Source organism: Oryx dammah, unplaced genomic scaffold (assembly GCF_014754425.2).
Source record: "Oryx dammah isolate SB20612 unplaced genomic scaffold, SCBI_Odam_1.1 HiC_scaffold_2, whole genome shotgun sequence".
NCBI lineage: Eukaryota > Metazoa > Chordata > Mammalia > Artiodactyla > Bovidae > Oryx > Oryx dammah.
Window position 1 is genome coordinate 9,023,366 of NW_024070186.1, and position 71,140 is coordinate 9,094,505.

At 46.3% G+C, this 71,140-nt stretch overlaps 2 protein-coding genes across 4 annotated transcripts in view; one reads left to right on the top strand and one right to left on the bottom strand.

The window, feature by feature from the left end:
• LOC120880865 (carbonyl reductase [NADPH] 1) overlaps positions 1-2,068 on the bottom strand; it is a 9,692-nt gene extending 7,624 nt beyond the window's left edge. Inside the window, exon 1 of the mRNA XM_040264270.1 lies at positions 1-2,068. This exon is cut by the window's left edge and continues 1,562 nt beyond it. The gene's annotated coding sequence lies outside the window, so the exon portion shown is untranslated.
• A 14,807-nt stretch (positions 2,069-16,875) lies between these two features.
• Positions 16,876-39,274, top strand: SETD4 (SET domain containing 4). Of its 3 annotated transcripts, none has more exons than XM_040264288.1 (11): positions 16,876-16,977; positions 19,904-20,073; positions 22,335-22,430; positions 26,969-27,006; positions 29,364-29,452; positions 30,993-31,422; positions 32,222-32,396; positions 34,084-34,165; positions 35,053-35,133; positions 38,029-38,152; positions 39,002-39,274. In XM_040264288.1, exons 2-11 carry the CDS (start codon positions 20,001-20,003, stop codon positions 39,134-39,136), a joined length of 1,323 nt encoding a protein of 440 aa, XP_040120222.1. In that variant the 5' UTR covers positions 16,876-16,977; positions 19,904-20,000; the 3' UTR covers positions 39,137-39,274. The 3 variants fall into 3 exon arrangements, with proteins under 3 accessions (XP_040120222.1, XP_040120231.1, XP_040120239.1); XM_040264297.1 differs by lacking the exon at positions 16,876-16,977 and adding an exon at positions 17,356-17,626; XM_040264305.1 differs by lacking the exon at positions 16,876-16,977 and adding an exon at positions 17,666-17,922.
• Positions 39,275-71,140: the final 31,866 nt, after the last annotated feature.

Here is a 71,140-nt window from a genome sequence, read left to right on the forward strand (position 1 = left end):
GCATAATGTTTTCATTGTGCCCAGGTTTAATATGTCAAATATTGTTATATTGGGCTTGCCTGGTGGCTCAGATGGGAAAGAATCCACCTGCAATGTGGAAGACCTGGGTTCCATCCCTGGGTTGGGAAGATCCCCTGGCGGAGGGCATGACAACCCACTCCAGTATTCTTTCCTGGAGAATCCTATGGACAGAGGAGCCTGGCAGGCTATGGGGTCACAAAGATTTGGGCACGACTAAGTGACTAAGCACGAAAGTTGAGAATTACATTTTATTTGGCGAGCTTACATGGATGTGAGAGTTGGACTATAAAGAAAGCTGAGTGCCAAAGAATTGATGCTTTTGAACTGTGGTGTTGGAGAAGACTCTTGAGAGTCCCTTGGACTGCAAGGAGATCCAACCAGTCCATCCTAAGGGAGATAAGTCCTGGGTGTTCATTGGTAGGACTGATTTTGAAGCTGAAATTCCAATACTTTGGCCACCTGATTCGAAGAGCTGACTCATTTGAAAAGACCCTGATGCTGGGAAAGATTGAGGGCAGGAGGAGGAGGGGAAGACAGAGGATGAGATGGTTGAATGGTATCACTGACTCAGTGGACATGGGTTTGGGTGGACTCCGGGAGTTGGTGATGGACAGGGAGGCCTGGTGTGCTGTGGTTTATGGGGTCGCAAAGAATTGGACAGGACTGAGCGACTGAACTGAACCGAGGGTTTAAGCCTGGGTTATAGCCTCTTCTTGGAGAAGGAAATGGCAAACCCACTCCAGTGTTCTTGCCTGGAGAATCTCAGGGACGGTGGAGCCTGGTGGGCTGTCATCTATGGGGTCACACAGAGTTGGACACGACTGAAGTGACTTAGCAGCAGCAGCAGCAGCAGCAGCAGCAGCAGCAGCAGCATAGCCTCTTCAGATACCTCTGAAGGATTGTTCTGGAGAGGTAAGGGAGGAGCCAGGATATGCAGGAGTTTTTGCAAAAATAACCCAAAAAACCCAGGTCCTGGAACATCAATTACTGCTAATTAAAGAAAACAAAACATCTCAAATTAATGAATTTAGCAGTTTTCAGTGTATGATGTGTTTGGGCTTACTGAAATTATTCCTTTGATGTGCACTTGAACTCTATCTAGGGCCAGTATCCTGTTTTTTTGTCTGCTATGAATTCCTTTCTGGGTGCACCGTTGGGGTGGGCTGTTTACTGAAATGGTAGGTAATGTTCTTTGTCCACAGTCTTACGGCTACTTAAATGTAATTTTAACCAAAATAATACAATTAAAATTCAGTCTGTTAGTTCCACTAACCACATTTCAAGGGCTGGGGAGTCACATGTGTTAGTGATGGCTGTACCAGACAGTGCAGGTATCGCTTTCCATCACAGCAGAAACTTCCTTTGAACAGCTATGCTTTAGATAGTTTCTAATTATATTACAATTTCAAGGAATTTTTCTAATCAGTTGCAAAAAACGAAACTAATAATCAGGGAAAGACCTCTGCTTTTTGACAAAACTTTACTGAGATGATTGTAGATTCATGAACAGTAGTAAGAAATAATACAGAAATTCCTTGTACTTCACCCAGTTTCCTCAATGGTAATATTTTTACAAAGCTATAGTACAATGTCACAAACACAACATAAAGGGGTCTTTAAACTTTAATGACCATAGCTTGGTGTTAACCACATAAGTCCATCCCATGACTGAGGAAGGTTATGATTTTTGAGTGAGATTCAGTTGGTTGTTCTGATTGAGCTTGCATTACTCTAAAAAAAAAAAGGCCAGGGTCAGAGCAGGTATTATTAACGGACCAGGTGATGGAGTCCACTCTAGCAATATCAGCTGTGGCCCAAAGAGAACTCTAACCTCTTTCAATTTCCTAAGGGCCTTCCAATTAGAGCCTTGGAGTGAAGAAATCCACCAAGGTAACCCAGAAGTACTGGATATAGGTCATTGACCATAAACCTGATAGTTAAATTAACTTTAACTCTGCATAAATTTGTGAAATATGGTACTTTCCCGATGTTTTCCATAGTGGCTGCACCAACTTGAATTCCCTAAAGTGGTACGAACAGATTTTAATCAGTGTTGTATTATTGCATGCATGCATGCTAAGTTGCTTCAGTTGAGTCCGACTCTTTGCGACCCTATGGACTTGAACTGAACTCAACTTGGATTTGTACAAAGGTGACTGGATGTTTTAAAGAGAAGTTGAGGGAGTAGGCAGGGGCAATGGAAGGCCCTGTGTAGAGTTAGGGGAAAATTACAAAGGGCTGCTAAGTGTAAATGCCCATCAGGGCTACAAAGAGACTGGGAGACAGAGGTCCTATCCTTTCTGCTGATTACATTTCAAAGGAATGGTTTTAAGGTCCTTGAGAAAGACTCATATATCTCAAATGGACAGAGAAAGAATTCACAAATTTTAAGTCCTCTTTTAGTAAATGCTGTAAGAAAGGGTAGTAAGGGACCTATTTGTCAGGCGTTGGCTAGAACAAATAGTAAATCCTTTTAGCAGCCTGGAGCTCACTAAGGGGAGTGAGGCACTAAGGTCATCCTAGGCATGCAGCCTTGAGCTATTAGAAACTATGTTAAAGTCTTTTTCATGCAGGGAGAGAGGAGTGGATGAAATCATTAGTGCCGAGACAGTAAATTTTAGAGGCCCAGGCTGAGGCATAACTGAGAAGAGGGCTGAGTGTAGTCGGCCTAGAGTTTGGTCAAGAAGAGAATTTACCAATTCCCATCTAGAAGATGGGAGTATACATTATTTTTCTCCCTCATAAAAGGAAAACACCTGTTTCATCTGCCCTTTTTCTTCTGTCTTGAATGCATTTATGTGAGAGAATGTGATCCCTGGAGCTTCAGCACCTATCTTGAGATCATGAGGAAACAAACTAAGAGGTTAATAGCCAATTCCCTTAGGATGGTACTGTGGAAAATTAGGAAGAGCTTAGTGACTGAAGAACAACAACAAGAAGTAACACTGGAACAGCAGTATTCACTAAGTTCTGTGATTTTGTGGATTTCACTAGTTTTTCCCCTCTGATATCCCCTTTCTAGTCCAAGATTCTCTTCAGAATGCCACAGTACCTTTAACTGTCATGTCTCCTTAGCTTCCTCTGGTTTGTGACTGATTCTTACAGAGCTTACTTGTTTTCCATGACCTTTTTCAGCTTTTAGGACTACAGTCACCCCTTGGTATCCAAGACACCGCTTTGGAGGCCAACATCCTAGGATGTTCAAGTCTTCATATAAAATGGTCTAGTATTTGCCTAGGCACATTCTCCCATATACTTTATATTATCTCTAGGTTACTTAGAATATTTAATACAATGTAAATGCCATGTAAGTGTTATAAGTGTATAACAAGTTCAAGTTTTGCTTTTTGAAATTTTCTGCCTTTTTTCTCTAATATTTGGATCCACAGTTGGTTGAATCCACAGATATGGAACCCATGGATATGGAGCACTGGCTGTATTGGCCAGACAGTTTTTTTTTTTTTTTTTGTGGGGGGGGGGGCTGTTTCTGATATTATCAAGGAAGAACTGAGTCCAAGTTCATATTGCTGGGGACACTACAAATAAATTGAGAAATGAGGTTTTGGGGCAATGAATAGTGACTATTTGGAAAGTCAGCAGGCAGAGAAGATAGAGGCCTACTGTCCTAGGGAGCCATCTTACCTGAGTTAGAATTCAGGCTTCTTTTATACTAAAAGGGGAGGGGATGTATCTGGTTGTTGCAGATCTCTTGGTACTTGCCAGACTTAGCTACTGCTGCTGCTAAGTCGCTTCAGTCTTGTCCGACTCTGTGCGACCTCATAGATGGCAGCCCACCAGGCTCCCCTATCCCTGGGATTCTCCAGGCAAGAACACTGGAGTGGGTTGCCATTTCCTTCTCCAGTGCATGCAAGTGAAAAGTGAAAGTGAAGTTGTTCAGCTGGACTTGGAGGGGGGAGATAATCCTTTGCTTTTGCAGTTGTGCATAACCTTTAACAAATTCTGCAATTTTATCTCTACATAAAGGAAAAGTGTTATGCCTTTAAAATTCAAGCCTGGGAGACAGGGCCTTGGGAAAGGGCTATTATATATATTTCAAGCTATGGACAAAGTTCTTTCTCTGTTCAACAACACAAAAGTGCAGAGCCAGCATGACTAAGCACAGGCAACAATACAAACAGCCTTAAAGGAACACACCCAACATAGAACCAGGCTGTTCTGTTAATGAACTAAGGTTACAGGTTTTGCAGGGTAATATCACAGAGGTCAGGTACCTTTCCTATATATGGGAAACCTGCAATCAACATGACTTATCACTGCTATCATTCCTTATTACTCAGCCAATGAAGCGTTGGCCAACTTTCTCCACTACAAATTTAATACTACCTTCCCCTCTTTTCCATATTGGGCTCTTTTGGAGGCTAGCTGATAAAAAGGGTGGGGTGGGTGGGGCTCAGATCATGAACTCATTGCAAAATTCAGACTTAAACTGAAGAAAGTAGGGAAAACCACTAGACCATTCAGGTATGACCTAAATCAAATCCCTTATGATTATACAGTGGAAGTGACAAATAGATTCAAAGGATTAGATCTGATAGAGTGCCTGAGGAACTATGGACAGAAGTTCATGACATTGTACAGGAGGCAGTGATCAAAACCATCCCCAAGAAAAAGAAATGCAAAAAGGCAAAATGGTTGTCTGAGGAGGCCTTATAAATAGCTGAGAAAAGAGGAGAAGCTGAAGGCAAAGGAGAAAAGGAAAGATATACACATTGAATGCAGAGTTCCAAAGAATAACAAAGAGAGATAAGAAAGAAAGACTTTCTCAGTGATCAATGCAAAGAAATAGAGGAAAACAACAGATGGGGAAAGACTAGCGATGTCTTGAAGAAAATTAGAGATAGCAAGGACACATTTCATGCAAAGATGGGCACAATACAGGATAGAAATGGTATGGACCTAACAGAAGCAGAAGATATTAAGAGGTGACAAGAATACACAGAACTATACAAAAAAGATCTTCATGACCCAGATAACCATGACAGTGTGATCACTCACCTAAAGCCAGACATCCTGGAATGTGAAGTCAAGTGACCCTTAGGAGGCATCACTATGAACAAAGTTAGTGAGGTAATGGAATTCCTGTTGAGCTATTTCAAATTCTAAAGATGATGTTATTTAAGTGCTGCACTCAATATGCCAGCAAATTTGGAAAAGTCAGCAGTGGCCACAGGACTGGAAAAAGCCAGTTTTCATTTCAATCTCAAATAAGGGCAATACCTAAGAATGTTCAAACTACTGCACAACTGCACTCATCTCATATGCTAGCAGAGTAATGCTCAAAATTCTCCAAGCTAGGTTTCAACAGTACGTGACCCAAGAACTTCCAGATGTTCAAGGTGGATTTAGAAAAGGCAGAGGAACCAGAGATCAAATTGCCAACATTCTTGGATCATCAAAAAAGCAAGAGAATTCCAGAAAAACATCTGCTTCTGCTTTATTGACTATGTCAAAGCGTTTGACTGTGTGGATCACAGCAAACTGGAAAATTCTTCAGGAGATGGGAATACCACACCACCTTCCGTTCAGTTCAGTTCAGTCGCTCAGTTGTGTCCGACTCTTTGCGACCCCATGAATCGCAGCATGCCAGGCCTCCCTGTCCATCACCATCTCCCGGAGTTCACTCAGATTCACGTCCATCGAGTCAGTGATGCCATCCAGCCATCTCATCCTCTGTCGTCCCCTTCTCCTCCTGTCCCCAATCCCTCCCAGCATCAAAGTCTTTTCCAATGAGTCAACTCTTCTCATGAGGTGGCCAAAGTACTGGAGTTTCAGCTTTAGCATCATTCTTTCCAAAGAAATCCCAGGGTTGATCTCCTTCAGAATGGACTGGTTGGATCTCCTTGCAGTCCAAGGGACTCTCAAGAGTCTTCTCCAACACCACAGTCCAAAAGCATCAATTCTTCGGCACTCAGCCTTGTCTTCACAGTCCAACTCTCACATCCATACATGACCACAGGAAAAACCATAGCCTTGACTAGACAGACCTTAGTCGGCAAAGTAATGTCTCTGCTTTTGAATATGCTATTTCGGTTGGTCATAACTTTTCTTCCAAGGAGTAAGCGTCTTTTAATTTCATGGCTGCAGTCACCATCTGCAGTGATTTTGGAGTCCAAAAAAATAAAGTCTGACACTGTTTCCACTGTTTCCCCATCTATTTCCCATGAAGAGATGGGACTGGATGCCATGATCTTCGTTTTCTGAATGTTGAGCTTTAAGCCAACTTTTCACTCTCCTCTTTCACTTTCATCAAGAGGCTCTTTAGTTCCTCTTCATGTTCTGCCATAAGGGTGGTGTCATCTGCATATCTGAGGTTATTGATATTTCTTCCGGCAATCTTGATTCCAGCTCGTGTGTCTTCCAGTCCAGCATTTCTCATGATGTGCTCTGCATATAAGTTAAATAAGCAGGGTGACAATATACAGCCTTGATGTACTCCTTTTCCTATTTGGAACCAGTCTGTTGTTCCATCTCAAGAGGCAGGTCAGGTGGTCTGGTATTCCCATCACTCTCAGAATTTTCCACAGTTTATTGTGATCCACACAGTCAAAGGCTTTGGTATAGTCAATAAAGCAGAAATAGATGTTTTTCTGGAATTCTTTTGCTTTTTCCATAATCCAGCGGATGTTGGCAATTTGATCACTGGTTCCTCTGCCTTTTCTAAAACCAGCTTGAACATCAGGAAGTTCACGGTTCACGTATTGCTGAAGCCTGGCTTGGAGAATTTTGAGCATTACTTTACTAGCGTGGGAGATGAGTGCAATTGTGCAGTAGTTTGAGCATTCTTTTGGGGTTGGAATGAAAACTGCCCTTTTCCAGTCCTGTGGTGACTGCTGAGTTTTCCAAATTTGCTGGCATATTGAGTGCAGCACTTTCACAGCATCATCTTCCAGGATTTGAAATAGCTCCACTGGAATTCCATCACCTCTACTAGCTTTGTTTGTAGTGGTGCTTTCTAAGGCCCACTTGACTTCACATTCCAGGATGTCTGGCTCTAGATGAGTGATCACACCATCGTGATTATCTGGGTCGTGAAGATCTTTTTTGTACAGTCTTCTGTGTATTCTTGCCAGACCACCTTACCTGCCTCCTAAGAAATCTGTATGCATGTCAAGAAGGAACAGTTAGAACTGGACATGGAACAACAGACTGGTTCCAAATTGGGAAAGGAGTAGTCAAGGCTGTATAATTTCACCCTGAGTATTTAACTTATATGCAGAGCACGTCATGGAAATGCTGGGCTGGATGAAGCACAAGCTGGAATCAAGATTGCCAGGAGAAATATCAATAACCTCAGATATGCAGATGACACCACCCTTGTGGCAGAAAGCAAAGAAGAACTAAAGAGCCTCTTGATGAAAGTGAAAGAGGAGAGTGAAAAAGCTGGCTTAAAACTCAACATTCAAAAAACTCTGATCATGGTATCCAGCCCCATAACTTCATTGCAAATAGATGGGGAAACAATGGAAACAGTGACAGACTTTATTTTCTTGGGCTCCAAAATCACTGCAGATGGTGACTGCAGCCATGAAATTAAAAGACGCTTGCTTCTTGGAAGAAAAGCTATGACCAACCTAGACAGCAAAATAAAAAACAGAGACATTACTTTGTGGACAAAAGTCCCCATAGTCTGTATAAACCAATAGCTAAGGTTTTTCCAGTAGTCATGTATGGATGTGACAGACTACAAAAAAAGTTGAACACCAAAGAATTGATGTGCTTGATCTGTGGTGTTGGAAAAGGCTCTTGAGAGTCCCTTGGACAGCCAGGAGATCCAACCAGTCCATCCTAAAGGAAATCAGTCCTGAATATTCATTGGAAGTACTGATGCTGAACCTGAAACTCCAATACTTCAGCCACCTGATGCAAAGAACTGACTCATTTGAAAAGACCCTGATGCTGGGAAAGATTGAAGGCAGGAGGAGATGGGGCCGGCAGAGTATGAGATGTTTAGATGTCATCACGGACTCCATGGACATGAGTTTGAGCAAGTTCTGGGAGTTGGTGTTGGACAGGGAGGCCTGGCATGTGCAGTCCATGCAGTTGCAAAAAGTTGCACACTAATGAGTGACTGAACTGAATAGTGGGTAGGGCAGCAATTGAAGTCCGTCTTCTTGTTAGGTAGGTAGAATAGGGAGGTAAAGGTAAGTCGCTCAGTCGTGTCAAACTCTTTGCGACCCCATGGACTGTAGCCTACCAGGTTCCTCCATCCGTGGGATTTTCCAGGCAAGAATACTGGAGTGGGTTGCCATTTCCTTCTCCAGGAGATCTTCCCAACCCAGGGATCAAACCCAGGTCTCCCGCGTTGTAGGCAGACGCTTTACCATCTGAACCACCAGGGAATTCGTAGAATAGGGAAAAGGAATCCAAAATGGCAGTGGCTAAAAAAACAAGGAAGGTCCGAGGACCAGAGTGAAGACTTCAGGTAGAACAAACAGCACTCCTGGTTAAGCCCAATTTGCATAGGGCAGGCCCAGGTGGAGAAAAAAACATATAAAAGGAGGAGCCAAAGTGCTTTCTCTCTCTCTCCCCCTCCCCCAAGCGCTCCTCCACTCTCTTCCCTTCAAGTCTTTAGGTTGGCATACCCTCACACTTTGAGGATGGATTCTCCTGCTATCTTCTAAATAAAATAGAGCTGTAACACTGATTTGCCTAAGAGCTGTAACATGGTTTGTCCAAGACCTGAGAACTGTGACGCACCAAGGGCTTTAATGTCCATCGCTCCAAATCTTTGTTGTGACAAGACAAAGAACCGAGGAACATACACTCGTGTGACATCTATGGGGCCAGAAGAGGCCAAGCACAGCAGGAGCCCACCTCAGCGAAGCTCCCTCGCTAGAAGCGGAAGGCGAAGAAACCCAGCGCAGGGGAAGGCCCATTGTGCTGGAAACCGGGACAGTGAAAAACAAACTGAACAGAAAGGTCACGCGGCCCAGACTCAGATTCCAGAAGACCTCTGATTAAGGTAAGAGGTCCTCGCTCCTATGGCAGGAGGGACATGCCTAACGAAATCTTAATTCCTTTACAATCTCTTTTTTCTTGTTCCCTCCAACCTCCTGCGAATAGGCGGGCAGCAGGGGGCACACTTGAGGGACTCTGGAGAGGCTACCCCTCAGTATGTCCCAAAGGCGCTATCTGCTGAGCCCCAGTAGCTGTTACACAAGCCGGTGGGGGTTCTTCTGTCCTTTCTCTTCTCTGTGCCAAGGATCAGACCAATTAAATTGTAAGCACTGGTCAGATATTTAGCAAATTTTCCACAGGCTATGAAGGGGATTCCTTGGCATGTTTTTCCCACTGCTTTTTCCTCCTGTCCTTCAGCTCTCTCCCGGGACTCAAACTCGGCCAAAAGTAATGAAACTCAGGCCCTGATGTCTCATCAACCAGTCCATTCTGAAGGAGATCAACCCTGGGATTTCTTTGGAAGGAATGATGCTAAGGCTGAAGCTCCAGTACTTTGGTCACCTCATGTGAAGAGTTGACTCATTGGAAAAGACTGATGTTGGGAGGGATTGAGGGCAGGAGGAGAAGGGGACTACCCAGGATGAGATGGCTGGGTGGCATCATGGACTCGATGGATGTGAGTGAACTCCGGGGGTTGGTGATGGACAGGGAGGCCTGGCGTGCTGCGATTCATGGGGTTGCAAAGAGTCGGACACGATTGAGCGATTGGACTGAACTGAACTGAACTGAACTGAACTGAAGTCTCACTGCAAAAATTCATTGAGAGACAAAGAGATAAGAGGTGGATTTGTTAGGATCCAGAAAGAAACCACTCTTCAGGGTGTGAACCATTGCCAAGGGCAAGGGCTGGGTAGGTTTTGTGAGGGGGTGGAATTCGTATGAGTGAGAGGATCATCCCTACCATTGGGGAACCACCCACTCCTCCCTCTTTTGACCGTGCCTTGGAGCTGTCCTGCCACCTCTGGGTGTGTCTGTTGGCTTATAGATTGGGGATTAAGTACTTGAATTTGACTTGTCATCTTGGACCCAGTTGATTTTAATTGGTTTACATTATACCCTTGTGCTATGTCATTCTTTCAAAGGTTATGCTCTGCCCCCTTCCCTCCTGTTTCATGCTGTTTGCCTGAGCCCCATCCAGACCCACAAGCCTGCCTCTACGGTCTTCTGGAGAGACAACCAGAAAATAGCTGGCCTTGGGAAGGAAATACTCTATAATATCCAACCCCCTAATCCTACCCAGCACTGGTCATCCTGGAGACCTTGGGGATGCCCAAACTCCAGTCCGGGGGTCCCAGGAGGTCATCACGCCTTGACCTGCCTAGGGATCTGGTCCTCGAAAGGTTGTCACGCCTCAACCTGCTCGGGGATCCGCCAGTCCCAGGGGTCCCAGGAGGTCATCACGCCTCGCCCTGCCCAGGGATTTGATCACCCTGACCCAGGGACTCCTGGCTCTCAGGTTGCAACAGTTCTGGGTAGGATAAGCTTCAGAAAGACTCACCCCTAAGGAAGTCCACCCATGGAAACAGAAGGAAGCCTATTACTTGTGGGACTGTGCCCAGTCTCAGCAATAACTCAGGAGCCCAATGAGAACCCCATTGCCTTTCTGGAAAGTCTAAAAGAGGCACTCCAAAAGTTTACCAATCTGGACTTAGACTCTTATGAAGGATAGGTGATTTTAAAGGACAAATTTCTGTCCCAATGTGCATCAGATATCAGAATTAAGTTACAACAACTACAACAGCAGGACCCTGCTGCCTCTTTAAATGAAATGGTCCAGACAGCCACCAATACCTTTCATAACAGAGAACAGGAGGAGGCCAAGGCCCAGGATAAGGAGAGAAAGAAAAAGACAAGGCATGCCCAGATGCTGACCACCCTCCAGAGAAGCCCTATGGCAAACCCCGAGTCCTTGAAGGACAAGGCACAAGAGAAATGCCTGATCTGTAGACAGGCAGGGCATTGGGCCAAAGAGTGTCCAAACCGTGACCTAGAACGGCTTGCCACAAATGCCATCAACTGGGACATTGGGTGGTACTCTGCCCTCGGGACCCAAGAGCCTCAAGGTCAAGCACCAAGCCTACCCTCACGATGGTTCAAGAGGACTGAAGCAGCCCGCTCCAGCCAGTCCACCTGTCACAGATTAACCACCACAGGGCTGGAGCCAAGGGTGCATCTGGATGTGGCAGGTAGGTCCAAAAATTTCTTGGTTGACCCAGGGGCTACCTACTCTGTCTTGATCTCCTACTCCGGAGCCTTCTCCTCCCAAACCTGTACCATTTTGGGTGCTACAGGAAAAGCAACTACTAAAAGATTCACCGAGCACTTCTTTGTTGCTGGGATGGACAAATATTTTCCCACCAGTTTCTGATGGGCCTTGAGTGTCCTACTCCCTTATTGGGAAGAGATATACTCACTAAACTGGGGACCACCCTTGTGATGGGAAGTTTTTCAGCCCCTAGAGCTCTACAGCTCCTGGTTACTACTGAAGAACCCATTACACTTTCAATAGAGAGGGACCAAAAACTATGGGAAGACAAAATTAACCCCCAGGTGTGGGACCAGGGGATTCCTGGATGAGCCCACTGAGCCGAACCGGTCATCATTGTCCTCCAAGATCCCACTTGGTTTCCTAACCGGAAACAACACCCTCTCAAAAGAGAGGCTCGTGAGGGACTACAGCCTTTAATAAATAAATTCCTTACTTGTGGGCTATTGGTCCCCACCAGTTTGCCATGTAACACCCCAGTCCGCTCAGTAAAGAAAAAAAGATGGAACCTGGCGAATGGTTCAAGATCTCCGGATCATAAATGAAGCTGTAATCCCTCTCCATCCCACAGCACCCAATCCCTATGTAATCTTGGGAGAAATCCCACCCAGTGCCAAGTGTTTTCCAGTCTTGAATCTCAAAGATGCATTTTTTTTGCATCAGTTCAGTCATTTCAGTCGCTCAGACTACTGGCTAAAGAATCCCAATATCTTTTTGCCTTTGAGTGGGAGGCCCCAGGAGAAAAACACCAACAGATGACTTGGCCAGTATTACCTCAGGGGTTCAGAGATAGCCCCCACCTGTTTGGATAGGCCCTTAGCCGGGATCTCCTAGATCTGGACCTGGGACCTAATAGGAAAATATTACAATACGTAGATGACCTACTAATCTGCTCTCCAGATGAGAAAAGTGCCCAACAACATGCAATTCAGGTTCTAAACTTCTTGGCAGAAAGGGCATATAAAGTCTCCCGTGCTAAGGCATAGATGGTTGAGACAAAGGTCACTTACCTGGGAGTTCAGATTACACATGGGTCCACGATGCTGTCCTCTGATCGGGTACAAGGAATCCTCCAGTTGCCCTCTCCCACGACTCGAAAACAATTGCGAGCTTTCCTGGGACTAACTGGATATTGTGGAATCTGGATACCCAGTTCAGTTCAGTTCAGTTCAGTCGCTCAGCCGTGTCCGACTCTTTGTGACCCCATGAATCTCAGCACGCCAGGCCTCCCTGTTCATCACTATCTCCCGGAGTTCACTCAGACTCATGTCCATCGAGTCAGTGATGCCATCCAGCCATCTCATCCTCTGTCGTCCCCTTCTCCTCCTGTCCCCAATCCCTCCCAGCATCAGAGTTTTTGCCAATGAGTCAACTCTTCTCATGAGGTGGCCAAAGTACTGGAGTTTCAGCTTTAGCATCATTCCTTCCAAAGAAATCCCAGGGCTGATCTCCTTCAGAATGGACTGGCTGGATCTCCTTGCAGTCCAAGGGACTCTCAAGAGTCTTCTCCAACACCACAGTTCAAAAGCATCAATTCTTCGGTGCTCAGCCTTCTTCACAGTCCAACTCTCACATCCATACATGACCACAGGAAAAACCATAGTCTTGACTAGACAGACCTTAGTCGGTAAAGCAATGTCTCTGCTTTTGAATATGCTATCTCGGTTGGTCATAACTTTTCTTCCAAGGAGTAAGTGTCTTTTAATTTCATGGCTGCAGTCACCATCTGCAGTGATTCTGGAGCCCCCCAAAATAAAGTCTGACACCGTTTCCACTGTTTCCCCATCTATTTCCCATGAAGTGATGGGACTGGATGCCATGATCTTCGTTTTCTGAATGTTGAGCTTTAGGCCAACTTTTTCACTCTCCTCTTTCACTTTCATGAAGAGGCCTTTAGCTCCTCTTCACTTTCTGCCATAAGGGTGGTGACTATGGTCTAATTGCCCAGCCCTTATATGAAAGCTTAAAGGGACAAGATGATTCAATCCCACTGATGTGGGGAACTCCTCAAAAGAAGGCAGAAGCTACACTAAAACAGGCCTTAACTCAGGCACCTGCTTAGAGGTTGCCAGACCCAGAAAAAGCATTCCAACTTTATGTCCATGAAAGAGGGAATAGCTTTGGGAGTGTTAACTCAAAGGTTGGGAACTGAGCCCCAGCCTGTAGCTGACTTATCCAAAAAGCTCGATCCAACTTCCTGAGGCTGGCACCCCTGCCTTCGAAATCTTGCAGCTATTGCAATCATGATAGAAGATGCTTTAAAACTCTCCTTTGGGGGCAAACTATTTTTACCAGCCACCAAGTAAAACAACTCCTAAATGGAAAAGGCCATTTATGGATGTCTTATCAAAGAATCCTCAGATATCAAGTAATGCTGATGGAAAACCCAGGCCTCACCATATCCCCTTGTGAGGTTCTTAACCCAGCCACCCTCCTGCCTACCTCTGAGGGCTCTCTCCCCTTTCACTGTTGTCTAGAAACCTTGGAACACTGGACAAAACCCAGAGAGGGATTGTCAGAAGATCCTCTGACCAATCCTGAGGAAATCTGGTACACTGATGGAAGCAGCTTTGACTTGGATGGAAAAAGAAGAGCTGGGTATGCAGTAGTCTCCAATTTTGAGACCATAGAGGCTAAGCCTCTGCCACCAGGTACTTCAGCCCAATTAGCTGAGCTCATAGCCCTGACTCGAGCTTTAGAGCTGGGAAAAGGAAAAAGAATAGCCATTTACACTGATTCCAAATATGCCTTTCTGGTGCTACATGCACATGCTGCTATTTGGAAAGAAAGGGGCCACTTGACTACCCGAGGGTCCCCAATCAAATATGGTGATCAGATTCTTCGACTCTTGGAGGCAGTCCATCTGCCCACCGAGGTTTCAGTTTCCCCCTGTAAAGGACACCAAAAAGGGAACACAGAAGTGGCACAAGGGAACTAAGCAGCTGATCAGGCAGCTAGGAGAACAGCATTACAGAACCATGACCTAATAGGGGTTGCCACCTTAGTTCCACAGACTAATTTGCCAGAAACTCCTTCATATACTGAAGGTGAGACTCTTAAAGCTAAGAGGGAGGGCTTTCAAGACCATATGGGGTGGTTCCAAAAGGAGGGACTCCTTTTTCTGCCTAAGAACCTCCAATGGAAGTTGGTTAACTCCTTACACGCCACTACTCATTTAGGAGAAAAGGCCCTCCAAAGATTACTAGAAAGGTCCTTCAGAGGAACAGGCTTCCAAACAACTATAAGACAGGTGGTCTCCTTTTGTCCCACTTGCCAATTAAACAACCCCCAAGGAGCTCGAAGACCCCAGCTGGCCCAGCCCATCCAACGACGTGGGGCCTACCCAGGAGAGGACTGGCAGATGGACTTCACCCAGATGCCAGTTTCTCAAGGGTATAAATACCTATTAGTCATGATAGATACATTCACAGGATGGATTGAAGGCTTTCCCACCTGGACTGAGAAGACTGAGGAGGTGGTAAAAAAACTGTTTCATGAAATCATTCCAAGATTTGGTCTGCCCAGATCATTACAAAGTGACAATGGGACATCATTTACTTCCAAGGTCACCCAAGGGGTCTCAAAAGCATTGGGCATTACTTATCTCCATTGTGCCTGGAGGCCTCAATCTTTGGAAAAAGTAGAAAGAGCCAATCAGTTCTTAAAATCAGCAATAAAAAAGAACCCAGGAGACCTCCCTGGGATGGAAGGAGGCTTTACCAATAGCTCTTCTCTGCACCTGCATTGCCCCTAAGGAACAGCTTGGTCTTAGTCCTTATGAGATGCTATATGGGAGACCTTTTGTATATGTCAATGACCTCTTCCTAGATCCAGAGGTTCAGACCCTCCAGTCTTATACCATGGCCATTGGGCAATTCCAACAGGATATACGCTTGTGGGGTATAAACCAGGACCCAAAAGATTCTAAGGAGTCACCATTATATGCTCCAGGGACACAAGTCCTAATTAAAGTCTGGAAAGATGGGTCCCCAAAAGCTCAACTCCAGCCCACATGGAAGGGCCCCTACCCTGTAATACTTTCTACACCCACAGCAGTCAAGGTACCAGGACATGACACCTGGATTCACTACTCACGAGTCAAGCTGTGGAAGAAAACAGAAGAGGACACTCAATACACCTGTGAGCCCCTGGGAGATCTCAGATACCTGTTCAGGACCACCAATGAGTGCCATTCTAATGAACATCCCCCAAATCTAGTTTCTGGGGATAAGATTTCTCAGGACAGCTCTAAATAGCCAACACAGCTTGACAGAAATTGTACTCCAAAACAGGAGATCTTCTGATCCTTGAACAAGGAGGGACTTGAGCCATCCTGGCGATGTGAATTTAAAACTGACTAATGCCCCTACTCGTCCTTGTTATGCTACACTGATGATGCTTATGATTATTCCATGTACTGTCAATTATCTAACCTGTTTTGTCTCTGTCCAGGTCAACAAGCTACAACATGCAGTGCCAGTTCAACAAAGATATAAAACTACAGCCGACCATGAAAAATATCACACACCCTTAGATGGACACCGCTATAAGGACTCTGAGGCTTGAGGCTAACAAGGCGGGGGGGGGGGGGGCCCAATACCCCTTGCCGCCCCAGTTCAGCAGGGAGTAGCCAGAAAGACCTCGAGGCCCCTGTTAAGCTGCTAAGTCACTTCAGTCGTGTCCGACTCCGTGCAACCCCATAGACAGCAGCCCACCAGGCTACCCTGTCCCTGGGATTCTCCAGGCAAGAACACTGGAGTGGGTTGCCATTTCCTTCTCCAATGCATGAAAGTGAAAAGTGAAAGTAAAGTCGCTTGGTCGTGTGCGACCCTCAGCGATCCTGTGGACTGCAGCCTTCCAGGCTCCTCCGTCTATGAGATTTTCCAGGGAAGAGTACTGGAATGGGTTGCCATTGCCTTGGGCCTCCCATCTCTTGAGCGGGTAATGTTAGGTAGGTAGAATAGGGAAAAGGAATCCAAAATGGCAGTGGCTAAAAAAAAACAAGGAAGGTCTGAGGACCAGAGTGAAGACTTCAGGTAGAACCATCAGCACTCCTGGCTAAGCCCAATTTGCATAAAGCATGCCCAGGTGGAGGAAAAAACATATAAAAGGAGGAGCCAAAGCGCTTTCTCTTTCTCTCCCATGTGCGAGTGCTTTCTCTCTCTCCGCACCCCGCCTCCTCCTCCCCCACGCGCTCCTCCACTCTCTTCCCTTCAAGTCTTTGGGTCTGCATGCCCTCTCGCTTCGAGGATGGATTCATCCTGCTATCTTCTAAATAAAATAGAGCTGTAACACCGATTTGCCTAAGAGCTATAACCTGGTTCATCCAAGACCTGAGAGCTGTGACACAGTGAGGGCTTTAATGTCGGTCGCTCCATATCTTTATTGTGATGAGACAGAGAACAGAGGAACATAAACTCGCGTGACATTCTGAAGGGAGAAGTTACGCTGTTCCTTGGACACCCAACTGGGCCAGATGACCTGAAGTGCCCTTACGCTGAAGAGGAAGGTGGTGAAGCACTCGGGCCCACGGACAGGCGGGGGTCAAAGCAAAGTCAGCCCGGAAATGGGGGACGGCCTGGCCTTGCAAGGCCTCCGCCCCGCCCAGCAAGGCGGAAGTGAGCGGGCCACAGAGCGGGCCAGGCTGCTGCCCTGGCAGACACACACTTGGCTGCTCCTCCCTTGGAACTACGGAAGGAAACACGCTCCAGGTCGGCTTTCAGAGCGTAGACTCCTGGTCCACTGGCCACAGGGTTTTCTTACTCCTGGACCTGCAGTCCATCCACGGACGACCCTAGCTAGCTCTGTCAGCCGCGCGGTCCCCTTCCACCCCTCCCCCCGGAAGAATGCGCATGTGCAAGCCGGTAGGCAGAGGCCCGCGGCGCCGAGAGCTCGGCCTGGCGACCAAGGACTTGGGTCAGTGGGGCCTAGAGGCGGGCCTGGCGCCGCTCGGCTGTTCCCCCTGCTGCTGCGGCCCGCTTCTTTAACTCGCGAGCAACTGCCGTGCTGCTCAGGGTGTTTACGCGCTTCGGGCCCGCCCACCGCCATCTTGGAGCGGCATCAAGGTGCGCTGGCAAACTTCCGGGGCGGGGCCTCCGGTTGCCGGGGTAACGGAGCTCGGCTTCCTCCTGGGCTCCCCTTCTTTTTATTTAAAAAAGAGAGCTGAATTCAGATCGTTCACCCCCTGCCATGCCGCTGCGCTTTACACTTAACGCCCCCCAGTCTTTGGGGCTCGTTCTTTTATCGAAAGTCGACCCGAGTATCCTCGGCGCGAAGGGCCCTAAGTCAGGGCGTTTGTAAAGCGGCCGGGGTCTCAGCCCTGTGCCCTCCGGCGGCAGCAGAGCTGTGGGGCGGGGCGGGGTAGGTGCGGAGGGTGTGCCAACGGAGGGGCGACCTCCGTTCTGGCGTATGAGAACGGGGGGCGAGGACGGTGCTGCCAGCCGTGCGGTCGCCCTGGCGCCACGCGCACACCTCGCTCCCCGGACCACGGGTCTTGGGGGTCCGCGCGGAGTCGTCCCGGCCCGCGCGCTGCAGTGGCGCTGGGGACGCCGAGGGGACGAGCCGGGGTGGGCCCTGGGGCCCGACTCCACCTTCGGGTCGATCAAACACGGAACCTTCCATCGCTGGGAAGTAATAGTACAGTAATAGAGCCTGGGGTTCGTGTCTCGTTATTCATGGGCTGCCTGGTAATTTTTAGTAATTTAAAAAAAACAGTGGTTTGGTTAAAGTAGCGTTGGTCGCTCAGTCGTGTCCGACCCTTTGCGACCCCATGGACTGTAGCCCACCGGGCTCCTCTGTCCCTGGGATTCTCCAGGCAAGAGTACCGGAGTGGGTTGCTGTTTCTTTCCTTCTCCAGGGGATCTTCTCGACCCAGGGATTGAACCTGGGTTTCTTGCGTTGCAGGCAGATTCTTTACCGTCTGAGCTACAGGGGAGTCTTAAAGTGCACATAATATGCACATACGTAATATTAGGGTTATGTCACTTATGTACTCATATATATATATACATATATATATCAGAATAGGAAGTTACAGAAGGAAGAGTAAAAGCCCCCTCCCCTTGTGCGGTTTAGTATATTTTCCTAAATCCTGTTGTTTTGTAAACATAAAATGTGCCCAATGGAGACCAATAAGGGGGTCTTTGAATTTGTTCTGCAACTTTATTTTTTCACTTAATATATCTTGTATATTTTTCTATCTTCGTAGGTACTTTCAACTAATGGCTTAATAATACTCCATTACCTGTATCATGCCAGTGTGATTCATGGATTTCATTTTTATATTTCTGAGGAAGTAACATGTAGAAACTGGAGTGGTCACTGTAGATTTTATAATCATCTCTTTGCTTTGTTTGCTCTCTTGGTTCTCATTTTCTCCCTAATCTCTGGCAACCACCTACTTAGTTTATGTTTCAGGATCCTGGTTTTAAGAACAAATTATTACTTCACACTGAAAGAGAATCCTTTTTTTTTTTTTCCTGTACAACTTCCTGGCAGATAGGGGCTTCATTGCTTGTTTTTTTTTTTTTTTTCAAAGTATAGTTGATTTACAGTGTTGTGTTAATTTCTGCTGTACGGCACAGTGATTCTCTATATATATTTATATGTATAAACACATATACATTCTTTTTTATATTCCTTTCCATTATAGTTTATCCAGGATATTGAATATAGTCCCTGTGCTATGCAGTAAGCCTTGTTCATTCACTCTGTATATAATAGTTTGCATCTCACTGCAGTCCATCCCTCCTCGCCTCCCTCCCCAGGCAGCTGCAAGTCTGCTCTCTGTCTGTGACTGCTTCTGTTTCATAGGTAGGTTCATTTCTGTCATACTTTAGATCACCATATAAGTGGCATTGTATGGTATTTGGCTTTCCCTTTCTGGCTCACTTCACTTAGATAACCTCTGGTTCTGTCCATGGTGCTGCAAATGGCATTATTCCGTTCTTTTTTTGAATGGGTGGATAGTACTCCATTGTATATATGCACCATATCTGTAGATGGACATTTAGCTTGTTTCCATGCTTTGGCTATTGTGTATAACTCTGCTTTAAACATAGGGGTGCACGTATCTTTTTGAATTATAGTTTTGTTCAGCTATATGCACAGGAATAGGATTGCCGGATCCTATAGCAACTCTGCTTTTAGTTTCTGGAGAAACCTCCCATACTGTTTTCCGTAGTGGCTGCACCAATTTATATTCCCACCAACAGTGTAGGAGGACTCCCTCTTCTCCACACCCTCTCCAGCATTTGTTGTTTGTAGAGTTTTTAATGATGGCCATTCTGACTGGTGTGAGATGGTGTACCTCATTGTAGTTTTGATTTGCATTTCTCTAATAATTAGCAATGTTGAGCATCTTTTCATGTACGTGGCTACTGTTTATTCAGAGTACAGTTAGGCTGTTGCTTAGTAAATGTTGATTAGCATTGAGATGTGCACACAATTATGAACTCGATAATGAGAATTTCCATGATTAATCAGCATTTAGTAGGAAGTTGAGATAAAACTGTTTTAGAGGGACCAATATAATGGTAATTCTGTTACTGCACAGGGATCATGATTTAGCTCATAGTATAATCAATTTGTATACAAAAACATTTTAGAGAAATGATTTATATATTTATGTCCTTACAGGTACAAAGAACGGTGATTGTCATACAACTGGAAAGAAAAGCAAAGAAAATGCTTTTTGTTTTAGTTCGGACAATTAAACAGAAACTTCATTTTTAATATGAAGAACAGAGGAGGAAGAACAAGCCGGATCAGGAGACGAAAACTCTTCAGAAGTTCTGAATCAAGAGGAGGTACAGTTTTGATTCTTTTGGTGCAAGTAATGACAAAAGGAATCTTTTGCTGGTTGATATTAACAGATACACAGAGCTTTTCTCAAAGGCACATAAGCAGTGTTCATAGAGAATACTTCGAATACTGGAGTGGGTAGCCGTTCCCTTCTCCAGGGCGTCTTCCCAACCTGGATCTCCTGCCCTGCAGGCAGATTGTTTACCATTTGAGGCTCCAGGGAAGCCCTCTTAGAGAATCCTGTTTTGTAATAGTGCCATTTTATTCTTTTAAACCCTTCCGGGATTATAGATGTATCGCTTCAGCTCTGTCTTCTCTGGGGATGACTCCTAGGTTTCTGTTTCTTGGCGTGACCTCTCACTACCTGTAGGTTATCAGTGTTTGGACATAAGTTTATCATTTCAAGTTCAGTGTAACCCAGTCTGAGCGCGATACTGTATGTGAAGGTACTTGGCCCACTGGAGAGGACTACATAAGTGCACTTGTTTTTGATGACAGCAAAATGTCTCCCCGCTGACCCGCAGCACCTCAGCACCATTGGAGGTTGTCTTTGCCTACGTAGCCTTCTCTGCCCTGCAGGCCACCTGGTCTTTCTTAGGTTAACTTCTCCCTCTCTGTTGTACCCAGAGGTGACCTCAGCCGGTTCTTCATCACATCGCTGTTTTTCTTTCCTGTTGGTAGTTCCAGTTGCCACCGTCAGTCTGACTTTTCCTAAGGGACTGTTGCCTCTTTGGTTTAGGAGCCTCCAGGATCTTCACTGTCTTTATTTTTAAAGACCCATTACCCTCTGTCTTCCTTCTTCTTTTTTTTTGGTCACACTGCGTAGCATGTAGGAGCTTAGTTCCTGCACTAGGGATGCAACCCATGCCACCTGCAGAGGAAGCTGTGACGTCTTAGCCACGGGACCACCAGGGAGGTCCAGCCTCATTGTCTCCTGTATGCTGTTCGCCATCAGCTCCCTTTCTAAGTGCCCGCCCGCCTCTCCCTGTGCTGAAAGTATGTTCTCTACCAACCTCCCCCACGTCTGCCATTCCCCATAGTCTTTCTCCAGCCAAACCCGCTTTCTTCCCTTCTCCCAGCTTGTCGCCTTTCTCTCTAACCTTTGAGACTGAGTTGAGGTCTTATGTTTTCGGTAATGCCATTTCCAGTTCTCACTAATGCCACCCAGTTTCCAGGCTTCTTGGGTATTACTCTTCAGGACCTTCTGGTTTTCCAGTTGGTTTTTGTGGAAGTCTTGTTTCCCCAGCCAGAACATTAACTTCTCGAAGGTGAAGAGCATGTTGGACGTCCTCCACAGTGGTTAGCAGTGCTGGGAGTGTGTGTTAGTCGCTCAGTCGTGCCCGACTCTTTGCGACCTCATGGACTGCAGCCCTCCAGGCCCCTCTGTCCATGAGATTTTCCAGGCAAGGATACTGGAGTGGGTTGCCATTTCCTTTAGTAGTTGCTTATTCAGTGCTCTTACTGTGAACTCTTTAGGTTGTGATAACCTATTTTAGGAGCCTTGTATTTTGGATCATATGTTTCTTAAGAAAACACTTTCATTGAGGTATAACTGACCTACAGTGAATGTCACATATTTGATAGAATTTGACATATGTATACACACAGGAGGCCATTACCAAAGTCAAGATATGAACGTTATTTATCACCCTAAGAAGTTTTTCATTTCCCTCGGTAACGCTTTCATCTGGCACCTCTTTGAACCCTCCTTTCCTCCATCTTCAGACAACCACTGATTTGCTTTCACTATTGATTTGTGTTTTATGGTTTTATTTAATTATATAGTATGCATTTTAAAAAATCTGTCTTCTTTTACTCAGCATAATTATTTTGAGATAATTCTGGGTTGTTAATGTGTATCAATAGGACTTTGTTTTAACATGAATTATTGTCCATGATTTGTTTATTCCAAATGTTCTGGCAGTACTTATTAAAAAAAAAAACCAAAACCAAAACTGTCCTTTCTCCATGGAATTGCCTTTGCATTAAAAAAAAAAAAAAACAGTTGTCAGCATATGTGTAGGTCTGTTTTGGGCTTTCTTTTCTGTTCCATTGATTTCTTTATCTGTCCTGATGATGGTATCACACAGTCTTAGTTACTGTCATTTTTAGTGATACAAAGTTTTGAGGTCAGTATTTCAAAGTGTTTTTGGCTATCCCAGGTCTTTCATATTTCCATGTGAATTTTAAAGTCATCTTGTCCGTTTGGAGTGACCCAATTATATAGTGATTTTAGTCACCAGGTTTTCTTTCCTCTCTTGATTAGTGAATGAGAGCTACAAGCCTGAATTTATAGAGCTTAAGAGGTGGCTGAAAGATAGGAGGTTTGAAGATACAACCTTGATACCTGCTCATTTTCCAGGTAAGATCTGGCATTCATTCACCTGTCTCCTGAGAGATACATGGGCCCAGGTTATGGGAGAACCAGGGTGATTCTCGCAGGCAGGCTGTATTCTTTCTGGGAGCACGTCTTATGTTGTGTGGCAGGCATGCTGTCCTGTAGGTGCAATATTTATTTACACGTTACCTTATTTGGAAAATGAGTTTTAAGGGGCTTGTGGACAGAAATTCCAAAATGGTGAAATAAAATTAAAAGTTAGAAAAGGGAAATGAGAATAGAAAAATAAGATGAAGGCAGGGATAAGGATAACACCTAAAAGCCATAATTATGACATCCTGTACCCCCTATTGAAGGCGAGAGGGGAAGGGGGCGACAGAGGATGAGATGGCTGGAGGGCATCACCGACTCAGTGGACGCGAGTCTGAGTGAACTCCGGGAGATGGCGATGGACAGGGAGGCCTGGCGTGCTGCGATTCATGGGGTCTCAAAGAGTCGGACACGACTGAGTGACTGAACTGAACTGAACCCCTGTCAGAGGTGGGCTGCCAATTTGACTCCTCTGTCCAGCAGCCCAGTGTACATGGTCAGTTATCTGAATCTTAGCGTTCTGTAAGCACAACTAAATTGTTTACTCATCAGAGCTATAGGTATTTCTGGAATGTAGATGTGAGGGAAATGTCTTCACTGGGTTTTTGTAGGGAAGACGCTCTGTAACATGGGCACTGGTGACCCCCTTAACCTGCTCGTGGTGGTTTCGTGAGATTTTCATGCCCATGCAGCTAATGGGATTATCTCCTAGCTCGGGTGCATCCCAGGAGTTTTCTCAATCCAGGAGTTTCCAGAGAAGCAGTGGGGGGGGGGGGGCTTGTTCCCTGGGTGGGTGGCTTGAGAAGAGGAGCCCTGAGGGTAGACTTAACTGAGGAGGAGCCCCCTCTGTGGCCCTGGCGTCTACAGCCACCTGAACAGGGATGGGTGAATATTCTTTTCTGAAAGTTGAGGTGTTTCCCTGTGGAGGTTGTATTAACATTTACCGAAAATTGAGGATCTTGCCATGAAGTTTGGGTCAGCGTGCTCTTCCGGAACATTCTGTCACAGAAGTTGGGGAGCTGGTGGCTATGGGCATGTGCCTGCGGACAAGGCCACCCAGCTTTGTCCACAGGTGGGCTTGCGGTCACCAGCGAGAGGACCGATGTGCTCCTCAAATGGGTTTCGGGTTTGCTGTAGCACAGAGACAGCTGTGAGCTGAGGGCCTCGAAGCTCAGTGTCACAGGGCAGGTGCAGACGTTTCACCTTATAGAATGCTTAAGTCATAAGCCTCTGAAGGTTCCCCTTGGCCCTTAAAATGATCCTTCAGGTAGCCATTAGGTAATTTAACTTGGAGCACACTGACTTCCTTATATGCCCTCAAGATAAACTGTTTACCTCATGTGCTCCTGGTCTAGTGAGGGGATGTGTGTGAAGTTGTTCCCTATGTGTCAGTAATACATGATGACTTTGGGCTAAAATACTTGATTTTGAACCATTCTCTGTTAGGATTGCTCCTTTTTTTTATGAAGATGAACGATATTTATTAGCCTCTAACACTGTTTAATTTTCTGTTGCTGTGTGTCAGGGAATGCCTAATAAAAAAATATACCTTTAGATTTTACTGAATAGAGTTTTTTTTTTTTTTTCCTTAATAAATGTGTTTAAAAAATGTATTTATTTTTGGCTGTGCTGGGACTCCGTTGCTGCCTGTGGGCTTTCTCTGGTTGCACCAAGCAGGGCTGGGGAGCTACTCTGTAGCCGCGGGCACAGGCTTCTCGTTGCACAGCACGGGCTCTCCGTGCGCTGGCTCGGTAGCTGTGGTGCGTGGCCTCAGTTGCTTCAGGGCATGTGGACCTTCCCGGATCAAGGATTGAACCTGTGTCCCCTACATCGGCAGGCGGAGCCTGAAACCGCTGGCCACCAGGGAAGTCCCGGATGGAATTCTTTGAGACGATCAAGAGAAAAGCAGTGTCCAGAGTGGACTTGCTGTGCCTAAGGCCTGCCTACTCCTTGAGTGTCACTTTGCCTTGAGAAGGATAGACTTAAAATGATCAAGCTGGAATTGGCATATGGTTTCAATCGAATGCCTGAAAATAAGTAATCTGTCTATGATTTAGAGCAGTGAAGAGTTATCAGTTTTAAAAGTGGCAACAACTTCCTCTGGGCCTGTGTCCAGATTCATGGTGATGGCCGAGCTAAAGCAAGTGGTTTGGCAGTGAGCAGAACCCAGCAGTTACAATTCTGGGGCCAAGGAACCTTCATCAGTATGGGCTGCTGTAACCAATTACCATAGACCCAGTGGCTTAAACAGCAACTTACTTCAGACATTTCTGGAGGTTGAGAAGTCTAAAGCTGTGGTTTGGGCAGATTCACCATCTAGTGAGGAGTGATTCCTGCTTTGTGAATTGCCATCTTCTCGTGTCCTCACTTGAGGAACTCTCTTCTCTCTTCCTACAAGGGCACGAATTCCATTCACGAGGGCTCCACCCTTATGACCTAGTCACTTACCAGAAGCCCCACCTCCAAACCCATTGCACTGGGGGTTAAGAAATCAACATGTGAATTTAAGGGGACACAAGCATTCAGTCCACAACGCCTTCCCTAAGTGTTTTCTATATCATTAGCTCTTAATCAGTGTAGGATAGCAGAGAAAGTTCATGGGATTCTGTCAAAATGTGTGAAATTCTGGGGAATTAGTTTGTGGAGAGTCAAGGCAGGATTCCAAGTTAAAAGCAGGATTCAGTCTTTAGACTTTGATCTGATTTATGCTTTGGGAGCAGACCCTGGTATTTCCTTTTATTTTTATTTTATTTTTTCCAGTATTTCCTTTTAACACTAAAAGCACTGTCCAAATCTGGGCCTTTTGGATAGATAGCAGCAGAAATTATAAGGCAGTGAGTAGTGTAATAACATACTAATGACCACTTCCTACCTTGCCTTAGTAAGTACAAGTTACTGTGACGTGTTTTCTGGTCTATTGACCACTGTGTTGTGGACATATAGGTAAAGTACCTTCTGGATTTATTCCATCTGCTTAGGTCTGTTCATATATGTTTAGAGAGGAATTTCCACTTAAATTAGCACATGAATTTTTTTAAAGGATGAAAGTGAAAGTTGCTCAGTCTTGTCCGACTCTTTGCGACCCTATGGACTGTGCAATTTAGAGAATTCTCCAGGCCAGAATACTGGAGTGAGTAGTCATTCCATTCTCCAGGGGATCTTCCCAACCCAGGGGTCTAACCGAGCTTTCCTGCATTGCAGGTGGATTCTTTACCAGCTGAGCCACCAGGGACTCCACAGGAAAAAGTTCCTCCCATTTAAGGGTTTTTAAAGGTTCTGGCCCACAGGGATGATTAACTTTACTGTGGGACACACAGAAGAAATTAAGTTCTTAAAATCAGAACCATGTGTTCGAGCAGACAGTATGCTCTAGGTAGGAAGGACTACTCATCAAATTAAACTTGCCAGACACCTGATTCCGGCCTTGAGTCAAGAATTCTCTTCATGATCCAGAACCTCCCATTAGGCCCACAGGCATTGACTTTTGCTATATTATATTCCCTCCTATCTGCGAGTTTGAGCGAACTTCGGGAGACAGCGGAGGACGAGAAGCGTGGCGTGCTGCCGTCCGTGGAGTCACAAAGAGTCGGATATGACTTAGTGACTGAACAACCACAACAAATAGCCGAGAGAAAAAAGTCAGAAACTGGTTTTGAGAAGACAACTAGAGAGAGTTCATATAATGAGTACAGGTCATATCGTGCCCATCTCTTTGCGAAAAGCTGTCTGCTGACTGGCAGGAGGGGAGCGCTGGGCACGGAGGGCTAAACTTACGGATGTTGGTGGCGTTGCCAGAGCCACTGGGGAAGCTAGTGTCATGACTGTGCCCTGGTCATGACAGACCAGAGCAGCTGGTCAGAGCAGCTGGTTCTGGATCTACCTCGCCGAGCTTGTCTGGTCAGAGAGCACGACTCGTGGCTTGTCCTGTCTAGGAGAGCGCAGCTCGTGGCTTGCCTGTCTGGGGAGGGGAGGGCACAGCCCCAGGCTTTGTGGCACCTGAATGGGCTTTAGTGGTCATTCAGCCAAAGACTGGAGATCATTCCTGCGGAATGCTGGGTCTGGTAATGGGTAGAAGTAACCTGCGGGTCCAGCCTCCGAAGTTGGGTGGGCATCCTGGGGAGTTGGTCCCCCACCTCGGCCAGGAGACCCCAGGGGAGAGAGTCCAGCTTCAGGTGGCCCGTCCGAGACCCAGCACCTGCGCTGCCTGAAGGCGATCATCTTTAGGTGTCGCCTCTAAGGCGGACTTTGCCCTTCAAGGATCATAAACCCAAAAGGAGGTTGAGACATTGTCCCGAATAGCTTCTTGATCTTCGGTTTCCCCGGGGAGTCAAAGGATGCGAGATACTCTGCTTCCACTTTGTGTTATTTTGAAGTTCACCCACATATGCAGAATAGTATCTTTAAGCTACTTCAAGCTCTAAGACCTTGAAGCTGTCATAGGATTTATCTTTTTTCTCTCTTTGCGTTTGTAGGTACAGGAAGAGGACTGATGAGCAAGACGTCCCTGCAGGTGAGAATTTCTCTCTCACCTTGAAACCCAAAGTGGATTTTTCTGCTTGGTTTTGGGGTTCAAGTCAAATGAATTAAAAATATTTTAGACATACTTTTTTTTTTTAACTTAATGGATGGGTTTGAATACAGTTCTGTCAGTTAGAATTGTTTGCTGTGTGCAAGAAACAAAGCCAGTGTCACGGAGCACACGTTTATTCGGTCGTCAGGTCAACCAGCCTGGGTAGGTGGTCCTGAGCTGTGTGGTGATACGGGCTTCATCAGCTCAGCTCCAGGATGTAGCTCCAGGGTGTAGCAGGAGGGAGCAGAGGGTGAGGAGGGGCAGGCTTCTGCTCATTCACGAAGTTCCAGCCGCATCTCACCTGCCAGTGCCCAGGGAAGGCGAGAAGGGAAAGTGTGTTGGGGTGCACGATTAGCCGTCTCCGCTGCAGCAGGTTTGTGAGTCTGATCATGTTTTAAATGTGCTGAGGGTGGGCTGGGGCTGGAGGAGAGCCACTCAAATCTGAGCCTCCGTAGTAGGTAGAACCCAGCAGGCAGGGAAGGGGACCTCTCAGCCTGTCCCGGGGTCCCCTTCTGCCAAGCGAGGCCCCTGACCCCCTGACCCAGCTTCGGTCTCTGAGGCTGGACAGTGAGCAAGTAAATGACATAGCTGCTCTTCAAGGTCTGTTTTAGTTCTTCCGTGCTATTTAAAGGACATCCAATGCACAGTTTTCTGTAGAGCTAGACATGAATTCCTTATTTGTAATTGTTTGAATTTTCTGTTTAAAAATTGTCTTATATTTACTCCTTAATTTAGATAAAACCCAGCTGTGTCTGTATCTTTAACCTAAAGAATGGTAGCTTTTAATGTTGTAATTCTATTATGCTATCATAATTTTTTTTCATTTTTAATTGTGGTAAAATACAACATAAAATTTACTATCATAACTATTTTAAACTGTGCAGTTGAATAGTCTTAAGTACATTCACCATTCACATTGTTGTGCAGTATCTTTCTTTTTGAGGGGAGGTATATGACTATTCTGTAGCAGACTTTGTACCTCTGTACCTCTCATGAATATAGTCGTGACTATGGGTAGTTTTGGATCAGGAAATGATATTTGGCAGTTACATTACATGTACTTTCAATTGTGGCTTTTTTGCGAAAACTTTGAAAATTGAGACATTTTACACATAGTGAAATACACACATTTTAAGTGTCCAGTTTGATAGGGTTTTGATGATGAAGACATTTATCTCAATCAAGATATAGAACCTTGTATTCAGAGGGTTGGGTTTTTTTGTTTGTTTGTTTGTTTTTTTGTTGACATGGGATGTCAGAGCAGGAAGGGATTTTAGTGACCGTACCAACTCAGTCTTTTTTTGTGTGAAGATAATTGTTCTTTAAATTTTTTTTTTTTTTTAATTTTTGGTCTTTGGTCTTTCTTTTTTAATTTTTGAGTCTTTGTTGCTGTGCATGGGCTTTCTCTAGTTGCAGCGAGCAGGGCCCACTCCTTGTGTGGTGTGGTGGCTTCAGCCGTTGTGGTGCACGGGCTTAGTTGCTCCATGGCATGGGGGGATCCTCCCAGACCAGGGGCTGAACCCGAGTCTCCTGCACTGGCAGGCATATTCTTAACCACTGGACCACAGGGAAAGTCCCAGCTCAGTCTTGATTGACAGATGAGGAGACCAGAAACTGAAACGAGATTTTTGGCCAAGATGTTTAACCCCAACTTAGGTGTCAGTTATGATGAAAGCAGGATCTTTTATCTGGCTTCTTAGTGCTTTATTTCTACTGGTCTGTTCCTTGGTGTCTTAATTTTCCTTCCTGTGTTTCTGTCTCAGTGGGAGAAACTGAAAACTCTACTTTTGCAGGTGATCAAGTGAGATTCTTGTGCTGGGGGTGGGGGGCACCCTTGCCCTTTCTTCAGCTACTTGTTACAGGTTATATAGCGAATAGGTCATTACTGGGAATGAATGACCAGGCACGTGCATTTCCTGGAAGAAATTTTTGGCGTGGTTTCTGTCTGTTGCCTATAGGTGGCACTATTTTCTGGTGTAAGAACAAGAAGGAACACTAAGGCCTTGAGTCGCGGGAGTGTTTCCACATTCCTTTCTGATGGGAGGTTGACTGGTGGTGGGTGTCAGTCACACCGTTAACCTCTGACTCTCGTTGGGGTTGTAGTGCCCGGCGTGGGAGCAGTCCTGCCTGTGTCTGCTGACTCAGCCTGGGGAGCCCATCCACTGGAAGCTCTTTGGTCGGCTATGGTTGGGCTCCACTGAGTTCTTAGTAGATGACTGGAATCAGGGACTTCAGAAGATTCACTCAGGTCCTCCCCCAAGCACGGATGTTCTAAACTTTACTTTCTTTCTGGTAAGGAGGGACAGACGATTATCTCGTTGCCTGAGAGCTGCCTGCTCACCACGGACACAGTGATCAGAAGCTACTTAGGGGCGTACATTGCTAAGTAAGTGACCGCTCACCAGCTCATCTGGCGCGAGTGTTTCTCCTTTCAAGTTTATGTTGCCAGCAAGTATGTCAGCTAAGGCATCGTCCCTTAGGACCCAGTCCCTTCTTGTGGCTAGTATATGTCAGAAGTGATGGAAAAGTTGATTCTATGAAGTTGGCTCTTAATTCATTGTAAATTGCATTTTTAAGGTTTTTAATAGGCTGCTTGGGAAGTGGATTTGAATTCCGAGCTGACCTTACCAAAAAATGAGGATTAAATGGGAGCATAGACGTAACACACCATAACTGAATGCCTTGACTTACAGCACTCCACACCTCTTCCACTGTTGTAGGTCTTGACAAATGTTATTTATGCTTTTATTTTTACCCTTACTGTACTTGCTTGAATTCTGCTTCAGCTATGAAGAGCTGTTGATTATATGAAGGAGCTGGTTAGATTTGGCATAGAAGAGAAGAGGCCAACATAGGAGCTGAAGACTGTTTTCTGGCTTATGTTATAAGGGCGTCTCTCTTTCTTTTGGGTGGGTTTTCCAGGACAGATTGAGGAGGGTCCTTAGCATAAGAGGTTTCTAAATGATAAAGAAAGAAAAATTGTATTGTTTCTCAACCCACGGTAAGCCCCTCTGGCTTACTTTTGTAAGAAGGCTGATATATTTTCATGAGCCTGAGTAGAGGCAAGGATGCTCTTGGTATTAACATTTTCTGTATGCTTCTGGAGTTTTGAGTAGAATGCATGGTTATATAGGAACCCGAACTTCGAAGGATTAATGAAAACTTTTCTAAGTACACCCATGCCACATGAGCTCTTTTTATTGGTAATAAACAAAAATACTGCAGTATATAATTTGCAATAGAATGGGTGAGTTTAAGACCAAAAACTTCAGAACTGTATAGGTATATAATGAGCTTATTCATTTTTCTGCCTGGGTTATTATTGCACAATAGAACTTCCTGCAGTGATAGAAATGTTTCATGTTGAGTTCTCCTGTATGGTAGCCACATATGGCCGATGAGCACTTGGAATGTGGCTCCTATGACTGGGGAATTGAATTTTCAATATTATTTAACTAAAAAGCAAGAATTGGAATAGCTACTGGTGCCCAGTGGGTACTGTGTTGAATGGGGAACATCTAGGTTCTTTCTATCAATTGCTCCCCATCTCCCCCAATTTTATATCCTTACTAAAGTGGAACAAGTGAAATGCCAGCAACAGCTTTAAAACTGGAGAAAAGATTTGGAAGCAAAGAAGTCTTTGCAGACAGTAATCTCTTGCAAACAAAGCTGGAACTCAGGTTACTGAGCCAGTTCTTGTGTCTGTGTGGCTTGTTCATGGCCTTTGTACTGGGGTGTGGTCCCGGGAGGAGGACCTTGAGGAAGGAAGACCCTCTCTTGGATGCATTCAGTGAACATAGAGTGTACTGACCACTTGGCCATAGCTCCTCTGGAAGCAGAACTAAGCCCTCAGATGTCTGCATCTCTTGCTTATTCCATATTTTGAATGAAAGTAACTCCTCCAATCTGAATTTTCATTTTAAAAGGTGGCAGCCTCCTCCATCTCCTCTGTTGGCTCTGTGCACCTTTTTAGTGTCAGAGAAGCATGCTGGGGATCGGTCTCCCTGGAAGCCTTACCTGGAGGTTTTACCAAAGGCCTACACCTGCCCAGTTTGTTTGGAGCCGGAAGTGGTGAATCTTCTTCCCAACCCTTTGAAAACAAAGGCCTGGGAGCAGAGAAGCCACGTGCAGGAGTTCTTTTCTTCTTCTCGAGGCTTTTTCTCCTCCCTGCAGCCTCTGTTTTCTGAGGCCATTGAGACCATCTTTAGCTACTGCACCCTGCGGTGGGCCTGGTGCACCGTCAACACTAGGGCTGTGTACATGAAGCGCCCGCCACGGCTGTGCCTTTCCCCGGAGCCAGACATCTGCGCACTCGCCCCCTACCTGGATCTGCTGAACCACAGCCCTGATGTCCAGGTGAGACATCCACTGGGGGACCCGGGTTCGGTTTCAGCAGGGCCGTGTAGAACCTGCAGCCGGAGTAGTGAGCAGAGCCCCAGGGAACGGTGCAGCTGGTCAGCCTCCCTGCCATCAGGTCTGCTAGGCTCCTGTCTTTCCTCCCGACCCTGTCTCCCCCTCCTGGCATCCTTTTCCTTTGCCCCATTTCCCGACTCTGCTCCCCAGACCCACAGAGCCTGGTGCCATGTCCCCTGGAGGGTCTGAACGAGCAGCTCCCCAGGGAGCAGCATCTTTCGTCCTTTCAGACCTGGGACCAAAGCCTCACTTGCTTTCCTGTCTCTTTCCCTTCCACACTTGGTGGCATTGCTCTCAGGGTTTAGCTGTGATCGCTGAGGGTCTTGCTCCTTTCCCTTGGAGCTCTGCAGCCTTAGAGGACAGGGCTTTTACCTTGCACTTGGAGTAACCACAGTGCTTTGCACAGGGCCTGGCACGGAGGCAGTGTTCAGCCAACAGTTTCTGACTGGATGGATGTTTGTGGGAAATCGAGAAGGGATCCCACTTTGGGAGTCAGCTAGAGACCTCTTCATCCCCAGGCTTCTGCCCTCTCCTAAAGGAGATGATTATATCCCCAGTGGAGTGAGATCGAGGCAAACCAAAGAGGCTGAAGTTCAGATGTGACATTTTTTTCTTCATGTGGGTACATTCTGTGCTGAGGACTTGAAAGCTGCATCTTGCATAAATGAATATAATCAGTTAATCTTTTTGGTTTTCTGCTTTGCTTTAAGAGACATGTTTTGCAATTTGTTTTTTTTTCTAGGTGAAAGCAGCATTTAATGAGGAAACTCGCTGTTATGAAATTAGAACGGCTACACGCTGTGGCAAACACAAGGAGGTTTTCATCTGCTATGGCCCCCACGATAACCACCGCCTGCTCCTGGAGTACGGATTTGTCTCTGTCAGCAATCCTCACGCTTGTGTTTATGTCTCAAAAGGTTGGAACTGACTTTGGTTTCATCACTAAGATAATTGGATTCCCTGCCACCAATCTGGTTCTTTTTTTATAAAAATGACAAAACCTTAAAATGTGTATCAGTTACTTTCTCCTAGGTAGGGCTATCCTAATTCTTATTGACCATGTCATTTCAGTGTTGAAGTAAAAGCAACATAGCTTTGATCCATATTGAGGTTAAGAACTGAGAAAAGTTTTATTGCGTTAGGTCGGACAGTAGAATGAAAGCAAAGGAAAACTCCTAGGGAAATAGAGTACCTGTACATGACAAGAAATGGGAATTTTGTACTGAGACATTGTCACTAAAGATAGATCAGTGGGGGCACTTGACTGCCATGGCAGTCCAATGGCTAAGAATTTGCCTTGCAATGCCAGGGACTGTACAAGTTCGATCCCTGATTGGGGAACTAAGATCCCACCTGCTTCAGGGCAACTAGGCCTACGTGCCACACCTAAAGACCCCGCATGACACAGTGAAGATGCTGTGTGCCGCAACCAAGACCTTGTGCAGCTCAATAAGTAAATGAATACTGAAGAAAGAATGGAAGCACTCTAAAAAATAAAGTGCAGGGTGAGAGAGTTCCAAGTAAAAAGGACTTACGAAACACCCATTGTGTGTAATCACACTGCACCAATCACAGGATAAATATGTTACACACAGCCCTTGTTTGAAGGGGTTTAAGGCCGCGATAAAAAATGGATTCCATTTGTGTTCTTTTGTTACTTAGCATCGTCATCATATTTTAAAAATACTTTACATATTAAAGTTGTAAAAATTCCAAATATAGTATTAAAAATAATACATGGAAGGCTGATTTATTCCCCCTTCCCTTCAAGCAGCAGAGAAGCAGTTTTCTAGGCGCTGAAGAAATGGCTGGAGGTTTACCGAGTATATAATCTGAAGTAATTTTAATATAAGTTCTAGTGGAAATAGAAACTTGGTCAAAGTGCTACCACTCCATCCTCTAGCTAAAGTAATAATGCCTTTTTTCTAAAAGAAATAGAACAGCAAAAACTGGGTCTTGCTGGGTCTCTTAGAAAGCTAGCTCTGAGACTAGCATTGTATTATCAGAATAACTTTTAATATTGATGACCATGCAGTATCGATTTGTTAAATACTCTGAACAAAATTCACACTTTATTTTTGCAAGTAAGAAAAAATAAAAAGAAATTTTATAAAAAAAGAGAAAAATCCTTCATTATCCCATTATCCCAAAAAGCTTTGTTAATTTTTACATCATCATTTTCAGTTGTTTTATGATTATAATCACTAATATCCAGATAGTTTTGAATTCTGACTTTTAAAAACCTGAGGCCTGGAAACATTTCCTCCTGATTGGCTGGAGCCTGAGCTTCAGTGGGTGTGGCTTCCCACTGGTCCTGTCACGTCTTCATTCTCCGATTTTGTGGGTTGATTTGCTTTGTGGGAGCAGGAGCTGAGGTAGTGGATGTTTTGTCTGCTGTCTGGTAACTCTTGTAGCCTTTCAAGGGTTAAGTTGTGACCTCATTGAGTTGGACCAAGACTAGATTTTTTTTTTTATGTGAAAGAGGTAAAATTGTTTACATGTGTCTTAATTACTGATGGGATGGAAAGTAAGCTGAGAAGGGTCTTCTTTTTTGCCTGAATTTTATGCTCTACATCAGCCTGATTTTTTCTTTTTAAAATGCAGATATACTTGTTAAATATCTTCCAGCCACTGCTAAACAGATGAACAAAAAGATTTCCATTTTGGAGGATCATGACTTCATAGAGTAAGTGTTTCTCTCGAAATTTTTCCTTTAGGAAATCTTGATGAAAAATTGAGAGTTTGGGTTTTGAAAGGTGTGAGAGGCCTCCTGGCTCAGATCTGGTGACAGACAGCTATTTATTGAGCTCTTACTGTATACAGTACATTGTGCTTGATGTGTGGTGGGGCACACAAAGAGGGGAAGATACTTGTCAAGAGACTTTTCTGGGGACCTGAGATAGGAACTTGACGTCTTAAATGATTGTATGTACTGACTGGTGGCCCTGTGTGTTTGTTGCTGACATGTGGTCAGGCAGCATGGCATTACTCCTGCAAGCCAGCCTGGCCGTCAGTCACCCAGCAACCGGGTGCAGACTCTTGGGATGGGAGGTGCTGAGGTGATTCCACACCAAATGGGATAAACTGGGTTTGAGACCTTCCCTTCTCCCCCTTGCAGATTTTCTTCTTTAGATAAAACTGAGTTCTCAATAGTCCAGCAGCAGAGTGAGGGCCAGCTAGCTGTGATGCCACCGTTGGTTTGATCCTCAGGATAACCCAGACTTTTCTTCATCTGTCTCACTGTGGTCTCCTCATTCAGCTTCAGCTTCTTACCTGATCAAAAGAGCTTTCTACTTAAGCATTTGCAGACCCACTTTTCTCTTTTGTCTTTATGACTAAGACTGCGGGCTGCACCATGTTGAATGGCCCCTTTAAAAAAATGTGTGGCCCTTGAGCCATTTACTGGGGTGTAATGAAGTGTCACAGTGAGATTTGTCATTTTTAAAAATTAATTTTAGGGTTAGGGTTAGTTTGTATGGGAGTGTAGTTGATTTACACTGTTGAGTTAGTTTCTGGTGCAGGACACAAGAGATTCAGTGATCGATGCATACACCTGTCCTTTTTCTGCTTTAGGAATCTGACTTTTGGATGGGATGGACCGTCATGGCGGTTGCACACAGCTCTTAAGTTGTTATGTCTGGAAGCTGAAGAATTGTAAGTCCCCTGTCTGTTGGTCACCAGCTGCCACTACAGTTTGGACATAACTGGGGCTTTTGGTTTGGCCGACACTCAAACGCCCCATTTCAGAGGAGAAAGAAATGCCCTTGCATTACTGGGGCTGCTTATTTTTCGTGCGGGCTTCCCAGGTGGCGCTAGTTGTAACGAGCCCACCTGCCAATGCAGGAGGTCGTAAGGGACGCGGATTCAATCCCAGGGTCCGGAAGATCCCCTGGAGGAGGGCATGACAGCCCACTCCAGTGTTCTTGCCTGGAGAATCCCATGGACCGAGGAGCCTGGTGGGCTACAGTCTATGGGGTCGCGAAGAGTCAGACACGACTGAAGCGACTTACCATGCACATTCTTTGTGTAAGTTGCCCCACGTGGGGAATGTCTAGCTTTCTACGGTTTCTGGAAGTGTCTGGTTTTAGAGTCACAATCTGAGTGCATGGTCCTGAGAATTGGCCTCTCCTCAGATATTTCTACCCCCGCAACCCGGGTGACCTGCAGTTCGCTGTTCAGGGTGAACACTTTAGAAAGTGTGCGCGCTGACGCTGGTCACAGGAGAGTCTCTTGAGTAGGGAGGTTTTTCCCCAGAAGCAGACAGGGCTCCTGAGCACGGGCCCCCCGGTTCCATCTTGAGGGCAGACCCCGACACCCGCTGAGGAGAGGCCTGGGTCTCTCTGGAGGGCAGGCGGGTAGAGGAGACCCCGCGTCCAGGTTGGGTCCTCAGCACTCTGAGAGGCTGCTCGTCCTCCCCTTAGCGTGGCAAGCGTAGTCAGAGGGAGTCGGGGAGGAATAATGCCCGCTACTCAGCAGAAGCTCAGCTGAGAGAAACCGGGGTGGCTACATCCTGGAGGTGGCGGAACCCGTCCTTGAGCTGTGGGAGGGATTCGGGACGCCAGCGCCGAGACGTAGCCCCCAGCTCGGCGCCCGGAAGCGGCCGGCGCTCCTTCCTGTTCGCGACGTTGCCTATGTTTCCGTAAGGACTCTGGGAGAAAAAAAGCTCTTCCGGGTCTCCATGCCGGAAATCGTGTGTATTTCTCCTTAGCAGAGGCTGAATTCTGTATCGACACACTTCCTTCATTTTGTTGCTTGCTAGAAAACTCAGGCAACTTAATCTGTGGTCCGTCCAAGTGTGCCGGATTTTAAGGCATGCGAGTCATCCCTGACTCGCCATCTCATTTTTCCTCCCCGTGTCTTTCCTTTATCTTGTTTTGCCCATCCATTTGTCTTCCATTTCATTTTATCTCATGTGTACCCACCACGTAAGTTTCTTTGCATCTTCCTTGGAAAAAGGTACGAGTGCTTTTTCAAGACATGTTAACCTTGGATTAAAAAAGCAACTGGGTGTTTCCCAGGGGTCCTGCTGAGGCCTCTTTGCTTCCGTTGGAGTTCTTTTTTTTTCCCCAATCTAAAATTATTTATTTATTTAATTATTGGCTGTTCTGGGTCTTCGTTGCTGCAGTTGAGGAAAGCAGGGGTTGCTCTGTCTAGTTGTGCATGGACTTCTCATCGGGGTGGCTTCTCTTGTTGCAGAGCACGGGTTCTAGGGCCCTCGGATTTGTATAGTTGTGGTGCACGGTCTCAGTAGTTGTGACTCGGGCGCTAGAGCGTGAGCTCAGTAGTTGTGCTACACAGGCATAGCTGCCTTGAGGCACGTGGGATCTTCCCAGCCCTTGGATCGAACCTGTGTCCCCTGCATTGGCAGGCGGATTCTTAATCCCTGGACCACCAGGGAAGCCCTCCCTTGGCGTTCTTTCTGACTGGAGTGGTGTGGCAGAGGAAGCGTTCATTTGGGATTCTGCCTGACTGGTGTTTGCACACTTACTTCTGCCTCTCACTAGCTCTGTCACTTAGGCTCAGTTCTTCACTGTTCCGGATTCTCAGTTTCTTTGTGTCTAAAAGGTGGGGATAATAATGCTTTCTTTGCTGGGCAGTTGTGAGGGTTAAAACCAGTAGCGGTTTAGTAGGAAACGCTGCGCCCAGCGCAAAGGAATGTCCTTTCTTCCTTGCTCCCCCTCTCTCCCTCCCCTCCCTCCTTTCCTAAGAACCTGTCTGCTCCTGAGGTTGTCAGAGACGTCTGAGACTTTATACGCCGTGGCTTGGGGGCTGTGGGGAATTTCTCAGCGACTTTTGTGCCCTGCACTCGAAAGGTGCAGCCCTTGCCTGCCTCTTCCTCCTCGGCCGCGTCCACATCCACATTCTCCGCATCCGGAACCTGTCCTCCACCCCGCTTCCTTCCTCTTTGTGCTTCTACCTGGCATGTCGATTTTGGCCTGGCCGCCTCCTGCTTGGCGTCTTGCCTACCCGGGCACAGCAGCACTGTTGTGCCTGCAGAAAGTTGTCCCCACCAGCCCATGGAGCCCCCTTTCCTACAGACTTTCTTGTATAAAATTGGCATGACCTGCATGATGAAAAAGACTTCATGGTAGATTCTGCTTTTCCATTTGTAGAGCACTTGACTTTCTGAAACACGTCCTGTGTTGAGTTTGTCTTTTTTTTTTTTAAAGGAGACGCTGTATTTGAAGAAAACAAAAGCCGCTGCCTTTGCTCCTTAGTCTGTGGTCTTCTGGCTGTGGGCTCGCCTTCTTGTCTGTCCTCTTGTTCCCTCCCTGTGGCCGGTGGCCGTGGCTCCGCTTGCTTGTGAGCCAAAGGACTGTGATGCTAGAAAACTCAGCCCCTTGCTTCTGATCCCCAGGGTTCCTTCCGTCTTGTCTGCTGTGTCTGCTTCAACACAGGACCTGCATGTTGGCAGGAGGTTTGAGGGAATGCGCTGTTGGAATGAGTTTTATTATGTTTTTGGAAAAATAGGACAAGTGTTGTGTTGAAGTGGAAAAGCCTTTATTTCTGAGAACCTGCTGAAATGACCTTGCACATTTTTGGTTCTAGTATGTGCTGGAAAAAAGTACTTCTTGGGGAAATAATTTCTGATACAAATGAGAAGACAAGTTTGGACGTAGCCCAGAAAATATGCCGTTATTTCATAGAGGAGACTCATGCTGTGCTTCGAAAGGTATGATTCTAGAATATCTAATTCTTAAGTGTTTTGATTGAGAAATTGTTTTATACTTGTTGGATAGGAATAGTCCACCTTATTGGGGTGCTGTTAATGCCTTAATAAATAAACACTGATGTAATCTGTGTTTTTGACTATTACCATGTGTTTATACTGTTTAGTGGGCTTCCCAGGTGGCGCTAGTTTTAGAACCCACCTGCCAGTGCAGGAGATGTAAGAGACACGGGTTCAACCCGTGGGTGGGGAAGATCCCTGGAGAAGGGCCTGGCAACCCACTCCCATATTCTTGCCTGGAGAACCCCATGGACAGAGGAGCCTAGCAGGCTACAGTTCATGGGGTCACAGAGTCGGACATGACTGAGCGACTTCGCACACAGCACACACACACCTTTTAGTAGGTAAATTAGTGCATGAATTCTTTTTCATAGATTTTTAAGGTACTTTTTCCCCCTTTGTGTAGTGAATGTTTTAATTAAATGAGGGTTCAGCTCATTTGAATGAAAACATTACTGGGATTAATAAATGATTTTATTGAACCTTGGAGACATCATTGTGTTGGATGAAATAAACCAGGACATGAAAAGACAGATACTGTATGATTCGAATTAAATGAGAAGTCTAGGTTCCCAGGGATTTGGGGGCGGGGAGGTGGGGAGTTAATATTTAATGGGTGTGGTTTCTGTTTGGGAAGATGAAAAAGTCCTGGAGATGGATGGTGGCTGTGGTTTCACAACACTGTGACTGTACTTAGTGCCACTGAATTGTACATTTAAAACTGATCAGAGTCTTAAATCTTAGGTGTATTTTACTACACTAAAAAAAAAATTTTTTAAAAATAACTTGCAGGTTTCTCGCATGAAGGATGAAGAAGTGGCTTTGATGAACCAGTTGGCTTTGGTAGAAACACTGTGGACGGAAGAGCTGAAGGTTCTCCAGGCCTCTGCCAAGGCCCTGACCGCCTTGCAGACAGCTTTTACGTAACACACTTCACCAAGTGCGTAAGGTCGCCTCCTCTGGTGGGTGTGGCTTCTTTAAACATTTTAAACTCAGGTTTATTTTATATGGACTCACTGCGAGTCAACGAAGAGTTTCTATTAAACAGTTATCTGCTCAGTCCCATCCTTCTGCTTCTGTCTGTCTGTGGGGGCAAGTGGTGGCTGCTTGGGGACGTGGAGGCGCTCTGCAGAGGCCAGGTGGTTCCCGGGGGCCCTGGAGCTGTCGGTGAGTCCCAGCAGCCCTTCTTATGCCCTCAGGGTAACTTGCAGTCAGTCCTGGAGGAAGACGTCTGAGCGAAGTGCGACCTGGAATAGGGAGGGGAGGCTTGGACGGAGCCAGGGTCGGCCCAGGGCTCCGTGTGTGGTAACAAGAGGCTGTGCTGCTTTATGCTCAGAGCCCCCCACCACCCCCTCACCATTCTGGCTTTTGAAGTGGGGTTGTGGGGGACGCACAGCCCTCCCAGGTCTTGGCCGCCCTGAGCTGGAGTGACTCACTTTGAATTTTTCACCCTTGATTGCACATTTGAAAATGAGGTTGTTGGACTGGGATGGGGAGGGGGGTTTCCCTGTGCTCCCACCCAGCAGTGGGGTGGAGGAGCTGGCGTGGGGTGCTCCCTCTCCCTCCCCCTTCCCCTTCCCCTCCCCTTCCCCTCTCCCCTCCCCCTCTCCCTTCCCCCTCTCCAGTCTTCCCTCTGTTTGCAGTTTTTTTCCAGAATGTGTTTGAATTTCTGCTCAGCCGGTGTCCTCCCTTTGCCATCCTTTGTGTGTCAGTTCCTCCATCGTGTCCGACTCTGAGCCCATGGACTGCAGTCCACCAGGCTCCTCTGTCGATGGGATTCTCCAGGCAAGAAGAATACTGGGGTGGGTGTCCCTTTCCTTCTCCGGGGGAATCTTCCTGACCCAGGGGTTGAACCTGGATCTCCTACAACATTACCGTTTGAGCCACCAGGGAAGCCCATTGTTTGTGGTGCGGTTTTGACTCTTTTCTTCTGCTGCTTTTCTTCGTTGTAATGGGGGTGTTGTGAGCAATCAGAGATCAAGTTTTGTGCTGGGGGCTCACCCCACACAGCTCTTTCAGCTCTGCTCCCGGGATCTTCCCTCTGCAGCTCTCCCTGGGGGTCCTGGCCCCACCTAGCACAGCACAGCCTCAGTGGGGCCCTCTGCTTGGTTCTGGGACTCTGAGTAGGGAGACTGACCTAGGACAAAATGGGCATGCCTTAGCCTTAATCCTTACCAAACAGTATTTCTTAGCCTTTTTGGGACTGGGGTAGGAAGGGGACGTATCTCCTCCTCGGGCCTCAGCAGTCTTTGGTCTCAGGGAGCCCTGGATAAGTCAGAGGAGGGGGCACTTGCAGAGAAGCTGGGGTCCTGAGTTTGGGGAGGGATGCTACCCACCCCTGCCACCACTGTGCCGGGCACCTTGGGAGTCAGCGTTAGAAATAAAACATCTTCACTGTTGTATCGTGAACCCCTTTCCCTGTTCATAGATGTTGGTGTTGAGTTTGTTTTTAATAGCTGCAGCGTGTTTCAAGATACGCTCTACCATGCATTTGCCAATTTTTCTGTAAAATTGTAAATATTTATGTAAAATAGTAAATAGTTAAGCTTTCGGGGCATTTGTCCAAGCTGTAGGACACAGCAGTCATAGACGGTGTGCAGACAGAAATGCATGGTGTGTCCTGGTGAAGCTTGATTCACCACTCAGGCCACGGGCCGTGGTGCACTGACCCTGCGCTGCACCGTCATTTATTTTCCTGTTCCGTCTTTATGGACATTTAGGACCTAAATATATTAATTCTTGGGCTTCCCGAGTGGGTAAAGAACCTGCCTGCCAGTGCAGGAGACATAAAAGATGTGGGTTTGATCCCTGAGTTGGGAAGATCCCCCTGGAGATGGGAATGGCAACCCACGCCAGTATTCTTGCCCAGCAAATCCCGTGGACAGAGGAGCCTGGTGGCTGCAGTCCATGGGGTCCCAAAGAGTTGGACCCGACTGAGTGAGTGAGCACACACATGTTAATTCCTGCTGGTAGATGCTTTACACCTTTTGAAACTAAAACCTCCCCTTGACAAGAAAAACTTGATAGACCGATGTGGTACTTGTGTGCTTTCGTTGTCCATGATTAGAAAAAATGGACAGTGACAAGAAATAACCACTCAGACATTTGCAAATGAGAACTGTTTCGTCATCTGCAACAGATCTACCCTTGTTTGAAAAGAAAACAGTAGTCTAATAGGAACCTCCTGGGGACACAGGGACCTCTCCTCAATCCTCTGTACTGATGATTACGGGAAAAGAATCTTAAAAAAAAGAATGTATATATGTATGCATGTGTGCGTATCACTGGTTTGCTTTGCTGTACAGCAGGAACCAACATGACATTGTAAACCAACTATACTCCAATAAAAATTAATTGAAAAAACCCCAGTATTATAAGACTCTCAGTTTGCAGATGATGCTTGGCGTGTAAATGTATTCCGACTCCTTGCAAGACTCGAGTGGCTCCTGTGGACAGTGCGGCCCAAGGGGTGGATCGCAGGCAGGCCACGCACCACCTCCCTGGGCTCGACCATGCTGGGCTCCGTGAGGGCCTCAGCAGGTGAGTCTCCTACCAGCGGTGCCATCTGGGCCCTTCTCTCACTCACCACCCCTCCCCTGTCGCCATTTCCCTCCTTCCCCCCACCCTTTTTTTTTCTCTTTTCTAGACCTTGGGCTGGCCTCAGGTTCCTGACACACCCGCCCTTGTTGGTGTCTGGTTCCAGAGTTTGTGGCTGGTAAAGCTCCAGCTGCTGACTGGCCCGAGGGGACAGGCGCTGAAAGGTTAAGGATGGTTCAAGGCGTTGCTCGAATCTTTCAAGCTAGATGTAGAGGAGGCTCGCTTCAGACCAGGGCACTTGAAGTGCTGCTGCCTGAAGGTGAGACTGGGGATGACCTTTCAGGAAACCAGGGCTGTGATTCCCTGAAGACGGCTTTCGTCGAAGCACCTGGACACCCCCTCGAAGGAGCCGTCGGCACAGAAGTGAGGGGTTTATTTTAGCCCCTCGGTTGGTAAACAGCAGCTACATCCTGTGATAGATGAGTGTGGGGCAGTAAGTGTTGTCCCGAGGAGGAAGAATAACAAAATCTATTCTGTTTTATCAGCTGACGTTTGAATGTAGAGCTTTGTCAGGAATGCCACGGTGTGAGTTTACTGGAAAAGAGCTTTGTTTTGCAGATGCAGGAGGTCACGTGTGAGTTCCCGGGAACAAGATTAGGAGGAAGGCCTGGTGTACTTTTCTGTATCCCTGCCAGTGTACCACGCACAGCAGTGTCGTTGCACCACAGGCAGCAAAGCAGTGTGCCACACACCAGTGTCCCCTACAGTGATGTCGCACTAGACACTGCAGTGCAGCGCGCCACACACCTCCGTGTGATTGTGCCGCGGGAAACACCAGGCCACATCCTACAACGCAGTGTGCTGCACACACCGGGGTCACTGTACCACAATCGTATCACATTCAACAATGCAGCGTACCCCACGCACCAGGGTCATTGTATCACGTACAGCCATGTGACACCACAGACAGCAGTGCGGTGTGCCGTGCACACGAGTGTGGTCCCCAGGCAACAATGTGTGCCCTGTACAGCAGTGCCATCTGCTCCCTCCAGACTGTTCCCTCTCACCTTGCAGAGGACGTTTCTGTTTTTTATCATTCTGTTGTAACCTTTCCTTGAGGAGTTGGTTTCTTGTTTAATTTCCTTCTGTTCCATGTAGTTTTAACACTACGCTATGACTAAATTAAAAATAAAACTGCTCACAAAAATAGAGTACGGTTTAGTAAAAATGTAAGTGTACTGCTTCACACCCTCTAGCAACAGGTGTGGAGGATGTGGAGAAGCCGGGACCTCATATGCTGCTGCTGGAAAGGAAAGGGGCGCAGACCCAACACTTCCCCTTTTAGGTACATACCCAAGAGAACTGGAAACGTGCATCCATGTCAAAGCGTGAGCATGAATATTCATAGCAGCCCTCAGCCCAAATGCCTGTCAGTGGATGAATGGATAAACAAAGGCGGCCTACCCGTCAAGCACAATGTTACTCACCGTAGAAGTGGGGAAGCACTGACACACAGGCCATATGGATGGACCTTAACATCATGCTGAAGAGAAGAATCCAGCTACAAGTCTCTCGAGGTGAGGGGCAGTTCCCTGGTTGCTCACTCCCTAAAGAATCTGCCTTCCATGCAGAAGACCCAGGTTTGATCCCTGGGTTGGGACGATCCCCTGGAGAAGGGAATGGCAACCCACTCCAGTATTCTTGCCTGGACAATCCCAGGGACGGAGCCTGGAGGGCTACAGTCCATGGGGTCGAAAGAGTTTGACACAACTTGGTGAGTAAACCACCACCTAGAGGTGGAAAGTCGACTAGTGATTGAAGGCGGGGGAGAGTCCTGGAGGGATTGGAGGGCGACAGCTAAAGAGTGCGGGGTTCCTTTTTGGGGTGATGAAAATATTCTAAAATTGATTGTGGTGATCATTGCACAACTAAATATGCTAAAACCCCTTGAATTATAAACTTTAAATGGCTGAATTGTATGGCATGTAAGCTATATATTTCAATAAAACTACTTTTAAAAATGTAGGGTTAGGGACTTCCCTGGCGGTCCACTGGTTAAGTGTCCGCCTGCCAATGCAGGGGGCACGCTTTGGATCCTTGGTCTGGGAGGATCCCACATGCCAGGGGATGACTAAGCCTGTGCACCCCAGTGACTGAGGCCTGCTCTGCCACCGGAGAAGCCACTGCAATCGAGAAGCCCCAGCATCACAGCTGGAGCTGTGGGCAGCCCGTGGGCAGCAATGCAGACCCAGCACAGTCAAAAAATATATATAGATAGGGTTAGTACTGACTGGAAAATTCTGTCCGTCTTTTCATGCCAAGCTAACACTTTTTCACAGGCCGGACTGAGTGCGTGCTAAGTTGCTTCAGTCATATCTGACTCTTTGAGCCCCCGTGGACTGCAGTCTGCCATGCTTTCCTGCCCATAGCATTTTCCAGGCAAGAATCCTGGAGTGGGTTGCCATTTCCTTCTCCAGGGGATCTTCCCGACCCATCTCTCATCTCCTGCACTGACAGGTGGGTTCTTTACCACTAAAGCCACCTGGGAAGCCAGGCCTAGAGTCTGTCAACCTGAGGATGATGGTAACACCCTGGCAGTGTTAGGCCCTGTGCCCCGTGCGTGACATTTATCACCCTCTTTAATCCTTAAAACCATCTGTGAGGTAATACCTTCCTGGTTTTGTAAATCTGGAAGCGGAAGGTCAGAGAGGTCACAGCTGGGGTCACACAGCTAGCAGTCCCTCCACCCCCACCCTCCTAAGGTTCCTGCTGCACGACTGTTGGTGAGACACAGGCTGGCTTCCGTGGGCACCTCCCCTCGCCCGATCAGAACCTCCTGCAAGCCAAATGCAGCTGGAATGGTCTCCCTGGAACGAATGGTCTCCCTGGGACGAACACTGGGATGGCTGGGTCCTGTGGTTCTGCCGTTGAGCACCTTCCCTCCTGGCTTGGACCACCACCTCCCCTTGACAGAGAGCCCTCCATACAAGAAAGCTCAGACCAGAGCCCCGATTTCACACTGACCCCAAGAGGGTGTGTTACGAGCCACGTTTTCTAGAAAACCTGGGCTTCCCCGGTGGCTCAGTGGAAAAGAATCCGCCTGCCAATGCAGGAAATGGAGATGAGGGTTCCCCCCCTGGGTCGGGAAGATCCCCTGGAGGAGGAGGAAATGGCAACCCCACTCCAGTATTCTTGCCTGGAGAATTCCATGGACAGAAGAGCCTGGCGGGCTATGGTCCATGGGAATCGCAAAGAGTTGGACACGACTGAACACGGCACGGCTTTGGCTATAGAAAAGGAAACAGGCTCTGCGGAGAGTAGGATCAGGATCGTGACAGAGGACAGGTTAGCGAGGGGTGATGTGCCCTCTGCCACAGGCAGGCGGGGCCTTTATGAGGCTCATGTTTGTCAGGACGGGTCCCCTGACTCACGTCAGAAACAGTCAGGGGGCAGGAGCCCAGCCCAAACCCACTGAGTCAGTCTCGAGGGGACCGGGGTTGTGGTTCCACGAATGTGTATTTGCTGAGCTCCTGGGGGATTTCAGGGAGTGTTGGCTGCAAGGTCCTAAGTTTGAGACACCAGAGGAGGCCTGTGCCCTTAACCCTGAGCCCTGGTCTTCCCAGGGCTTCCTGCAGTTATTCTATGGACTCTTGATGTGAAGTGTTGGGCAGTGAAGTTGCTCAGTCATGTCTGACTTTTTGTGACCCCATGGACTGTAGCCTACCAGGCTCCTCCATCCATGGGATTTTCCAGGCAAGAGTACTGGAGTGGGTTGCCATTGCCTTCTCCAGGGGAATGTTCCTGATCCAGGGATCGAACCCTGGGGGAGCTTGCTCTGGGCCGTGGGCTTAGCATCAGCAGTCACATTTTCTTGTCATTTCTAGTGCGCTCTCTCCCCTTTCCTGCATCCTCCCTCCAGAGTATCAGATCAGACACAGCCCCAGAGGAACTCCCTGAACTGTATTCTTCTGGGAAGAACCAGAAAGCAGGAACCAGGCATTGGAGGAGAAAGGGGATTGGTAGCGTCAGCCTTGAAGGGTCCAGGGACTCACAGAGGTCTCTGCCCTCATCCCAGCCCCTCCTCTGCTCTTGGACGCACCTGTATGCACGCTAAGTCTCTTCAGTCGTGTCTGACTCTTTGGGACCCCGTGGACTGTAGCCTGCTGGGCTCCTCTGTCCATGGGATGCTCCAGGCAAGAACACTGGAGTGGTTTGCCATGTCCCTCCCCAGGAGATCTCCCCGACTCAGGGATCGAACCTCTTACGTCTCCTGCAGTGGCAGGTGGATTCCTCACCACCAGCGCCACCCGGACGCACATATTACATCTTTATGAGACATGAAGACACTGGGATGTAGCGGGGCTAAGGGACTTGGGGTTTGACCCCAGGAGCATCTGAGTTCAAGGCCATCACTTGTCAGTTACATGTTTCTACCGCCAAAGATGGGCAGCCTAGGGGACAGGGTGGGGATGGGCCAACTCAGCAGCTGGTTCTGTTTTGTCTCGCTTTTGGGTTCTAACGGGTGACTTCACTGGCCACGAGGAACCAGGCAGCGTCAAGCTTTGAGGAGAGAGAAGGCCTGCCTGGAAGTTCCTATGAGCCAACCCCTCTCCCTGCAGCCTCACTTTTTATGGTGGAGTTTCAGTTTTCTAGCCCCTCCCAGGCACTGTGAAGACCCACCTTCCACAGAGGGCAGCAGGTGTGATCAGAGGAGCAGGAGGGGAGGGTAGTCCCACCAGGCGGGCTTATCCTATCCTGGAGGAATTTGTCTTGGGGTGGGGGTGGGGGTCCCTGTTGATCTTAAGGGTCCTTGTCCAGCTCTGCAGCTCTGGCCACCAACTCCTGGAAGCCTTCTGAATTGGAAAGTGAAAGTCAAAGTTGCTCAGTTATGTCCGACTCTTTGGACAATACAGTCCGTGAGAGTCTCCAGGTCAGAATACTTGAGTGGGTAGCCTTTCCCTTCTCCAGGGGATCGTCTCATCCCATAGACTGAACCCAGGTCTCCTGCTTTGCAGGCGGATTCTTTACTAGCTGAATCGGAAGGTAGGTTGAAACCCAGGAAGGCAAAGCATGTACTTAGCAATTATTAGGACAGTAAATAATGTAGTTCTAACTTTGCCCTTTTCACAAACGGAGACTCAAAACTGATGAAGAGGAAAGCGGGATTCAGGATGCCCCAGGGAAGCAGGTCAAGTATAGGGTGTGCTGGAGGCGGGCAGCACACCTTTAATCCTCAGGTCATCTCTGGGACCCAGTGTCCTGGGTGACCTGCCTCCCAGCCTCAGATAGTGAAGGTAGGGCCAGCGGTTCAAGGCCTTAATCATTCATGGGAATCCCGTGTGTGTGTGTGTTTTAAACTTTATTGAGGAATAATCAACAAATAAATTGTATATATTTAAAGTGTACAGCATGATGACTTGAGATACCTACACCTTGTAGAGGGCTTCCCAGGTGGCTCGGTGATAAAGAATCTGCCTGCCAATGCAGGGGATGTGGGTTCAATCCCTGGTCCAGGAAAATCCCCTGGGGAAGGAAACGGCAACCCACTCCAGTATTCTGGCCTGGAGAATCCCATGGACAGAGGAGCCTGGTGGGCCATCATCCATGGGGTCTCAAAGAGTCGGACATGACTTAACAACTAAACAAAAACAACATCCCATGATTCACATACGTTTTCTTCACTCTTTTTCAATTGAACTTTTCTCTCCTCCATCTACACGGATATTTTTCTTCTGCCTAATTGAGCCTCCTGCTGAAGCTCTCTGATGCACTTTTTCATTTCACTCATGGTCTTCAGCTCCAAGGTTTCTGTTTGTTTGTTTGTTTTTTTAAAAAAAAGGCTTCCCTGGTGACTCAGATGGTAAAGAATCTGCCTGCAGTGCAGGAGACCTGGGTTCCATCCCTGGGTCAGGAAGATCCCCTGGAAAAGGAAATAGCAACCCATTCCAGCATTCTTGCCTGGAGAATTCCACGGACAGAGAAGCCTGGTGGGCTACGTACAGTCCATGGGGTCGCACAGAGTCAGACACGACGGAAGTGACTTAGCACACACGCATCACCTTTTGGACTGCCTTTAGTGGGAGAAGACTTTCACCGAGAGGTGGCTGGAAGGGTGCCAGCCTGGCAGGCTGCAGCGTCTGTCCTTCTTGGAAGGCCCAGCAGCGTAGTCCCTGTGCAGCTCTGTCGGCTGAGGTCAGAGAGGTGCAAATGGCCAGAGTCCTCTGTGCGAAAGTCCTCCTACGGGTACCTTTAGCAATGAAGGCTTTTGGGAGCCTTGGAGGTGAAGGTTGCTGGGTCTTCTGTTCCGTTTTCCCCTCGGGAGGAACTTCTAGCCAGTAGGGTCCTTCTTGGCTGTGATCTGGTGTGCTGGCAGACCTGGAGTGGACCTGGAGCCCTGGGGCCATTTGCTGAGGCAGAGGCGCTGCTGTCTAAGGTGTGGGCGTGTGTGCAGACCACCTGTGGACCCAAGTCCGGGTCTCTGGGGTCTTACCACAGTGACTCTGGCAGGGGTGGTAGTGGTGGTGCAGAAGAGGCTCGGGACCTGAAGTGACAAGGTGCAGCAGTGGCTTGGTCCCCGGCCCCGGGGTGCAGGGTGCAGTCGCCACCCAACCTCCAGGTGGTGGGTCAAAGTCCCAACTTTGGCTCCAGCTTGAGGGGCAGTCGTAGGATGGTGATAGCACCTACCTGGTTCATTTCAGTTCAGTTTAGTCACTCAGTCGTGTCTGACTCATGTCTGACTCTTTGCAACCCTGTGGACTGCAGCACACCAGGCCTCCCAGTCCATTAGCAACTCCCGGAGTCTACCCAAGCTCACGTCCATAATGCCATCCAACCACCCCATCCTCTATCGTCCCCTTCTCTTCCCACCTTCAATCTTTCCCAGCATCAGGGTCTTTTCAAATGAGTCAGCTCTTTGCATCAGATAGCCAAAGTATTGGAGTTTCAGCTTCAACATCAGTCCTTCCAATGAATATTCAGGACTGATTTCCTACAGGATGGACTGGCTGGATCTCCTTGCAGTCCAAGGGACTCTCAAGAGTCTTCTCCAACACCATAGTTCAAAAGCATCAATTATTCTGTGCTCAGCTTTCTTTACAGTCCAGCTCTCACATCCATACGTGGCCACTGGAAAAACCATAGCCTTGACTAGACGGACCTTTGTTGGCAAAGTGATGTCTCTGCTAAACCATGCCGTGGAGGGCCACCTACCTGTGTTGGCCCGTTAATACCTGGCAGCAGGATCCGGGGAGCAGGGCTCAGGGCAATGACAGTTGGCCTCTGGCAAGGACAGTTCAGAGCTTTGACCTGGGCCCCAGGGGCAGGGCTGGGAGCACAGACAGTGTGTCTCGGCAGTGATGGCTCAGAGTGGCGATCGGGGACCCGGGTGTGGGGCCCGGGGCGGTAGCCGGGAGAGACTGGGAATGGTCAGGTGTGACCTGGGACCCAGAGGCTGACCTGGACGTGGAGGCACAAGGCTCGGGCCGAGACTGAGGGCAGGGCTCCGGGCCGCCGCGGCTGCCGTCCTGCGTGTGGTGAGCACTCGAGCTCTTGCCTCGAGCGTGGGGTGACACAGATGAAACACTTCCTGTTCTGTCCACGTGATCATCCCAGTGGTTGAGCTCTGCAGGCTTTTGTCCGCTTTGTCGTTGTACTCCAGAGCTTTCCTGAGCTAGTCGGTTTGCAGTTGTTTACTGTTTTTATGAAGACATAAACACTGGCGCCTCCTAACCCCCCCTCTTGCTGATGTCACCGCCTTCTCACATGTTGACCTTTCAGTACTACAGAGGCTGGGGTCCCACTCCAGAGGGTCTGACTGAACTGGCCTGGAGTGTGCCGAGATCCTCGGGGTCCTAGAGCTCCCGGGTGACTCTGATGTTCAGCAAACTTCCTTCTCGAAGTCTCCTGGCTACAGGACCAACTCTTTCAACTTCTCCCAGCTGGAACATTCTGGATTTTCAAACTTATAACCGCAGTAGTCTGGGAAGGCAGGACAGAGAGTACCAATTGCTGTACTGCTGTACAAGTTTATGCTGCCTAAGTATTTTTTAAATATAAGTACCAATCCACGTGGAGCACAGATGGATCCAAAACACAAATGTTTTAGCGTTTGGTTCAGTCAGGAGGGTTAAATAGGGTGGTCAGATCAGAACAGGTGCTCAGTACACTTTAGTTCTTTTCACGCATCTCCTTTAAAAACAAGCTACACCAGTGAGGGTCCCAAGTGTTGTGGTTGGTGGCTGAAAAATATGAATCGGATCTCTGATTCTAGGGGACTTTGCGATGACTTTGAGACACTTCTACCTTTGAACACTAGATGGCACACGAGGCCCACCCAACCGAGAATGCTGACTCAGGTCATGGAGGCTACCGTGGAAATCGGGCAACAGTGTTTGTTTTTGTGTGTGTGTGTTTTTCTCAGACGTTAGGATCCAGACAAGGCAAAAAACTGCTCTGTGCGTTGCTTCTAGGATAAAGTCAGACTTCATATTCTCCTGTGGGCCCCTGGATCTCCTTGGGTGAGAAACACAGGCAGATAAGCTTTAGTTCAAGGTGAGGGCTGCTAGAGGACCTGGCCAGGTGGGGGTGAGAGGAGGGGCCTGTGATAAGAGGCAGGAACTGCCCAGTCTCTGCCAACAGACAAGCTATAAACAGAGGTCGATATTTGGGACTTGTTTTGAGAAGGAAAGAATCTTTCATGCACCGGGTCACAGGTTTTAATTTCCATCATTGGCGGCTGGTAGACAGGTCCTGACATGCAGGCAAACGGAGCAAGGGTCCTTTGAAGGAGTTTGAACTGACCACCCACACAAAGGAAGGGGGGGCGATGGTGACTCCTGTGTCTCCTCTTCTGCCAGATGCTTCTCAAATTAGAAAGCGGTCCCTTCGGTGGAGAGCTGGAAAGTAGCCATTTCTCCCAGAGCAGGGGAGGGCTGCCTGTCTGCTGTTACAGGCCCACGTTTGATCTGAGGACAGAGCTTCAAAGTGGAATGAAAACAAAGCCAGGGTGCCCTTGAACTGCTGAGTCTGCAGGTGGCCGACAGGTTCCAGACCCCCAAAAGGCCGGGCATGGGACGTGACCCAGCACAGCGTCGCCTCGTGACTGCGCAGTCGGGGTGGGGTGCGGTGGGGGAGGGAATGTCTCATTTGAAATGAGCTCTTTGGTTTGCTGGACTTTCCCAGGGCACCCATGACCTGTCCTTCCATCAAGACTCATCCAACTTGCAGACCAGGGGAGCTCCAGTCCTCATGGTTTCTGCCTTCTCCTCTTTCCCTCCACTCCCTTTGCTATTTATACATATCCCAGCCTTGTGTTTCCCAAGTGGTTCTGATGGTAAAGAATCCGCCTGCAATGCAGGAGTCCTGGGTTCGATCCCTGGGTCGGGAAGATCCCCTGAAGAAGGGAACGGCTACCCACTCCGGTATTCTTACCTGGAGAATCCCCATGGACAGAGGAGCCTGGCGGGCTGCAGTCCATGGGGTCACAAAAAGTTGGACAGGACTGAGTGATTAACACACACAGCCTTGTCTTGAGTGGGTGTTTGCTTTCTCTTGGGCATTTCACCTACAGCATGCTAGCATGACCTGGTGAGGCCTTTACTGTGGTATTGAAGCTTTCCCCCTTAATTGGAAGAGTGGAGAAAACTATAGATGACAGTGTCTCTGATTGGAGTTTCCTTACCAGAGGTAGCTGGCTATTTGGGAAACCTATTCTGCACCCAGTGTTCAGGTTGGGATAACAAGTGCTGGTTAGGGAGCCCCACTGTATCCCAGCTTGGGAGCTGTGGTTCACATGGACACAGCCATCAGCAGAAATTGTATGGAAGAAGAAATATTCTGTCCCTTATAGTTAGAAGGCAGCATCTTGCATACTAGTAGAAGCAGAATATTGGCAGTGAGCAGCTGTTGGGATTCATCATCTTTTATAGTTTACTTGTTGGCAGCAATCTATTGGGGAGGCTTCTGCCACCAAAAATGTCCCTCAGGAAGCTAAAGAAGCTCTTTCAGCCTCTTTTACTGGGGTTGCTTGCCTTAGGACCCTGGTCCTTAAAGGTGATCTGCAGATCAACAGCATCAAGGAGCTTTTGAGAAATTCAGTCTCAGATCCTGCCCTGGACCTACTAAGAGTTAGAGAAGCAGTTCCTCAAAGTGTGACTGGGGACGTCCCTGGGGGTCCAGTGGTTAAGACTCTGGGTTCCCAGCATAGGGGACCTGGGTTCGATCCCTGGTCAGGGAACTAGACCCTACATGCCACAACCCAGTACCCGCAGAGCCAAATAAACAAATACATTAAAAAAAAAAAAACAAAAACACAAAACCAGAACAAAAGCAGAAGTGTGGCTTCAGGCAGACTTCAGGCCATTTTGGTAGAGAATTCCCAGTCTCCTGGACCAGTTGGCCTGACCATCAGCAGATATTTGGCACAGCTGGGGGATGCCCATCCTTGACACGAGGCTGCCGTTAGAGTCACTCACCTACAGACGGTAAGGCGGGGCCCGGGGACTCTGCTGGGAGGACTCCGGAGGCCAGATTTTCTGTGATTATCACAGTTTTGCCCCTTTGAGTTTGAGGGATGGAGGTTCTCAAATACCTGTGAAGTGCCAGGGGAGGTGGCCTGATAGAAGCCACCCAGCTCCTCACCCACACCCCTGGCTGGGGGCAGCTGGGCAATCAGCCTCGGAACCCCAGTCTCCCTTACATTTCTGAGGTTCACTTTTACAGGGGAAAAATAGATCCCAGTGCAGCGGTGCGCTTCTGAATTCACTGAACCACTGTGATGCCTGGGGGCTGTGGGGCTTGGACTAGAAGAGTCCGGGGATTTTTCAGACTGGGCTATACCGTTAACTTAGGAATTCCAGGGAGTGCAACCTTCCTAGGGGCCAGCACTGCACCAGATGGGTGCCACGTGTGAATGGATTTCTTCCCCACCGGACACTGTTCTGATACCTGGGGAGAGCCCAGCCCAGGGGAGTAGGAGGCGAAGTCCCTTTCAGGTAGCCTTTATATCCGTCCAGCTTCTTTCTGGCCATTTTCACAAGCTACTTTCTGATTCCCTTTAGCACTAAGGTCGACTTGGAGTCTTGAAGACCAAGGTGATGGTTGTCATGGGGGTGGATGTGGTCCCCATGTGTCAGAGGCCGCCCATGGGTTCTGGGACAGAAAGACCTCAGAAGTGGAAGAGATTTCAGGAGAGATAGGATGTGGGTAGGACCAGTCAGCTGCCCCCTAAATGCCGGCCTGGGTGCTCTGCAGGTTCTGACATGCTCCACACTCAGATCCGAGCCAGGCTGATTTCACAACACTGTTCTCATCCATTAGCTCATATTGTGCAGAATGGGGGTTGCAGCAGTGCCTGCCGTCCCTTCCTTTGTTTATAGACATATTTGCCTTTGTGAGGGGGGAAAAAAAGAGCGAACTCCCTTTCAAGGGACTTGAAAACTCAGTTTTGTCTTCTCTTCCTATTACTGTCAAACAAAAGTCACCTTAGAACTCTGGATCACATGGGGCCCGTCCCTGGCAGGAAGCAAGGCCTTCCCCCGTGAATGGATAACTTACAGTAAGTTCTCAGTAGACCAAAAAAAAAATGCCTTTTATCATGCTCTGTTTTTTTTTTTCCCCTCTCACTGTTTTATTTCACTTACAGCATCACTCAGGCCCAAATGGTATTTGTCAGAAGTAATTGGCAAACGCTGGAGGCGGTGTTCGAGGATGCCTGAATGGAAAATCTCAAAGCCCGTTGTCCATGTTGAAAGTACATATTACATTTGATCTTTTTTAATGATTTCTGCAGACATGATGCGCGTCTGCATTCTCTAGCCTTATAACCCTTTATATTTGAGGGAGAAAAAAAAAAAATGTCCCAGCAGGAAGTAGCCCTTCACAGCTAATTTACAGTGTGCCTGAGAAGTAACCACAACACATGGGAAGTCATTTTAAAAACATGACCATGATTTATTTTTATTAGCCATCTAATAAACCTGAACCGGTTTGTGAGTCCTTAGACGTTGAATTATGACTTCAAGGTTCGCATTTCATGTCTCTTCCTACTAGGATGTTTATTCCTCTGGGTGAAAATATGCCTGAGGATAGTGGTGGCTGTCAGTATGCAGGAATGCCCTCTCTTGAGGGCTCGTTGGCGGCTATGTGTTTTTCTGGTACAGGGTGTCTTGTAACTAGCAAATGAGAATCATCTGATCACATTGGGGCCCAGAGAGCAGAAGTGAACCATCTGAGGGCCCGGAAATGAATGTTCACCAGCTCCCAAACTGTAAGTCTTCACACTGTATTAGACAGGCCCCTTTAGGTACACAGCAGAGTGTAAACGCCATAGTTTGGAGGCTTTTTAAGGTCGCACATGCATGCTAAGTTGCTTCAATTGTGTCTGATTCTTTGCGACCCCATGGACTGTAGCCCACCAGGCTCCTCTGTCCATGGGATTCTCCAGGCAAGAATACTGGAGTGGGTTGCCATGCCCTCCTGCAGGGGATCTTCCCCATCCAGGGATCAAAAAAAATGACATTGGACCAGGTATGGTGCTCCAGTGGATAAGAGTCCATGCTTCGAATGCAGGGGGCCTGGGTTCAATCCCTGGTTGGGGAATTAAGATCCCACATGTCAGATGGCATGGCCAAAAAAACCCAGAAGACATTATTTCAGGGCTAACATTAAATCCACTCTAAATTATAGAAAAATAATTATATATCAGAGCTGTTAAATTTTTATTAATAACAAGTTATTTGTTCACAACTTGAGCTGCCTGGGATAATGTGAAAGTTGAACTTAAATATGCAAGATTGTCTCCCTGTTGAAAAATAAGGGTCTTCTCCAGCCAGAGACAGCTGTGGGAACGGGAATTACAGCTACATTTTCTGGAGATGGGAGAACAGAACAAAGCGGAGAAGACTTTCCTGTGAGAGGTGGAAAGCAAGCATCAGGAGTTCTAGGTGAGCTTTTTGGAGTGGATCGTAGAGAAAGAGAACAGGTTAGGATTAGGATAAGAAAACTTCAAGGTAACTAGCAGGCTCTCCAGCATCTGTAATCAGGGAGGGGTAGGGTGAGTACACACCAAATGGCACACGGGGAGGGCCTGTGACCTGTGACCTGCTATCACACTGAGGGAAACCAGCACCTCCATCACGTCCTGGGTCCTCGCCTTGGCTCCCAATCCAAAGCACACTCAATTTCAGAACACGCCTCCCCAGATCTTACCACGCCGAATCCTCTCGGAAGCTAAGAACTGCGGAAGAGAAGCAGAGGGTCTTGATCATCACGTCGCAGCTTCCACCCAAAAGTGGTTCTACCCTTCCCCATCATCTCATTTCCGTGGGAGCTCAACTCTGTGTCTACAGCTTGGAGGGACAGAGAAAGCTGGTAGTACAGAGTTGGGGAGAGTTGGAGTGATGTCTATCTTTATATCACCATGTTTGCTTCCCATTAAAACGTGTCACCTTCAAATCTGTGACATAACATTGCCACATAATTTGGCAATGTGCAAAGAAAAGAAAAAAATGACTTCCCTGAACTAGGAGAAATATGAAATATAATCATTCATCAACAGCTGTATCAACTGTAAAGCATAAATCATGACTTTTGATTCCAGTATAGCATAAGCAGAGGGAGAAGAGGGTAGCAGAGGGAGAAGAGGGTGACAGAGGATGAGATGGTTGGACGACATCACCGATGCAATGGACATGAACTTGGGCAAACTCCCCTGGGAAATGGTGAGGGACAGGGAGGCCTGGTGTGCTGCTGTTCAAGGGGTTGTGAAGAGTTGGACACGATTTGGTGACTGAATGACAACAACATACTGTAAACCAGTGACCGACAAACCACGGGCCATGGACCAAATCTGGCCTGATGCTCATTTTTTGGTAAATGTTCACAGCTATACCCATCCGTTTTCATATTGTCTGTGGCTGCACTGTTCTTACAATGGCTGAGTTGAATTGTTGCAACAAAGACCCGCAGGCCTGCAAAGCTCAGTAGTAAATGCAGTAAATATTTACTATGAATAGCTAGAAAAGGCGTGCTGATACCAGTGAAAAGATTAAGATGGAACCAAAAGCAAGGATGGGCCACAGGCACAATCTAAGCGGCGATCTTCTTTGAAGCATTAGAGTGCATTTATACTCCCCCGTGACTTTTTCAGCATTTGGAACCGCTTTTAGGTAAAAGTGAAGAGTTGACTTGTAAACTCACAGAAAACAAATGACAGAAATAGGTGGCCCCAAATTCTTGTTTACTGTTCTCTTCAGTTCAGTTCAGTTCAGTTCAGTTCAGTTCAGTCGCTCAGTCATGTCCGGCTCTTTGCGACCCCATGAATCGCAGCACGCCAGGCCTCCCTGTCCATCACCAACTCCCGGAGTTCACCCAAACTCACGTCCATCGAGTCAGTGATGTCATCCAGCCATCTCATGCTCTGTCGTCCCCTTCTCCTCCTGCCCTCAATCTTTCCCAGCATCAGGGTCTTTGCCAATGAGTCAGCTCTTCTCATCAGGTGGCCGAAGTATTGGAGTTTCAGCTTCAGCATCAGCCTTTCCAACACAATTTTGATGAATACTGACTAATGGATATTTCCCACAATTGTAATGTATCTAAAAAATAACCAGTAATGCACAAAAATGAAGTGATTTATCACGTATGAGAAACGCTTGCACACAAAAGTGTGAATTCTCATGATTGACGCTGTGACTACCAAGGAGAAACACGCTTTTTTGAGTCCTCTAATTGCAAGAACATACTTTTATGGTCTGTTTTCTTTTGTTTTGAAATATGACTGCTTTACCGTGTTGCATCAGTTTCTGCTACACAGCAGAGTGAATCGGCTATATGAGGCTCCCTCCCGCCCCTCGAGGTCGTTGCGGAGCCCCGAGCTGAGCTCCCTGTGCTGTGCAGCCGCGCCCCACTCACTGTCTGTGTTACACATGGGAGTGTACACATGTCCGTGCTGCTCCCCGTCCGTCTCACCCTTCCCTCCCCACGGTGTCTACATGTCAGTTCTCTATGTCTGCGTCTCTATTCCTACCCTGCCAAGAGGTTCATCTGTACAGGTTTTCTGGACTCCATATATAAAGAGCATAAACTCTATATTTTGAATACAGGAAAAGAAAAAGGCCCTTGTCTTACATATTTTTAAAATGGATGTTGAATGTGCAGACCTTTGAGACTTTGGGGAATGTTGTCCAACATTTTACTGAGCAATTTTAAAGAAAGAGTGGGTGGAAACGCAATGAATTTAGGATGGAGAGGCCATGGATTGAATTTCCAGCCAGGCCTGTTGGGGAGTCAGTTCATCTGTATTTCTTATTTTGTCATTTTGCACATCTGACACATTTAGTAAGTGAGATTGATTTGCTCACCTTCAGAAGAACAGTGAGTCCAGAAACTGTTTCTAAATGACTTGTGCAGTAAAATTCCATCAATTAGGACTCATAATAGTTTAGATAGAGTGCATCCTCGAGGAGTTTTGTGTTCACATCCTGGCCTGAGTTGTGCTGTGTAAGGAAGCACAGCCTCAAAAGAGCTTTGTGTCTTTATTAGAGCTTTTGGAAGAATCTTAAATGGATATAAGAATATACTTCAAGGTGGCTCCTAAGAAAATTCTGTTTCTCTCATTCTTTTGCCCAGAAGAACTGTCTTCCTCAAACATGCTTTCTATCCGCTCTGAGTCCTTGGGCCACCAGATCCCTCCCCAGGGTCCTGTCCCTTCTGAGAAGTGCCTTTCTCTTCCTTCTAAGTTGCTTTCACACCTTTCCACTCCTCCTTCCTTCCCCGAGGCCCCTTCCTGGTTTCTCTGTGACCTCTGTCTTGGATTCGGTTTCACTAGTTCTCCTGCAAAACAAACATTTCTCACCCACCACCCCACACCCACACAGAAGCCCCTGCTTCTCATTACCTTAGCAACACTTATCCTTTCCACCCCCTTCCCCTTATATCTTTTGGGGGAACACTCTTAGGAACTTCAAATTCTCGCTGTACTTTTAAAAACTAGATACAATTGACATGTAAAATTCACCCTTTAAAAATATCCAATTCTGTTGTTTTTAGTATATTCAAAATCTGTAGAACTATCAGTGCTGTCTAATCCCAGAAAGTTTTCTTCACCCTCAAAAGAAACACCTGGTCCCTTAGCAGTCACTCCCCAGTTCCTCTCCCTTCAGCCCCTTCTAACCATTAATCTACTCTGTTTCTATGGACTTGCCTATTCTGGACATTTCCTGCAAATGGAATCGTATAGTAGCTGGCCGTCTGTGACTGGCTTCTTTTATTTAGCGTAATGATTTCAAAGGTCATCCATGGTTTAGCGTATACCAGTACTTCACTGAGGCTTCCCAGGCGGCTCCGTGGGAAGAACCCACCTGTCAAGGCTGCAGGAAATGCAGGAGATGAGGGTTCAGTCCCTGGGTCAGGAAAGTTCCCTGGAGGAGGAAATGGCAACTCACTCCAGTATTCCTGTCTGGAAAATGCTATGGACAGAGGACCCTGGCAGGCCATAGTACCTAGGATTGCAAAGCATTGCACGCAGCTGAGTGACTGAGCATGCGCACACACAGTACTTCATTAATTTTTATGTGGAAGAATATCCCATTATAGGGATATACCATCTTTTTGCTTATTCATTCATTCATCAATTGGACATTTGTATTATTTTCATTTTGGGCTGTTATGAATATGTCTGCAATGAATATTTCCGTACACCGTTTTATGTGAATATATGTTTTTAATTCTCTGGGGTATATATGAAGAGTGGAATTTTGCAGAGCTGTCAAACTGTTTTCAAAAGTGGTTGCATCATTTTAATTTCCACCAGCAATGTATGAGGGTTGCAGTTTCTTTGCATCCTCACCAACACTTGTTTTGTCTGTCTTTTTGATTACAGCTATCTTAGTAAATATGAAATAGTATCTCATGGTACTTTCTGTTTGCATTCCTTATGACCATGGTGTTGAGCAAATTTTCATGTTTCTTATTGACCATTGTGTATCTTCTATGGAGAAATATCTATTCGAGTCATTTGTCCATTTTTAAATTGGATTGTTTGTCTTTTTATTGTTGAGCTGTAGGTCTTCTCTTTGTATATTCTGTAAACTCAATCCTTAGCAGATATGTAATTTATAAATATCTTCTCCCATTCTACTTTCACTCTCCTTTGAAGCACAGGGGCTTCCCTTTGAGCTGGTAAAGAATCCGCCTGCAATGCAGGAGACCTGGGTTCAATCCCTGGGTTGGAAAGATTTCCTGGTTAAGGGAAAGGCTACCCACTCCAGTATCCTGGCCTAGAGAATTTCATGGACTGTATAGTCCATGGGGTCGCAAAGAGTCGGACATGACTGAGCGCTTTCACTGGAAGCACAAAAGTTTTTGATTTTGATGAAGTTCAATCAATTTTTTTCTTTAGTTGCTTGTGTTTTTGATGCCATATCCTAGAAACCAGTGTCTAATTGAAGCTCACAAAGATTTATACCTATTTTTCTTCTAATAGTTTTATACTTTTCGCTTTTACTTTTAGATCTTTGATCCATTTTGAGCTAATTTTTTTATATAGTGTGAAGCAAGGGTCCAGCTTCATTCTTCTGTGTATGGATATCTAACGGTCTCAAAACCAGTTGTTGAAAAGACTGTTCTTTCCCATTGAATTGCCATGGCACTCTGTTGGAAGTCAATTGCTCATAAGTATATGGGTCTACTTCTGGACTCTCAATTCTTTCCCACTGCTATATAATATCTATCCTTATGCCAATATCACATTATTTTGATTACTGTAGCTTTGTAGTACATTTTGAAATTGGAAAATGTAAGTCTTCCAATTTTTTTTTTATTTTTCAAGATTTTTGGGGGTATTCTGAGTCTCCTGAATTTCTATATGATTTTTAGGATCAATTTGTCAATTCCTGCAAAAAAAGCCAGCCAGGATTTGGAATGAGAGTGTGTTGAATTTGTAGAGAATTTAAGAGGTATAACCATTATATCAGTTAGGGTTCTATCAGTGAAAAAGAACTGACAAGACACACACACACACACACACACACACATATGCACACACACTCACATGCACACACACTCATACACACAGCCCTAAATTGACTCATGCAATTGTGGGGGCTGGTTAGGCAAATCTGAAATCTGTAGCCCAGGGTGTCTAAAGGGCAGGGTAGAACCCTGGGACATGAGCAGAAACTGCAGACCACAGTAGAATATTTTCTACTTGGAATGTTGTTATTGTTTAGTCACTAAGTCATGTCTGATTCTTTTGCAGCCCCATGGAATGTAGCCCTCTGTCCTTGGGAGCCACCAGACTCCTCCGTCCATGGGATTCTCTAGGCAAGAATACTGGAGTGGGTTGCCATTTCCTTCTCCAGGGGATCTTCTCAACCCAGGGATCGAACCTTCGTCTCCTGCATTGGGAGACAGATTCTTTACCACTGAGTCACCAGGAAATCAGTTTTCTACTTGAAAACCTCAGTTATATTGTTAGGACTTTCAACTGATTGATTCAGGCCCACCAAATTATTTAAGATAATCTCCTTTACTTAAAGTTAACTGTTTATAGATAATAATCACATTTATTAAAAAATACCTTCATAGCAACACCTTGATTAATATTTGATTTAATAGCTGGAAACTGTAGCCTGGTCAAACTGACACATAAAATTGACTGTTATGACTATCTTGACTATGTTAAGTCTTCCAATCTATGAATATGAAATGTCTTTACATTTGTTTAGATCTTTAAAAATTTCTTTCAATGATGTTTTGTAGTTTTCACTGTATATGTCTTATACTTCTTTTGTTATATTTAATTCCTGCCTATTTTATTCTTTTTGATGTTATTGCAAATGGAAGGTTTTTGGGGGATTGTTCATCACCCTGTATATACAGAAACACAGTTAATTTCTGTAAACTGATCTTGTATCCCACAGCCTTCTGAACTCTTCATTAACTCTAACAGTTTATTTTGTGGATTTCTTAATATTTTCTCTATATATCATCTGCAAAGAAAGTTTTACTTCTTTCTAATCTGGATGCCTTTTATTTCGTTTTCTTATCTAATTTCACTGGCTAGAACCTCCAGTACATTGTGGGATAGAAGTGGCGAGGCGACATTCTTGACTTGTTTTTGCTATTAGTGGCCAAGTTTTCAGTCTTTCTCCATTAAGCCTGACGTTAACTATGGGTTTTTGTAAAGCATTTATTAGGTTGAGAAAGTTCCATTCTGTTCCTACATTTTTGAATGATTTTATTATAAAAGTGTATCGAGGTTTTCCAAATGCCTTTCCTGTGTCTAATCATGCGGTTTTTGTCTTTTATTCTCTTGTTGTTCAGTTGCTAAGTCGTGTCTGCCTCTTGTGGCCCCATGGACTGCAGCTCGCCAGCCTTCCCCGTCCTTCACCATCTCCCGGAGTTTGCTTAAACTCATGTCCACTGAGTCGGTGATGCCATTCAACTGTCTTGTCCTCTGCTGCCCCCGTCTCCTCCTGCTTTCAGTCCGCTTATTCTCTTAATAGTGTGTATTATGTTGTGGGCTTCCCTACTGGCTCAGATAGTGAAGGATCCACTCGCAATGCAGGAGACCCAGGTGTGATCCCGGGGTCGGGAAGATCCGCTGGAGAAGGGCATGGCAACCCTCTCCAGTATCCTTGCTTGGAGAATCCCATGGACAGAGGAGCCTTGCAGGCTACAGTCTATGGGATCGCAAATTGGTTTTCATATCAACTAATCTTGCCTTCAAGGCAATGCCAGAGAATGCTCAAACCACAGCACAATTGCACTCATCTCACACGCTAGTAAAGTAATGCTCAAAATTCTCCAAGCCAGGCTTCAGCAATATGTGAACTGTGAACTTCCAGATGTTCAAACTGGTTTTAGAAAAGGCAGAGGAACCAGAGATCAAATTGCCAACATCTCTTGGATTACAGAAAAAGCAAGAGAATTCCAGAGAAAAACACCTACTGCTGCTTCACTGACTACACTGAAGCCTTTGACTGTGTGGATCATAATAAACTGTGGAAAATTCTTCAAGAGATGGGAATACCAGAGCACCTGACCTGCCTCTTGAGAAACCTATATGCAGATCAGGAAACAACAGTTAGAACTGGATATGGAACAACAGACTGGTTCCAAATAGGAAAAGGAGTACGTCAAGGCTGTATATTGTCACCCTGCTTATTTAACTTATATGCAGAGTACATCATGAGAAACACTGGGCTGGAAGAAGCACAAGCTGGAATCAAGATTGCCAGGAGAAATATCAATAACCTCAGATATGCAGATGACACCACCCTTATGGCAGAAAGTGAAGAGGAACTAAAAAGCCTCTTGATGAAAGTGAAAGAGGAGAGTGAAAAAGTTGGCTTAAAGCTCAACATTCAGATAACGAAGATCATGGCATCTGGTCCTATCACTTGATGGGAAATAGATGGGGAAACAGTGGAAACAGTGTCAGGCTTTATTTTTTTGGGCTCCCAAATCACTGCAGATGGTGACTGCAGCCATGAAATTAAAAGACACTTACTCCTTGGAAGGAAAGTTATGACCAACCTAGATAGCATATTCAAAAGCGGAGACATTACTTTGCCAACAAATGTCTATCTAGTCAAGGCTATGGTTTTTTCCTGTGGTCATGTATGGATGTGAGAGTTGGACTGTGAAGAAGGCTGAGCACCAAAGAACTGATGCTTTTGAACTGTGGTGTTGGAGAAGACTCTTGAGAGTCCCATGGACTGCAAGGAAATCCAACCAGTCCTTTCTAAAGAAGATCAGTCCTGGGATTTCTTTGGAAGGAAAGATGCTAAAGCCGAAACTCCAGTACTTTGGCCACCTCATGCGAAGAGTTGACTCACTGGAAAAGACTCTGATGCTGGGAGGGATTGAGGGCAGGAGGAGAAGGGGACGACAGAGGATAAGATGGCTGGATGGCATCACCGACTTGATGGACGTGAGTTTGAGTGAACTCTGGGAGTTGGTGATGGACAGGGAGGCCTGGTGTGCTGCAATTCATGTGGTCACAAAGAGTCAGACACAACTAAGTGACTGAACTGAACTGAACCTTGCCTTCCTGGGATAAGTCCTACTTGATCATGGAGCATAATATTTTTTATATGTTGCTAATATTTTGTTGAGGATTTTTGTTTTTCTGTTCGTATGGGATATTGGTTTATAGTTTTCTTGTAATATCTTTGTCTGATTTCGGTATCAGGGTACTACTGACCTCATGGAATGAGTTTGGAAGTGTTTGCTCTTCTTTTCTTAGGAAAACTTAAGACCTTGTAAAGTATTGGGTGCTTTTCACTGTATTTTGCAGCAGAATGTAGATCTCCTTAGCTTTCATTCTAAAATGTTACAAGAGGCAAGTAAGAAGGAATAGTCCTTTTGTGCTTCTAGATGTTATCATCTCTGCATGATGCCTGGATTTATGCAACTTCCTTGGGACTGTGAGGGGAGTCATTCCATGTCAACACCCTGAGGATGGCAGAGTATAAAGAAGGAAAGAACCCACATTCATTATGAGCAACTGAATGATCCATCCTGGAATCTCCTTCTCTCCCCAGGTTTCTTATTATATGAAGTAACACACATCTTTATTATAGCTTAAGCCCCTTTGGCTAGGTTTTCAGTTATCTGCAGCTGAAAATTTCTACCTGATAGTTATTATTGTATCATCTGCAACAGGAGCATTCCCTGTTTTCTCTTTTTTTCCCACTTTATATGTCATCAGGCTAAAAGAACATCTATAGTAAGGTATCATAAGAGAGGCTACACCTTCACTGCATTCTGCGTAAAATAAATCAAGTACAGCCTCAAGGTTATGTGGAATATAGGTCTTCTAGGGCCCTTTAGCTGTCATGGACATTAAAAAACCCTCAAGGGATTGCCATTTTTGCTCACGGCAAGACAGTGGATAATATAAAGTTACTGATTGGGTTTGGAGTGACATACAGAGGCCCGAGTTATAATTCATACAATGACCATGTGTATTAGTTAAGGTTCTCCAGAGAATCTAAACCATAGAATTGTGAGGCAGTCCCACATTTCTGCTGCCTGATGTACACAATCTATGTAACACCCTTCTCTCTCTCTCTGTTTTTTTAAATTTCTATTTGGAATCTTCCTGACCCAGGGATTGAACCCACGTCTCCTGCATTGGCAGGCAGATATTTTCTTTTACTGCTAAGCCACCAGGCAAGCCCTCTCCCTCTCTCTCTTTTTTTTTTTAAAAGTACTTTTTTGCTGGGTCTTAGTTGTGGCATGTAAACTCTTAATTGCAGCTCGTGGGATCCAGTTCCCTGACCAGGGGTTGATTGAACCCAAGTCCTCTGCATTGGGAGTGCAGAGTCTTAGCCACTGGACCACCAGGAAAGTCCCAATACCCCTCTCTTCTTAAGTGTGAACAAGACTATGGCTATCATGTTGCTGCTGCTGCTGCTGCTAAGTCACTTCAGTTGTGTCCGACTCTGCGACCCCATAGATGGAAACCCACCAGGCTCTGCCGTCCCTGGGATTCTCCAGGCAAGAACACTGGAGTGGGTTGCCATTTCCTTCTCCAATACGTGAAAGTGAAAAGTGAAAGGGAATTTGCTCATTTGTGTCCAACTCTTAGCGACCCATGGACTGCAGCCTACCAGGCTCTGCCATCCATGGGATTTTCCAGGTAAGAGTACTGGAGTGGGGTGCCATTGCCTTCTCCGGAATATCATGTTGGGTAATGCTATGTGACATAAGTGAAGGGATTTTAAAGGTTCCAAATCAGTTAACCTATTGAGTGGGCCTGACTTAATCAGGCCTGGGGACGGAGTCCTTTCTGTAGAGGTAGATTTGAAGTGTAAGGGGTCCTGTGGAGGAGGCCACATGGCGAGGCCTTGAATGTAGCCTCTAGTAGCTGAGAGTAGCCCCCAGTTGGCAGTAAGCAAGAAGATGAGGACCTCATGTCTACAGCCGAAAGGCAATGAATTCTGCCACCACACTGTGGTAGCTTAGAAGTGGATTTTCTGTCACTGAACCTCCAAATGAGGATGCACCTGGTCAATCAATTAACAAGTTGGTTTCAGCCTTGCGAGGCCGTCTTGGTCAGCTCACCCTGCTACAACAAAAATACCACAGACTGGGTCGCTTAAACAACAAACATTTGTTTCTCACTGTTCAAGCTCTTGGAAGTCCAAGATCCATGTGCTGGTGGATTCCGTATCTGGTGAGGACCCTCTTTCTGGTTTGCATGTGGCTGCCTTCTTGCTGTGTAATCATAAGAAAGAGAGAGCTCTGGTGCTTCCTTTTCTTTTAAGGCATTAATCCTATCATGGGGGCCCACCCTCTTGAACTCTTCTAATCCTAATTACTTCCGAAAGATCCCAGCACTCAGATGATTAGAGTTTCAACATATTAATTTTGAGGTGGCGCAAACAGTCCATAGCAGAAATCCTGAGCAAAAAAACCAGTTAAAATGTGCTGAATCTTGGTTTATGGAAACCGTGAAATAATACATTTGTGTTACTTTAAGCCACTAAGCTTGGATAATTTGTTATTTAGCAATAAAAAATTAATAAAGGTAGCATTTTAAATATCACTCCTTTATTGTGGAAAAGATATGCTAATGATCAATATAAAGTAAACTACTAAAAGCAATGTTTAACAACTCAGGAAAGGGCATATATCAAATGCCCCAGCAAATTACCTTTTCTTTTTTTTTTTTTTCCATTAAACCTCATCACTTCTGATGGGACCCCATGGACAAGGAGAGTGTAAGGGATGTTCTTGCATCTCCCCAGGAGAGTTGGCCAGGTGTGACTAGCTCTTGGGAGGCCAGTGCATCTGAGAGACCCTCATCCTGGTTCTTGGCCAGTGGAAGCCATAGTCAGCAGCAGCTTGTACACATTCGGGGGTTCCTTCTATCAAAAGGAAATCTATTCGGGATAAGCGTATTCAAGTTAAGGAAAGCCATGGCATTGGGAAAGATTGCTTAAAATACATGGAACCAATATCTGGTTGAATTTTTTTTCTCTATGTAATGAGATATAACTATTTCTTGAAACCTTATTACTCAGAAAAAAGTGTTCAGGCAAATGCAGTTTGCCAAATAATTCCACTTGTCCTGTTACCAGTTTGAGCCTCAATCGTGGTTGGTTGATATAGCAGGAAGACTGTGTCCTGACTGTATGTTATTAAACTGTTTGTTTTTTAAAGTGATTTTTTAAAAAGACAAATGATCATCAAGACTGCTGAGCTTTTATTAATCTTAAGAAAGTTCTGGGGATTATTCCTTAATGTTACAGATTTTTATGGAACAATTTTCTGTCCTTGGCTTTGATGGGATCAAAAGTAGTTGTGTTCATTTCTAGTTTGCAAGATGATAGAAAAGAAGAGGCAGAGAGGTACTATTTTTCTTGTTGGATTGACAATGAAAATGAAAATCAGATGGAGGCTTTTTTTTTGTAAATGTAAAAAATGTTCAGTCATTTGTATAAATGGTTTAAAAGCCTTGAGATTTTAGGAATGTGTATTTGCAATTATTCTCTTTTAATAATTAATTTCTAATATGTTTTAATCACTGAGAACATTGTTTTGATCATTAAGAATTTACAATGTAAAGATTATTTCAAGGGCAGATTTCAAATGTTAATCATTGTAACCTAATGCATGTAAATCTCTACTGAATTGAGCTTAAAAATAAAAAGTAAGTCATTAATTCGAGCTAGCATACTTACTGGAAATTGTCTTTTATTATTCTCTGCTATGGCTAAAGGTCATTTCTTTACTCAAACCTCAGAGTTTGATCCAGTCTTGGGAAGAAAAATCATTCTCCCTTTCTTTCCCTAAAAATACAACTCTCACAGGCAACCTTTTCCAGCATTCCTTCTCTCTTCATTTTTCTTATTTCGTCTTTAATTTTTGCCACTGCTTATATATATATATATATATATATATATATATTTTTTTTTTTTTTTTTTAAGGTTTGTTTTTATTTTTCAGTTTTGAGGTTGGATTGTGTCACCAGGCACGAGGCACTTTGAAGTTATGTAGGTTTGCTAGCCGGTAGTGTATTTTTTAAAATTTGTTAGGGAAACTTTGAACTGAAACTGCCCCCCTTGGCCATTCACAATGGTAACCACTTGTGTGAGTTATCCGCCAAAAGAGTTCCCGAACATGGTGCTGCAACCGGAAACTAACCGGGAGAATTCGGGAGGGGCCACAAGAAGGGAAGACACCAGTCCGTACGTCCTACCAACCCTCCAGAACCCTTCATGCTGGAATCCATCTTTGCTGAGAGATGCCCGAGCCACCAGTAAGGACCCTGAGTCAGACCAAACGTGGGCCAAGCAAGGTGACTGGCCAGAAACAACCTGGAAGCGAATCCCAATACCGTCAACCCTGAGACCGTGAGTCACGTGGCTAGCAGCTCTCCGGGGTTTCATTATCCTGCCTGGGTGCCCCTTCCCAGGAAAGTCTCTTGCTATGTCAGCCTGTGTGTCTCCTCAGACAATTCGTCTCCACGTGTTAGACAAGACCCACTCTCAGGCCCTGGAAGGGGGTCCCCCTTCCTGCAACACTCTGATATCGAAGCTTCACATGGTATCTTCCTTTTAATTTTTAATGGGCTCCTGATGATGTGGGCTTTTTGATACTCTGATCAGGGACCATGTCGGGTATGGATTACAGGCATGGGTTCTAGATTGGGCCCTAACCTTGACCTGTGATTGTGATTTTTTAATTGTGATTTTCAGTCTGTCTGCCCTCTGATGGAGACTGATAAGAGGCTTTGGAAGCTCAGGAAATCAGTTTTGAATATTCATTGGAAGGACTGATGTTGAAGATGAAACTCCAATACTTTGGTCACCTGATTCGAAGAGCCAACTCATTGGAAAAGACCCTGATGCTGGGAAAGATTGAGGGCAGGAGAAGGGGACGACAGAGGATGAGATGGTTGGATGGCATCCCTGACTCAATGGACATGAGTTTGAGTAAACTCCGGGAATTGGTGATAGACAGGGAGGCCTGGCATGCTGCAGTCCATGGGGTCACAAAGAGTCGGACATGACTGAGCGGCTGAATTGAACTTGACCTGGGTTCGGGTCCTAGTACACCACTACTCACTAGTTTTGTGACCACGGAAAGTTTATATCTATTTGTACCTCCTCCTCCTCATTTGTAAATGTGGATAAGCACTGATGCCTGAGGGCTGTTGTCAGGATGAAACATACCTCTGTGTGCAGTCAGGCTTGGCTGCTCTACAGCAGCATTGGTTTAACTCCTGCTGCAGAGAAAATGTGATGCCTTCATTTTGGCTGTGTGACCTGATCCTTCTCTGGACCCACCTGTGGGTTATTAGGCAAAATTTGGCTTCTGGTTCTATCCAGTTTAAGTCTTGTCCCATCCAATTTAATTGAAAAGGCCTCAGTTGTGTTGAAATAACTCCTTTAAAGTGAAATTTGCTCCAATAGCCTCTCTTGGCTTTTCCCCTAAGATGGCTTTGGGTTGTGAGTTCTCCGGCCTGGAACTAGGGAAGTGGCAGTCTGTTCTTCGTGCCCAGGTAGTACCTCTGGGATACATCTGCTCTCTCTGTTTTGCTGTCAGCAGATCCCTGAGCCTGATTCTCAAACTGGCCCCACGAAGCTGACCTTCAAGGCATCCTTCAGAATGACCATGTTTTTGTGCAACCAAATTTTGTAACGTGTCTGGACCCAGGATTGGAATATGGGGTAGCCTGTAAGCTGACTTTGTCATAGCCTGACCCAGTCGTAAGGCCAGCACTCCATCCTGGGTGGGTATCCTCACTTGAAATATTGTATACCTGTTGGCTTGTAGGTTTGGACTGCATATTTGTGTCCCTCCCCACAAATTTCATAGGTTAAAACCTTACCTCCCCAGAGTGATGGTTTTGGGTCTTTGAGGAGTGGTTAAGTCTAGATGAGGTCCTGAGAACGAGGCCCCCATAATGGATTAGTGTGCTTGTAAGACCAAGAGATCAGAGCTTCCTCTCTTTCCCTCCACCGTGTGAGGACACGCAAGAAGACGATGGATGCAGACCAGAAGGAGGGTTCTCCCCAGAAACTCTGCTATCACCCTGATCTCAGACTTCTCAGCCTCTAGAACTCTGAGCCTTAAATGATTGTTGCCTAAGCCCCCCAGGCCTTCCCTGGTGGCTCAGCTGGTAAAGAATCCACCTGCAATGTGGGAGACCTGGGTTTGTTCCTTGGGCTGGTAAGATCCCCTGGAGAAGGGAAAGGCTACCCACTCCAGTGTTCTGGCCTGGAGAATTCCATGGACTGTATAGTCCATGGGGTCACAAAGGATTGGACATAATTGAGCGACTTTCACTTTCACTACGTCACCCAGTCTATGGTATTTCTGTCATAGTAGCCAGAATGGCCCAAAGCACTTGTCTTGACCTCCTTCCCACCTCTGGGTCCCCTTCTCCTCCTGTATGAACCCTACATGGTTTAGTCCTCCAGGCCTTGCTTTTTATACACTAATGGAGAGACAAGGAAAGCTGGGCATCCTTTCTCTGGTCACCAGCCCAGCCTGGAAGACTATCTCCTGCTGAAAAACCATTATTGTTAGTGCATGAAGGTGAGAATTACCTTCCTCTGCCTCTTTGCTTTCCTTATATAATTCTCATTTCCCCTTCCAAGCAGTGGCAAAGAGAAAAACAAAAGAGAAACACATACTAATGCTTTGCAAATGGTTACCTTTGTAACGCTGATGCTAGACTAAAGTTGCATGAAGTTGATATTACCTTGCTCTATCTCTTTGCTTTCCTTATATAATTCTCATTTTCCCCTCCCAAGCCAAGGCATGTCTCCAAAGACTGGAGCAAAACAGAAAAGCATATTAATGCTTTGCAAACGTCTATCCTTGTAACACTGATGCTGGACTAAAGTTTCCAGCATGGATTGTGTCTGCATGCTTCCCAGTGCTTTCCTAGGACCAGGCAGTTTCTGGCTAAAATCCAATAAGCATTTGTGGTGTTGGAGAAGACTCTTGAGAGTCCTTTGGACTGCAAGGAGATCCAACCAGTCCATTTGAAGGAGATCAGCCCTGGAATTTCTTTGGAAGGAATGATGCTTAAGCTGAAACTCCAGTACTTTGGCCACCTCATGCGAAGAGTTGACTCATTGGAAAAGACTCTGATGCTGGGAGGGATTGGGGGCAGGAGGAGAAGGGGGCGACAGAGGATGAGATGGCTGGATGGCATCACTGACTCGATGGACGTGAGTCTGAGTGAACTCCGGGAGCTGGTGATGGACCGGGAGGCCTGGCGTGCTACGATTCATGGGGTTGCGAAGAGCTGGACACGACTTGAGCAACTGAACTAAACTGAACTGAACTGAGTAATGATGATGATGGAGAATACTAGTAGAAATCCCTATAAACAAACATATATGCTTGCTAGCAATTTGCAGCAGATATCTTATAGACATTATACCCTGAAGGAATTGTGGGTCCTTTGTTATGAATAATTGTGAAAAAGTAACTCTTTGAAGCTGAAAGAAGAGGATCTTTTACCTTTTATTCCTTGAAGGGTGGAGCTGTAGAAATGATAAACCCTTGTCAAAGCAAAAATTGCAGTGGTCAAAGTTAAACAGGCAAGGGAAAGTTTATTAAAGGCTATTGCAATAGGAGAGCAAGCGGCTAGAACAAAGTTTGAGCTCAAATCTGCAGCAAAGGGGAGGGAGTGTTTTAAGGGCTGGGATGAGGTAGTGGAAAAATACTGGAGGATGGTAGGGGAGGTTAATCAGTGGGATGTGTTGAGCACATGGAGTTATTTCCTGAATTTGCAAATATTTAATTGTAATCTTTGTGATTAAGGTCATCCAGTTAGGTTCCTACCCTCCTATAGGGACTGGGAGATAGGGGACTCTCTTCCTTGATGATTACATTTTAAGAACATGGTTCCCATGTCCTTGAGAAAGACACCCCTAGGTTGTAAAACTAGCAGTAGACTTTATAACAGTTTATATACATCTCAAAGTGGCAGACAGAGTTTATGATGACAAGTCTTATACAAAAAAATGCTCTAAGTAAAAGGAGGTCAAGTGCTAGATTGGAGAATTAGGTTGTCTAAACTTAAATCAAGCTAGGGGAACCAATAGGGCCATCTTTACACTAAACCAAGTGAGAAGATGGTTCGGTTCAGTTCAGCTCAGTCGTGTCCAACTCTTTGTGACCCCATGGACTGTAGCATGCCAAGCCTCCCTGTCCATCTTGAGAATTTAATGTAATATAATGCTTTGTACTACTCACCTTTAATATTCCTTACTGAAGTAACATACATTTTGCTATTTTATAGCAATGGGAGAATATAGGTCCTGACCTATAGTATACTGTTTGGGCTAATAACTTGGGAGCAGCAATCAGGAAAGAAATGGGCCATAGTAAGTCCTATTTGTGGAAGCTCTACAGAACTTT

Excerpts from the sequence above, each read along its gene's own strand:
- SETD4 (XM_040264288.1), top strand. The coding sequence starts at position 20,001 with ATGAAGAACAGAGGAGGAAGAACAAGCCGGATCAGGAGACGAAAACTC. Across the intron at positions 20,074-22,334 it reads AAGTTCTGAATCAAGAGGAG|TGAATGAGAGCTACAAGCCT; the intron begins GTACAGTTTTGA and ends TCTCTTGATTAG. Across the intron at positions 38,153-39,001 it reads CTCATGCTGTGCTTCGAAAG|GTTTCTCGCATGAAGGATGA; the intron begins GTATGATTCTAG and ends AATAACTTGCAG.